Source organism: Delphinus delphis, chromosome 8 (genome assembly GCF_949987515.2).
Source record: "Delphinus delphis chromosome 8, mDelDel1.2, whole genome shotgun sequence".
In the NCBI taxonomy this organism is placed as follows: Eukaryota; Metazoa; Chordata; class Mammalia; order Artiodactyla; family Delphinidae; genus Delphinus; species Delphinus delphis.
Window position 1 is genome coordinate 26,737,877 of NC_082690.1, and position 72,089 is coordinate 26,809,965.

General features: G+C 40.1%; 1 protein-coding gene and 1 pseudogene across 2 annotated transcripts in view; one reads left to right on the forward strand and one right to left on the reverse strand.

The window, feature by feature from the left end:
- ALKBH8 (alkB homolog 8, tRNA methyltransferase) overlaps positions 1–158 on the forward strand; it is a 70,621-nt gene extending 70,463 nt beyond the window's left edge. For both annotated transcript variants that reach the window (XM_060017189.1, XM_060017190.1), the window contains one exon: positions 1–158. This exon is cut by the window's left edge and continues 904 nt beyond it. The gene's annotated coding sequence lies outside the window, so the exon portion shown is untranslated.
- A 19,850-nt stretch (positions 159–20,008) lies between these two features.
- LOC132429387 (regulator of G-protein signaling 7-like) lies at positions 20,009–51,350 on the reverse strand (annotated as a pseudogene).
- Between the last annotated feature and the right edge of the window lie 20,739 nt (positions 51,351–72,089).

The window sequence follows — 72,089 nt, forward strand, 5'->3', positions numbered from 1 at the left end:
AGAATCTTAGTGAAGTAATCACATAACATTTTATCAATAATAAAGAAAATATTCCTGTTCGGTAGAAAATTGTCTGAAGTTTTATCTGTGATTGTTAGCTCTGTAAAATCATAGATGATAACCACTCTGTCACTACACCTTACTAGCACAGGGCTTGACACATAGTAGGTACTCAGTAAAATTTTAGTCAATTGGATAGTACCCATATATTAATATAGGAACTTTCATCCAGTAAATACTTATTGAACCTCTACTCTGTACCAGTTACTATTTTAAGTTCTGGAAGGGGAACAGTGAACAAGAAAAAAACAAAGTCCATGCCCTCATGGAGCTTACATTCTAGAAGGAAAGACAGACAATAAGCAAACAGATACAGGTGATAAATGCTATGGAAAAAAATTAAAACAGAGGGTTTCACGTGAGAACAAAAGGTTATTTTTAAAGGGCTGAAATAACTACTAATCCTGACTATAGTTATTACCAAGAGTTAATTGGTATTCCTAATGCATTGGTCTGGATGCTAAAGGCAACCCAAATATGCTCTTTTTTTTTTTTTTTTTGGCTGAGTGGCATGTAGGATCTTAGTTCCCCGACCAGGGATCAAATCCTCGCCCCCTTAACCACTGGACTGCCAAGGAAGTCCCAGCAAATATGCTCTTTTTTCTTTAAATTGTTTTTTATAAATTTATTTATTCATTTATTTAATTTTTGGCTGCATTGGGTCTTCGCTGCTGCATGCCGGTTTTCTCTAGTTGCTGAGAGCAGGGGCTACTCTATTGCAGTACACGGGTTTCTCATTGCGGTGGCTTCTCTTGTTGTGGAGCACGGGCTCTAGGTGCACAGGCTTCAGTAGTTGTGGCTTGCGGGCTCTAGAGCGCAGGCTCAGTAGTTGTGGTGAAAGGGCTTAGTTGCTCTGCAGCATGTGGGATCTTCCCGGACCAGGTCTCGAACCCATGTCCCCTGCATTGGCAGGTGGATTCTTAACCACTGCACCACAAGGGAAGCCCCACAAATATGATCTTTTAACTCCTTTATTTAAATAGCAAAACTTAAGAATTGTCAGTTAGACCTAATTATTCTCTGTTAGCCAAAGCTATGGTGTCATTATTGGGTATTTCTAGTTCTTTCATAGTTTGTTCCAGTCCAGTGCAATCAGGGATTATGTTTTACCTACATATATGCCATAGTTACCCAGTTAACATACCTTATGTCAAGCTTCCAGGAGGCACAGAGGTCAAATTATCATGCAGAAGGGAAAACATTTTGGTTTATTCTTTTTTTTTTAACATCTTTATTGGGGTATAATTGCTTTACAATGGTGTGTTAGTTTCTGCTTTATAACAAAGTGAATCAGTTATACATATACGTATGTTCCCATATCTCCTGCGTCTCCCTCCCTATCCCACCCCTCTAGGTGGTCACAAAGCACCGAGCTGATCTCCCTGTGCTATGCAGCTGCTTCCCACTAGCTATCTATTTTACATTTGGTAGCATATATATGTCCATGCCACTCTCTCGCTTTGTCCCAGCTTACCCTTCCCCCTCCCCATATCCTCAAGTCCATTCTCTAGTAGGTCTGTGTCTTTATTCCCGTCTTACCCCTAGGTTCTTCATGACCTTTTTTTTTTTTTTCTTAGATTCCATGTATATGTGTTAGCATACAGTATTTTTCTCTCTCTCTTTTTTTTTTTTTTTTTTTTGTGGTACGCGGGCCTCTCATTGTTGTGGCCTCTCCCGTTGCGGAGCACAGGCTCCGGACACGCAGGCTCAGCAGCCATGGCTCACGGGCCTAGCCGCTCCACGGCATGTGGGATCTTCCCGGACCAGGGCACAAACCCGTGTCCCCTGCATCAGCAGGCGGACTCATCCACTGCGCCACCAGGGAAGCCCTCTTTCTGACTTACTTCACTCTGTATGACAGACTCTAGGTCCATCCACCTCACTACAAATAACTCAATTTCGTTTCTTTTTATGGCTGAGAAATATTCCATTGTATATATGTGCCACATCTTCTTTATCCATTCATCTGTTGATGGACACTTAGGTTGCTTCCATGTCCTGGCTATTGTAAATAGAGCTGCAATGAACATTTTGGTACATGACTCTTTTTGAATTATGGTTTATTCTTAATACTGTACTCTCAGCATGCATTGCTTTGTAGTAGTAATGCTTTAGACTACCTAAAGAAAAAACTCTTTCTGTGAACGATGGCTGTGCAGGCAATTATATATCTTGTTACTATATGTTAGTGATGCTAATCTTCAGCATTAAGCTTTCAAAACAGTAGTCATCAAAAATCAGTCTTAGATGAGACACTGATTATTTTGTTGTGGAATTTCTGAATAAGATTATAATTGTTCACTATAGATGAATTTGTAAGGTTCATGATATGGGAAGAAAGAATTGCAGGGTGAAAAATAGTTTTATTTCTGATATACATTCTAGGACTTTACATCACAATTTGAAGTTTAACACATACTAATAAATTTTAACATCTAGATGGAATAGATGATTTTCTTATTTTATGTTTAAAGAGTAAGGTAATTTATTTTCAACATTTGTATTTATATAAGAAAACTCTTTAAAATTAAGGTGAAAATTTAGATATAGCTTTTTAAATGATGGAGAGTATAGATAGTTTTTCAAAATTCTATTAGAAAAAAATTAAGACCCCTGCTGGGGACCGCAGACAGTCACAGAAGCCATGGTCAGATTTCCACCAGCCTGGCCAGTGATTGACATTTATACATCTCCACACTAGAAAGGGTAGGTTGGCAGGTATCTCAAACATTTCACTAGCTACTCCAAATCCTGTGTACAAGTTCCATACACTGAAAGAACAATCCGTATAAAACTTTGTTCATCTAGATTATAAGAAACCAATATATTTTCTATCTGGGAAGCTAGCATTTTCTTACAGTATTAAAAGCCTTCACTCTTACCTTTAGAACTCGAACCTTGACACAGCTTTAAAGTACCTTGAGAAAGAGCAGTTGTGCGGATCTCTGAAAAACTATATTATTATACATACACCACACTTCAAATATATCTTATACTCAATGAAAGAACAAAGTGCATAGTACTTATTTCTTACGTTAGGAAACAATTGGCTGCATTCTCCTTCTATGAAAATCATGTTTACCTATGCCCAGTGAAAGGATTCTGCTTTCAATTGGAGAGAGCACAGTAAGTGGAGATCAACATCCTTTAAGAATAATAAGTGCTGGATACACATAGGCAAACCACAAGGTATAAAATTGTTAGAAAAACTTTGTGCTTGGTAGCTTGGTAACAAGATCTTCTGGTTACTCTAAGGAACTCTTCATTGTCAGGTGGTTGAAGAAGCCTTGATCCCATTATCTTCACCTTGATCCCATTATCTTCTCCATGAGCTACTGCATATAGGAAGATTCAAGGTAGCCTATACAAACAAAAGAGTTCCTAGTCTAGGAAATCAAACACTGCCTGCTTCAGCCACCTGGGTTGAGTTCCATCCCCTTTGCCTCAAAGTTCTTTCATCTACCTAGTGAGAAACATATACATTTACAGAATGAGAAACAAGACTCTCTGTAGAGTGCAAAAGCCTCCCGCCCTCAGTTTCTTTGGCCATGGAAGAGAGCTCCACCGCAGCTTGCAAGGACAGGTGGGAAAACTAGCTTTGCAGGTCTCCCAAACATTTCAGCAGCTGCTCCAAATCCCGGATACAAGTTCCACACCCTCCATGAACAATCTGTATGAAACCTACTCCTACTAGCGTGTAAGAAAAGCTTCCATTTTCTCTAAGGGAAACGCCTTTCCTGCGGTGTGAAAGGACTTCACTCCCATTGGTTTTTAGAACAATGCATTCTGGGTGGGCTTGATGGTTCCTATAGGAGAAGCAGTAGGACAGATCTCTTCAATAGTTCATTTCCTGCATCCACACGTCAAGTGTATCTTATGCTCCAAGAACGAATATGGTGCAGCACTCCTTTCTTATGGTAAGAAACAACTTTCCGACATTTCTTATAGAAGCCTAGTGCATGATGGCGCTGCCTGAAAGTCTTTTCCTTTCAATCCCATTGACACCATGTACCTTGAAGTGCAACGTGATGTAAGAGACACCAAGACTTGATTTACAAGTTTATGGAACCACGTTAAGTGAGACATGATCTAAGAAACACAAATACTAGATTCACAAGTGTTAGGATGAAATGCACATGTTACCCTAAAAAACAACTTCCCTAGAGAAAGAACACGGTCACACCCACAAAAATATTTCTTCTTTGTGCTTGGTTTAAAAAAAAAATCTTGTGGGACTATGGGAGACTCTGGGTTGTATGAGGGTTGAAGAGGCCTGTGGCCTCTTCAGTGGGTCAGTAAGGCATTTTCAGGAGGTGAGACACCAAGTATCTTAATGGAACACTGAAGTTACACATCTGTGAACTAAGGGACTACATTCCTCAGCTGCTTGGGTTAAGGTCCTTATCCTGAAACAAGTGTGCCCCATGAATTCTTTCCTTGGAACACGTGAGACATACCATACCATGCAATTCCGAACACAAGGAAACCAGCATTTCCTGGTCGTTTAACAGGTTAGCATTTCTACTAGGCCGTTGGACAAGGAGCTCCAGGCAGCTCCCAGTGAAAGTTTAGAAAGGTAGTGTTGCAGGTCTACTGCCGTTAGCCCACTACTCCAGGTTCTGTCTGTAAAGTGCATTCAGTGAGGAGCCATAAACTCTACAACTTCATGCATATTGCTCATAAGGAACACGCACACTTTCTCTGCGGTAAAGAAATCTTTTCCTGCACTCTGAAAGTCTTGGACTCCTATTCCTTATTAGAAAACCGAGTTTGGCACAGCATTCAAAGGACCCCTTCCATAAACACCATACATCTCTCTAAAAGAATATAATCCATGTGTCCCCCTTCATCTACATCTTACCCTTCAAAAAACGCACAAGAGTTCTGGCTTGATAGTAAGAAACAATGGGCTTCCTTCTCCTTCTATAAATATCCCCGTTTCCGTGGGCCTCGTGAAAGGCTCTGGCTTTCAACGGTATAGAGCATACCGACGGGTGTGGAACATCGCTAAACAATGAGAAATGCGAGATACACAACAACTTGCTTCTGAGAAACACATATGTTTGCGGGACGAAAAAGAAGCCTTTTGTAGAGCCTGAAAGCCTCCACTGCTGAACTTCTTTAGCTCTGGAACAGAGAACTTACCGCAGCTTACAAGGACAGGTAGGAAAACTAGGTTTGCAGGTCTCCCAAGCATTTCAGCGCCTGTCCAAATTGCGAGTACAAGTTCCACAGCCTGCATAAACAGCCTGCATAAAACCTAGTTTTACTAGAGTGTACAAAATGCTTCCATTTTCTCTAAGGGAAACAAGGCCTTTCCTGCGGTGTGAAAAGTCTTTACTCCCATTGCTTTGGGGAACAGTGTGCTCTGAGCAGGCTTGACGGTTCCTACAGGAGAAGAAGTAGGACAGATGTCTGCCCTGGTATATTTGCTGCAGCCACACCTCGAGTGTGTATTATGCTCCATGAACCAACACGGTTCGCAATACTCCTTTCTGATGATAAGAAACAACAGCCAACATTTCTTATAGGAGACTCGTGCATGATGAGGCTGCCTGAAAGTCTTTTCCTTTCAATCCTATTGACACCACGTAGCTTTAATGCCACGTGATGTAAGTGACACAATGACTGCATTTACAAGTTTATAAAACCACATTCATTGCGACTTGAGCTAAGAAACACAAATGCTACATTGACAAGTGTTAGGATGAAATGCCTATATTCCCTGCCCCCCCCCCACACACACACACACAAAATAACTTCCCTAGAGAAAGAACCCGGTCACGTTCCCAAAAATATTTCTGCTGTGTGCTTGGTTTAAAAAAAAGAAAATCTCCTGGGGACTATGGGAGACCCTATGCTGTATGCGGATTGAAGAGACTTATAGCCACTTCAGTGGGTCATTGAGGCACTTCTGGGAGGTGAGACGCCAGGTCTCCTAATGAAACCCTAATGAAACTGCATCCACACTTCGAGTGTGTCTTACATTCCATGAACCCTAATGAAACCGTAATGAAACTGCATCCGCACTTCGAGTGTGTCTTACATTCCATGAACCAACATGGTGCGCAGTACTTTCTGATGGTAAGAAACCAAAGCCGACATTTCTTATAGGAGACTCGTGCACGATGAGGCCACATGAAAGTCTTTTCTTTTCAATACCCTGGACACCACGTAGCTTCAAAGTCATGTGATGTAAGCGACACAATGATTGCATTTAAAAGTTTATGGAGGGCTTCCCTGGTGGCGCAGTGGTTGAGAGTCCGCCTGCCGATGCAGGGGACACGGGTTTGTGCCCCAGTCTGGGAAGATCCCACATGCCACAGAGTGGTTGGGCCTGTGAGCCATGGCCACTGAGCCTGCGTATCCAGAGCCTGTGCTCCGCAACGGGAGAGGCCACAACAGTGAGAGACCTGCGTACTGGAAAAAAGAAAAAAAACGTTTATGGAACCACGTTCAGTACAGCATGAGCTCGAAAAACAAATGCTAGATTGACAAGTGTTAGGATGAAACGTCTATGTTCTGCTCCCCTAAAATAACTTCCCTAGAGAAAGAACACACTGACATCCCCACACACATTTCTACTGTGTTCTTGGTTAAAAAAAAAAGGAAATCTCCACGTACAGACTCTACTCTGTACGTGGGTTGAAGAGGCTTACAGCCACTTTGGTGGGTCAGTGAGGAACTTCTGGGAGGTGAGATGCCAATTCACCTAATGGAACCCTAGTGTTACACTTCTGGGACCTAAGGCATGACATTCCTCAGCCACTTGGGTTAAGGTCCTTCTCCAAAAACAACAGTGTGTCCAGCGAGTTCTTTTCCTGGAGCTTGTGAGACATAACATAGCATGCAGTACCAAAGAGAAGGAAATCCGCCTTTCCCCATGGTTTGAGGTTAGCATTGCTACTAGGCCATTGAACACAGAGCTCTAGTCAGCTCCCAGTGAAACTTTAGAAGGATAGTGTTGCAGGTCTCTCTGCCGTTAGCCCGCTTCTCCAGTGTTAAGATCAGGAACAAGAAAATGTTGCCCACTCTTACCACTATTATTCAACAAAGTTTTGGAAGTTTTAGCCACAGCAATCAGAGAAGAAAATGAAATAAAAGGAATCCAAATTGGAAAAGAATACGTAAAACTGTCACTATTTGCAGATGACATGATACTATACATAGAGAATCCTAAAGACTCTACCAAAAAACTACTAGAGCTAATCAGTGAATTTGGTAAAGTAGGAGGATACAAAATGCACAAAAATCTCTTGTGTTCCTATACACTACTGATGAAAAATCTGAAAGAGAAATTAAGGAAACACTCCCATTTATCATTGCAAAAAAAAAAAAAAAAACCTAGGAATAAACCTACCGAAGGGGACAGAAGACCTGTATGCAGAAAACTGTAAGACACAGATGGAAGTAGTTAAAGATGATACAGATAGATATATACCACATTCTTGAATTGGAAGAATAACATTGTGAAAATGACTATACTACCCAAAGCAATCTACAGATAAAATTCAATCCCTATCAAAAAAACAAAGGCATTTTTCACAGCACTAGAACAAAAGATTTCACAATTTGTATGGAAAGAAAAAAGACTCCGAATAGCCAAACAATCCTGAGAAAGACACAGATGGAGGAATCAGGTTGCCAGACCTCAGACTATACTACAAAGCTACAGTACTCAAGACAGTATGGTACTGGCACAAAAACAGAAATATACAACAATGGAACAGGATAGAAAGCCCAGAGATAAACCCATTTACATATGGTCACCTTAACTTTGATAAAGGAGGCAAGAATATACAAGGGAGAAAAGAGAGCCTCTTCAATAAGTGGAGCATGGAAAACTTTACAGCTACATGGAAAAGAATGATACTAGAACACTCCCTAACATTGTACACAAAAATAAACTCAAAATGGATTAAACACCTAAATGTAAGGCAAGACACTATAAAACACTTAGAGGAAAACATAGGCAGAACACTGTGACATAAATCACAGCAAGATCCTTTCTGACCCACCTCCTAGAGAAATGGAAATAAAAACAAAAATAAACAAATGGGACCTAATGAAACATAAAAGCTTTTGTACAGCAAAGGAAACCATAAACAAGACCAAAAGACAACCCTCAGAATGGGAGAAAATATTTGCAAATGAACGAACTGACAAAGATTAATCTCCAAAATATAAAAGGAGCACATGCAGCTCAATATCAAAAAGCAAGCAACCCAATCCAAAAATGGACAGAACACCTAAACAGACATTTCTCCAAAGAAGATATATGGATTGCCCACAAACACATAAAAGAATGCTCAACATCACTAATCATTAGAGAAATGCAAATGAAAACTACAATGAGGGGCTTCCCTGGTGGCGCACTGGTTGAGAGTCTGCCTGCCAATGCAGGGGACACGGGTTCGTGCCCCAGTCCAGGAAGATCCCACATGCCGTGGAGCAGCTAGGCCCGTGAGCCATGGCCACTGAGCCTGTGTGTCTGGAGCCTGTGCTCCGCAACGGGAGAGGCCACAGCAGTGAGAGTAACGCGTACCACACACAAAAAAAAAATTACAATGAGGTATTACCTCACACAAGTCAGAATGGCCATCATGGGAAAATCTACAAACAGTAAATGCTGGAGAGGGTGTGGAGAAAAGGGAACCCTCTTACACTGTTGGTGGGAATGTAAATTGATATGGAGCCACTATGGAGAACAGTATGGAGGTTCCTTAAAAAACAAAAGTAGAACAACCATACCACCCAGCAATCCCACTACTGGGCATATACCCTGAGAAACCATAATATAAAAAGAGTCATGTAGCACAATGTTCATTGCAGCTCTATTTACAATACCCAGGATATGGAAGCAACCTAAGTGTCCATCAACAGATGAATGGATAAAGATGTGGCATATATGTACAATGGAATATTACTCAGCCATACAAAGAAAGAAAATTCAGTTATTTTAGTGAGGTGGATGACCTAGAGTCTATCATTCAGAGTGAAGTAAATCAGAAAGAGAAAAACAAATACCGTATGCTAACACATATACGTGGAATCTAGAAAAAAAGAAGAAAATATGGTTAAGAAGAACCTAGGGGCAGAACAGGAATAAAGACGCAAATGGAGAGAATGGACTTGAGGACAAGGGGAGAGGGAAGGGTAAGGTGGAACGAAGTGAGAGAGTGGAATGGACTTTCATATACTACCAAGGGTAAAATAGGTAGCCTAGTGGGAAGCAATCACATAGTACAGGGACATCAGCTCAGTGTTTTGAGACCACATAGGGGGTGGGATAAGGAGGGTGGGAAGGAGATGCACGAGGGAGGAGATATCGGGATATATGTATATGTATGTGCTTCACTTTGTTATATAGCAGATTTATACTGCAATAATGATGTTAAAAAATAAAAATGGTCAAACAGCTGCTATAATGATGAAAAAAAAAAGATCATGTTGCAGGTCTCCCTGCCATTGGCTCGTGCTCAGCTTCCAACTGTAAGGTGCATTCAGTGAAGAAACATTAACTCTACAATTTCCCGCACCTTGTTATTTCGGAACAGAACCTTCCCTCAGCGACTGAGAAGCCTTTTCTTACAGCCTGCCAGGCTTGGACTCCTACCCCTTTTCAGAACACCGAGTTTGGCATAGCGTTCAAATGACCCCTTCCCTCAATGCCGTACACGTGTTAAAGAATATACTCCGTGTGTCCCCATTCATTCCGTCTTACTTCCTATGAAACACAAAGGAGCTGCAGCTTGATGGGAGGAAACAATGGCCTCCTTCTCCTTCTATGGATATCCCGTTGCCAAAGGCCCCGTGAAAGGCTCTTGCATTCAAGGGTGTAGATCATATCGACAGGCGCCAAACACCGCTAAATGAGGAGAAATAAGACATACAGAACATGCTCCTGAGAAACACGTACATTTAACTGCACGAAAAGCATGCCTCTTCGTGGAGTCCGAAATCCTCCCCAGCTCAGCTTTTTTTGCCATGGGGCAGAGTGGTAACTGCTGCTTCCATGGCCAGCTAGGAAAGGTAGGTTTGCAGGTCTCGCCTGCCTTTCAGCGCCCGTCCAAACTGCGTGGACAATATCCACAGCCTGCCCGAACATCCTGCACAAAACCGAGTTTTACAAGAGTGTAGGAAATGCTTCCAAGTTCTCTCAGGGTAAAGAGGCCATTGCTCTGGCTGGTCGGCCTTCACTCCCACTCTTTTGGAGCACAGTGCCCTCTGGGCAGTGTTGATAGTTATGGTAGGAGAAGCAGTTGAACAGATGTCTGCCCCGGTATACTTAACTGCATCCACACTTCGAGTGTATCTCACACTCCAGGAACCAACACGGTGCACAGAACTCCTCTGTGGTGGTAAGAAACAAGAGGCAACAGTTCTTCTCGAGACTCATGCGTGATGAGGCCTCCTGAAATTTTGTTCCTTCCAATCCCGTTGACACCCCGTAGATTGATTGCCACGTGATGGAGCGACACAATGACTGCTTTTACAAGTGCATGGAACAATGCTCAGTGGGACGTGAGTGTAAGAAACTCTAGTGTTACACTGACAGGGTTAGGATGAAACGCCTCTGACCCCCTCCAAAAAGGAACTTTCCAAGAGACAGCACATGGTCACATCCCCAAGAACATCTCCGCCCGTGTGCTCGGATAAATTAAAGGAAATCTGGCAACTCTGGGAGACTCTGAGGTGTACGTGCCTTGAAAATGCTTATAGCCACCCTGGGGGTCAGTGTGGCACTTCTGGACAGTGAGACACCGGGTCTCCTCATGGAACCCTAGGGTTACGTTGCTGGGACTTAAGGCCCAACATTAATCATCTGCTTGGGTTATGGTGGTCCCTGTCCAGAAGCAACAGTTGCCAAAGATTTCATTTCTTTGAGCTCGTGAGACAGCATAGCATGTAATACCACAGAGGAGACCTGCCTCTCTCCGGGTTTGCAGAGGTTAGCTTTTCTACTAGGGCGGTGAGCACAGAGATCCAGTCAATGCCCAGTGAGAGTTTAGAAGGTTATTGTTGCAGGTCTCTCTGTGTTTAGGCCACTGTTCAGCTGCAGTCTGTAAAGTGCATTCAGGGAACAACCAGAATCTCTAACACGCCCCGCATCTCGTTGGGAAGGCAGGAACAGCACATTCTCTCCTCGGTGAAGACGTCTTTTCTTGCAGACTGCCAGGGAGAACGGAACAGGGAAACAGGGACAGGGAGAGAGAGAGGGAGAGGGAGAGAGGGAGAGAAGGAGGAGAGAGGGAGAAGAAGGGAGGAAGAGACCTCTTTCCCTCTCCCTCTCTCCCTCTCTCTCTCTCCCTCTCCCTCTCTCTCTCCCTCTCTCTCTCCCTCTTCCTCCCTCTCCCTCTCCCTCCCTCTCTCCCTCTCCCTCTCTCCCTCTGCCTTACCTCTGCCTCTCCCTCCTTCTCTCCCTCTCTGGGAGGGAGTGAGGGAGATGGAGAGACGGAGGGAGAAGGAGAGTTGGGGCGAGAGGGAGAGGGAGGAGAGGGAGGGAGGGAGAGGGAGAGAGGGAGGGAGAGAGGAAGGGAGGGAGAGAAGTCTTTCGCTCCCTCCCTCTATCACTCTCTCCCTCTCCACCCTCTCTCTCTCTCTCCCCCCTCCCTCTCCATCTCTCTCTCTCTCTCTCCCTCCACCTCCTTCCCTCTTCAGAGAGGGAAGGAGGTGGAGGGAGAGGGAGAGGGAAAGAGGTAGAGCCAGAGCGTGCGGACAGAGACAGAGGAAGGGAGAGAGGGAGAGGGAGAGAGGGAGAGGGAAAGGGGGAGAGGGAGAGGGGGAGGGAAAGAGGGAGAGAGAGAGAGGGACAGGGAAAGAGCGACAGGGAGAGAGGGAGGGAGAGAGGCAGAGGGAGAGATGGAGGGAGAGGGAGAGTGAGAGGCAGCGAGGTAGAGGGAGAGAGGGAGAAAGGGAGAGAGAGAGAGAGGGAGAGAGGTAGAAATGCTGAGGAAGGGGGCTCCCTCCCCCCCCCACTCCCATCCTCTCCCTACTGCTTTCTCTTTTTTCTGCTTCAACAAACACCAGGTGCCTTTTAGATCAGTCCTGAAGTCAACGTTGATGCTTGGACAGCCTGACCTCCCTGCTGACTTCCAGCCCAGGACCACCGCTGGGAGATGAAGTCTGCGGGGCCCTGGGCGGTGGGCTGCACAGGCACCTCCTCTGATGCCCAATCTCTCCTCGTTTATGAGGCAGCCCACACTCCCCTCCCTGACTCCCCAAGATTTGGGGCCTTTTTAATATGTGTCGATAATGCCATGAGCTACTATTTAACTCTTCCACGAGGACCCATCTCCCAAGATGCAGTGGTTTTCAGCCTTGGCTGCACTAGAGAACCCCCAGGGAAGGGAGAGACGCCTCTCCCTCCCTCTCTCTCCCTCTCCCTCTGTACTTCTGTCTACCTCTCTCTCTCGCCTTCTCCCTCTGGGGTGATGCCCGATGAGCTCAGAGTCGCAGATGGCCCCCCATCCCCTCTCTGTGGCTTGCATGGGGGATGGGCCTTCTCACTGTGGCCCGGGCACGGCCTTGACATTCAGACATCGGGTCCTGCATGGACACTTGTGTTTGTTCCATAGCGCATGTGGCTGCAGTCTGTGCTTCTGTAGATGGGGGCTGTGCATGAGCCCTTCATCTTCGCCACAGACACCACTGGTGCTCGCTCGGCCTCGCGGGTGATGCGGGGGGCACAGGGGACAGTCTTGTGTCCCCACCTTCTTGGGCTACAGACAGGCCATGCTCGTTCTGTGGTGACCGGGGGGTCCCAGGAGAAACCCACCGCAGACCGGAGAGGTGGCCCCAGAGAAGGTGGCGTACGCCTGGGGCCGGGCTGCCTGCAGCACGATGGGAGCTACAGATCGCCATTGTGGCCATGGTGGCCAACTTCAAAAAGCCTACGCCCAACACGCCCTCCCTGCTGCAGCATGATGAGTGGGAGACCTACTTCCATGACTTTGGGCGCGGGATGCACCAGCTCCGCTCCCAGGCGCACGGCTGCAGGCAGGGGGTGGGGAGGTACCAGGAGCACATGGGCCTCAGGCAGGCCCTCGCCATGGGATTCTTTCCCTGATGTCACCCCGCACGTGGCGACGCCCTCGGTGTCAGTTTCCATCATCAAACCCCAGGCACTGGGCGCGAAAACAACGAATATGGATGCCTTCGAGGCTCTAGAGGCTGGAAGACCCAGATCAAGGAGTCAGGGCTGGTTCCCTGCATGTTAAGTACATGTACTCAGGAGTTGCCTTAGAAAATACAAAAGAAAAGAAAAGAACGTGGCCTGCAAGTCTGCTGACAGCTGGTTATGAGAACCAGAGGGAAGGCTCTGGCGCCAGGGGCGCTGTGCTGGGTGAGGCCCTGGGGTGGGTGCCAGACTCCGAGGAGGCTCAGCAAGTCCCACGCACTTACCCAAGTCGGGGGCTGCCAGCTAAGAGTCTGGGCTCAGGATCCAATGCTCGTTCAGTCTTCCTGCGGTCAGCCCTTCGTCCTGAGAGTGATGCTCGCACAGGCTGCAACGCGAAGCATGGGAACAGTTTATTGAGCTGTGCAGCCGTCACTACTACCATGCTTTGGACTATTTCGATCAACCCCAAAATGTCCCTCACGCCCTTAGCTATCACTCCATCCCCTCGCCAGCTCCTGATATCCAGGAACTGACTCTCTGACTATGTGGATCTACCTGTTCTGGACGTTTCTCCTCAGTGGTGTCACACCCTGTGTGTCCTTCTGTGTCTGAATGCTCTTGCTGAGCATCGTGTTCTCAGGATGCATCCATGTGGCAGTGAGTGTCAGGGCTTCACCACTTTGTGTGCTGAGGGACTGAGAAAAGAAAAAAGAAAAGAAAGGAACATTGCATGAAGTCTGGTGACAGCCGGTGATAAGAACCAGAAGGAAGGCTCTGGGGTCAGGGGCACCATACCCTGTGAGGCCCTGGGGCTGCTGCCAGGCTCCATGGAGGCTCAGGAATTCCCAGTTACTTCCCCAAGTGGGGGGCTGCCAACTTACCGTCTGGGCCAAGGACCCACTGCTCGTTCAGTCTTCCTGCGGTCAGCCCTTAGTCCTAAAAGCGATGCTCTCACAGGCTACACCGGGGAGCATGGGGACAGTTTACTGAGCAGTGCAGCCCTCCTTACTGTCATGCTTTGGACCACTTCCATGGTCCCGAAAATGTCCCTCACGCCCTTAGCTATCACTCCATCCCCTCGGCAGCCCCTGACAACCAGGAAACCACTATCTGACTCTGTGGATCTACCTGTTCTGGACGTTTCTCCTCAGTGGGGTCACACCCTGCGTATCCTTCTGTGTCTGACTTCTCTCGCGTAGTGTAGTGGCCTCAGGGTGCATCCACGTGGCAGGGAGTGTCATGGCTTCAACCCTTTGTGGGGCCTAGTGACGTAAAGAAGACAAGAGACAAGAAAGGAACGTTGCATGCAAGTCTGGTGACAGCCGGTGATGAGAAAACGAGGGGAGGCTAGGAGGCTGGGGGCGCCATGCCCTGTGAGGCCCTGGGGGTAATGCCAGTCTCTGTGGAGCTTCAGCAACTCCCAGTCGCTACCCTAAGTGGGGGTCTGCCAACTGCATGTGTGGGCATAGGACCCACTGCTCGTTCAGTTTTCCTGTGGTCAGCCCTTGGTCTTGAGAGAGATGCTCTCACAGGCTGCAGTAGTGAGCATGGGGACAGTTCAGTAAGCTGTGTAGCCGTCCCTACTACCGTGCTTTGGACCACTACCATCACACCAAAAGTGTCCCTCACATCCTAAGCTACCAGTCCGTCCCCTCGCCAGCCATGAAAACCAGGAACCCAAGCTCTGACTATGTGGATATACCTGTTCAGGACGTTTCTCCTCAATGGTGTCACACCTTGTGTGTCCTTCTGTGTATGACTTCCCTCGATGAGCATCGTGTCCTCAGTGTGCATCCATGGGGCAGCGAGTGTCAGGGCTTCACCCCTTTGCGTGCTGAGGGACAGAGAAAAGAAAAAGAAAAGAAAGGAAAATTGCATGCAAGTCTGGTGACAGCCGGTGATTACAACCATAGGGAAGGCTCTGGGGGCAGGGACGACATGCCCTGTGAGGCCCTGGGGCTGCTGCCAGTCTCCGTGAAGGCTCAGAACCTCCCAGTCACTTCCTCGAGTTAGGGGCTACAAACTGTGCGTCTCGGCCCAGGACCCACTGCTCGTTCAGTCTTCCTGCAGACAGCGCTTCTGCCTGAGAGCCATGCTCTCACAGGCTGCACCGGAGCACGGGGGACACTTTACTGAGCTGTGCAGCCGTCCCTACTGCCATGCTTTGGACCACTTTCATCACCCGAAACATGTCCCTATTGCACTTAGCTATCACTCCATCCCCTCGCCAGGCCCTAACAACTAGGAACCCACTCTCTGACTATGAAGATCTACCACTTCTGGACGTTTCTCCTCAGGGCTGTCACACCCTGTGTGTCCTTAGGTGTCTGACTTATCTCACTGAGCATCGTGTGCTCAGGGTGCCTCCAAGTGGCAGCGAGTGTCAGGGCTTCAATCCTTTGCGTGCTGACGGACGTAAAAAAGATAAAAGAAAACAATGGAACATTGCATGAAAGTCTGGTGAGAGCTGGTGATGAGAACCAAACGGAAGGCAGTGGGGCCGGAGGCGCCATGCCCTATGAGGCCCTGGGGCTGCTGCAAGTCTCCGTGGAGGATCAGCAACTCCCAATCATTACGCCAAGTGGGGGGCCACCAACTGAGCGTCTGGGCCCAGGAGCCACTGCTCGTTCAATCTTCCTGCAGTCAGCCCTTCATCCTGAGAGTGATGTTCTCAAGTCTACAAAGGGGAGCATGGGGACAGTTTACTGAGCTGTGCAGCCGTCACTACTGCTGTGCTTTGGACCACTTCCATCACCCCCATATGTCCCTCATGCACATAGCTATCACTCCGTCCCCTCGCCAGCCCCTGACCACCAGGAACCCACTTTCTGACTCTGTGGATCTACCAGTTCTGGACGTTTCTCCGCAGTGAGGCCACATCCTGTGTGTCCTTCTGTGTCTGACTTCTTTCGCTGAGCATCGTGTTGTCAGGGTGCATCCACGAGGCAGCGAGTGTCAGGGCTTCACCCTTTTACGTGGCCTAGTTGGGTAAAGAAGACAAGAGGAAAGAAACGAATGTTGCATGCAAATCTAGCCACAGATGGTGATGAGAAACAGAGGGGAGGCTATGGGGATGAGGGCACCGTACCCTGTTAGGCTCTGGGGCTGCTGCCAGTCTCCGTGGAGGCTCAGCAACTCCCAGTCACTTCCTGAGCGTCTGGGCCCAGGACCCACTGCTCGTTCAGTCTTCCTGCAGTCAGGCCTACCTCCTGAGAGCGATGTTGTCACAGGCTACAATAGGCAACCTGGGGACAGTTTACTGAGCTGTGCAGCCATCCCCACTGCTGTGCTTTGGACCCCTTCCATCACCCCAAAAATGTCCCTCAGACCGTTACCTATCACTCCGTCGCCTCGCTAGCCCCCGACAACCAGGAACCCAATCTCTGACTATGTGGATCTACCTGTTCTGGACGTTTGTCCTCAGTGGTGTCACACCCTGTGAGTCCTTCTGTGTTTGACTTCTCTCCCGTAGGGTAGAGGTCTCAGGGTGAATCCAATATCAGCGAGTTTCAGGGCTTCACTCCTTTGCGTGGCCTAGTGAGGTAAAGAAGACAAGATAAAAGAAAGGAACGTTGCATGCAAGTCTAGTGACAGCCGGTGATGAGGAACAGAGGGGAGGCTCTGGGGCTGGGGGTGCCGTGCCTCGTGAGGCCCTGGGGCTCCTGCCAGTCTCCTTGAAGGCTCAGCAAGTAACAGTGACTTCCCCACGTGGGGTGCACCAGCCGAGCATCTTGGCCGAGAACCCACTGCTCGTTTAGTCTTCCTGCACTCAGTCCTTGGTCCTGAGGGCGATGCTCTCAGAGGCTGCACCGGTGCATGGGGGACAGTTTACTAAGCTCTGCAGCCATCACCACTGCCATGTTTTGCACCATTTCCTTCTCTCGAAAAATGTCCCTCACGTCCTTAGTTATCACTCCTTCCCCTCGCTAGCACCTATCAGGAACCCACTCTCTAACTATGTGGATCTACCTCTTCTGAACGTTTCTGCTCAGTGGGGTCACACCCTGTGTGTCCTTCTGTGTCTGACTTCTCTCGCTGAGCATCGTGCTCTCAGGATGCATCCATGTGGCAGTGCGCGTCAGGGCTTCACCCCTTTGCATGGCCTAGTGACGTAAAGAAAACAAGAGAAAAGAAAGGAACGTTGCATGCAAGTCTGGTGACAGGCGGTGATAAGAAACAGAGGGGAGGCTTTGGGGCCGGGGGCCCCGTGCCCTGTGGCCCTGGGGCTGCAGTGAGTCTCCGTAGAGGCTCAGCAACTCCCAGTCACTACCCCAAGTGGGGACCCGCCAATTGAGAGTCTGGGCACAGGACCCACTGCTCGTTCACTCTTCCTGCAGTCAGCCCTTCGCTCTGACAGCCATGTTCTCACAGGCTACAAAGGGCAGCATGGGGACAGTTTACTGAGCTGTGCAATCGTCCCTACTGCCGTGCTTTGGACCACTTCCATCAGCCCCTAACTGTCCCTCATGCACTTAGCTATCACTCCGTCCCCTCGCTAGCCCCTAACCAACAGGAACCCACTCTCTGACTATGTGGATCTACCTGTTCTGGACGTTTCTCCTCAGTGGGGTCACACACTGTGTGTCCTTCTGTGTCTGACTTCTCCCGCTGAGCATCGTGTTCTCAGGCTGCATCCACCTGACAGCGAGTGTCAGTGCTTCACCCCTTTGCATGGCCTAGTGATGTAAAAAAGAGAAGATAGAAGAAAAGAACGTTGCATGCAAGTCTGCTGATAGCCAGTGTTGAGAAACAGAGGAGAGGCTCTGGGGCCCGGGTCGCCATTCCCTGTGAGGCCCTGCGGCTCCTGCCAGTCTCCTTGGAGGCTCAGCAAGTACCAGTGACTTCCCCATGTGGAGTGCGCCAGCTGAGCGTCTTGGCCGAAAACACACTGCTCATTCAGTCTTCCTGCGGTCAGCCCTTCGTCTTGAGGGCGATGCTCTAAGAGGCTGCACCGGTGCACGGGTGACAGTTTACTAAGCTCTGCAGCCATCACTGCTGCCATGTTTTGCACCATTTCTTTCTCCCCAGAAATGTCCTTCATGCCCTTTCCTATCACTCCTTCTCCTCGGCCAACCCTGACAACGAGGGACTTATTCTCTGACTCTGTGGATCTACCTGTTCTAGACGTTTCTCCTCAGTGGGGTCAGACACTGTGTGTCCTTCTGTGTCTGACTTCGCTCGCTGACCATCGTGTCCTCAGGGTGCATCCACGTGGCAGCGAGTGTCTGGGGTTCACCCCTTTGCATGCTGAGGGACGGAAAAAAGATAAAAGAAAACAATGGAATATTGCATGTAAGTCTGGTGACAGCCGGTGATAAGAAGCAGAGGGAAGTCTCTGAGGCAGGTGTTGCCGTGCCCTGTGAGGCCCTGGGGCTGCTGCCAGTCTCCGTGGAGGCTCAGCAAATCCCAGTCACTTCCGCAAGTGGAGGGCCGCCAACTGAGCGTGTGGCCCCAGGACCCACCGCTCGTTCAGTCTTCCTGCGGTCAGCCCTTCGTCCTAAAAGCGATGCTCTCACAGGCTGCACCGGGGAGCATGGGGACAGTTTACTGAGCTGTGCAGGCATCACTACTGCCATACTTTGGACCACTTCCGTCACCCGCAAAATGTCGCTCATGCACTTAGCTATCACTCCGTCACCTCGCCAGCCCTTGACAACCAGGAACCCACTCTCTGACTCTGTGGATCTACCTGTTGTGGATGTTTCTCCTCAGTGGTGACACACACTGGGTGTCCTTCTGTATCTGACTTCTCTCACTGAGCATCGTGTTCTCAGGATGAATCCACGCGGCCATGAGTGTCAGGGCTTCATCCCTTTGCATGGCCTTGTGACGTAAAGAAGACAAGAGAAAAGAAAGGAACGTTGCATGCAAGTGTGGTGACAGCCGGCGATGAGAAACAGAGGGGAGGTTCTGGGGCCGTGGGCACCATGTCCTGTCAGGCCCTGGAGCTGCTGCCAGTCTCCGAGGAGGCTCAGAAAATACCAGTGACTTCCCCACGTGGGGGGCGTCAGGAGAGCATCTTGGCCGAGAACCCACCGCTCGTTCAGTCTTCCTGCGGTCAACCCTTTGTCCTGAGAGCGATGCTCTCACATTCAGCACCAGTGAGAAGGGACAGTTTACTAAGCTCTGCAGCCATCACTACCACCATGTTTTGGACCCTTTCCGTCATCCAAAATACGTCCCTCATGCCCTTAGCTATCACTCCTCCCCCTCGGCAGCCCCTGACAACGAGGGACTTACTCTCTGACTCTGTGGATCTACCTCTTCTGGACGTTTCTCCTCAGTGGTGACACACACTGGGTGCCTTTCTATCTCTGACTTCTCTCGCTGAGCATCGTGTGCTCAGGGTGCATCCACGTGGCAGCGAGTGTCAGGGCTTCATCCCTTTGCGTGCTGAGGGACTAAGAAAAGAAAAAACAAAAGAAAGAAATATTACACGCAACTCTGCTGACAGCAGGGATTATAGGCAGAGGGAAAGGTCTGGGGTGGGGGCGCCATGCCCTGTGAGGCCCTGGGGCTGCAGTGAGTCTCCGTGGAGGCCCAGCAACTCCCAGTCACTACCCCAAGTGGGGAGCCACCAACTGAGTGTCCGGGCCCAGGACCCACTGCTCGTTCATTCTTCCTGCAGTCACCCTTTGTCCTGAGAGCGATGCTCTCACAGGCTGCAACGGGGAGCATGGGGACACTTTACTGAGCTGTTCAGCCGTCCCTACTGGTGTGCTTTGGACCACTTCCATCACCCCAAAAATGTCCCTCACGCCCTTACCTATCAGTCCGCCCCCTCGGCAGACCCTGACAACCAGGAACCCGCTCTCGGAATCTGTGCATCTACCCGTTCTGGACGTTTCTCCTCAGTGGTGCCACACCCTGTGTGTCCTTCTGTGTCCGACTTCTCTCGCCGAGCATCGTGTGCTCAGGGTGCATCCACATGGCAGCGAGTGTCAGGGCTTCACCCCTTTGCGTGCTGAGGGACTGAGAAAAGAAAAAAGAAAAGAAAGGAACATTGCATGCAACTCTGGTGACAGCCGGTGATGAGAACCAGAGGGAAGGCTCTGGGGTAGGGGGCGCCGTGCCCTGTGAGGCTCTGGGGCTGCTGTCAGTGTTCGTGGAAGCTCAGCAACTCCCAGTCACTGCCCCAAGTGTGGGGCCGCGAACTGAGCGTCTGGCCCAAGGACCCAGTGCTCGTTCAGTCTTCCTGCAGTCAACCCTTCGTCCTCAGAGCGATGCTGTCACAGGCGGCACCGGGGAGCTTGGGCTCAGTTTACTGAGCTGTTCAGCTGTCACTACTGCTGTGCTTTAATATTTTCTAATTCTACTTGGTTCAGTCTTGGAAAGTTATAACTTTCCAAGAATTTGTCCCTTTCTTCCAGGTTGTCCATTTTGTTGGCATATAGTTGCTTGTAGTCGTCACTTATGATCCTATGTATTTCTGTGGAGTCAGTTGTAATTTCTCCATTTTCATTCCTAATTTTAGTGATTTGAGTTCTCTGCCTTTTTTTCTTCATGAGTCTCTCTAAAGGTTTATCAGTTTTATCTGCTCAGAGAACCAGCTTTTAGTTTTATTGATGTTTGCTGTTGATTACATTTCTATTTCATTTATTTTTGCTCTAATCTTTATGATTTCTTTCCTTCTACTAACTTTGGGTTCTGTTTGTTCTTCTCTCTCTAGTTGCTTTACACGTAATGTTAGATTGTTTATTTGAGATTTTTCTTGTTTCTTGAGGTGAGATTGAATTGCTATAAACCTCCCTCATGGAACTGCTGTTGCTGCATCCCATAGGTTTTGTGTCATTGTTTTTTCATTGTCATTTGTTTCTATGTATTTCTTTTTCATCTTTGATATCTTCAGTGATCTCTTGTTTATTTAGTAGCACACTGTTTAGCCTCCATGTATTTGTGTTTTTTACAGTTTTTTTCCTGTAATTGATTTCTAATCTCATAACATTGTGGTGAGAAAAGATGCTTGATATGATTTCAATTTTCTTTAATTTTCTGAGGCTTGATTTGCGACCCAAGATGTGATCTGCCCTGGAGAATGTTCTGTGTGCACTTGAGAAGAAAGTGTATTCTGCCACTTTCAGGTGGAATGTCCTATAAATATCAATTAAATACATCTGGTTTATTGTGTCATTTAAAGATTGTGTTTCTTTATTTATTTTCTGTTTGGATGATCTGTCCATTGGTGTAAGTGTGATGTTAAAGTCCCCCACTATTATTGTGATGCTGTCAATTTCCCCTTTTATGGTTGTTACCATTTGTCTTATGTATTGAGGTGCTCCTATGTTGGATGCATAAATATTTATAATTGTTATATCTTCTTGGATTGATCCCTTGATCATTATGTAGTGTCCTTCTTTGTCTCTTGTAACAGTCTTTATTTTAAAGTCTCTTTTATCTGATACAACTATTGCTACTTCAGCTTTCTTTTGATTTCTGTTCACACAGAATATCTTTTTCCATCCCTTCACTTTCAGTCTATATGTATCCCTAGGTCTGAAGTGGGTCTCTTGTAAGTGGGTCTCTTGTAGACAGCACATACATGGGTCTTGTTCTTGTATCCATTCAGCCAGTCTGTGTCATTTGGTTGGAACATTTAATCCATTTACATTCAAGGTAATTATCAATATGTATGTTCCTATTATCATTTTCTTAATTGTTTTGGATTTGTTTTTGTGGGTCTTTTTCTTCCGTTGTGTTTCCTGCCTAGAGAAGTTCCTTTAGCATTTGTTGTAAAGTTGGTTTGGTGGTCCTGAATTCTGTTAGCTTTTGCCTGTCTATAAAGCTTTTGATTTCTCTGTTGAATATGAATGAGATCCTTGCTGGGTAGAGTAATCTTGGTTGTAGTTTTTTCCCTTTCATCACTTTAAGTATGTCCTGCAAGAAGAATCAGCTTCCTTGTACTTTTTTTTCCCTTGCTGCTTTTATTTTTTTTCTCTGAATTTAATTTTTGTTAGTTTGATTAATATGTGTCTTGGTGTGTTTCTCCTAGGGTTTATCCTGTATGGGACTTTCTGTGCTTCCTGGGCTTGGGTGGCTATTTCCTGTCCCATGTTAGGGAAGTTTTTGACTCTAATCTCTTCGAATATTTTTTCATACCCTTTCTACAGTCAGGTAGTAGTGTTTTCTATAGAAAATCATGCCTTTTCCTTTTATAGAAGACCCAATAAGCAAGAATATTCTTCAATGACAAAGATAACAAAGAAATGTTCTTTTTAATATTAAGATTTGGGGAGAGTAATTTCAAATATTTTACATGCTGTTGGCTCCAGAAAAATGCTTGAAAGTTTATCTTGAACTGCAAGAAAGAAAAACCAGCAGAGAAATAAGCAACAGAGCCAGAATTTTCATCCTGCTCTCTCTCTCATGTGTCTCCATATAACGTAATTATTTCCACATAGCAGATCCAGGGCGAATGAATGGGTTTTTTGTTGGCTGTTTCAACTTGTGTTAGTTTTCTGCACAGTGTTTCATTTCTTTTTAAACCAAAGCAAAGGGTAGATATATTTTCTACTGAGAGTAAAAATAAGAAAGGAAATTTGTGTACCTTATTCTTCAACTTCTATATTTTGTTTTAGTAATGTAGTTATTTAAAAAACAAGATACTTTCTAGAGCTAACATTCTTCTCTAAAAGAGGTTTTACGAAATTTTGAAGCATGCATGTTCTGGTTTAAAAGCCAATTTCAACACTTCTTTAGGAAATAATATCCTCTCATTTCATGTTTATTTTTCCTATTGAGCACAACATTTTTTTAGAAAAAGTAGAAATTCAAATTGCTGCTAAGGAGGCAATTACACCCAGTTTGAGAAAAAAAGAAAAAACATAAAAATTTATCTTAGGATGTTAATATCAATTTCCTTTTCTCTTCTTTTTGCTGACTAAAAAATTAACTTGGAAAAATAACAAATGCCTAAATTTACTATTTCATTTTATCATCAGAGACAAAAGTGGTTTGAGTTTTACTTAACTTCAAGCTAATTTAGTTTAGTTCTGACTATAATAATAAATTATTTAGGAATATCAGAATCTTAGAATCTCCTCATTGGAAGACAAGTTAAAGAGTTCAAATACATGTTACTGAGGTGAAAACATAGAAAATAAAGTAAAAGGTTTTCAAATATTTAACATAATTCCCTTCAAGAAATTTTCATGTAAAAACATTCAAATTTACAAAAATTCCCAGGCTTTAAAAACTTATTTTAAAGCATCTCTGTTCTCTTATATATCAATTAGTTATTTTACATAGTTACCTAAATTGAAAATACTAGATATAGCCCCCAATTACAATGAAAAAAAACAAAAGTATTCCAATTTTCAACTTCTCAGGAGAACACTTGTGACGCAATGTGAGGCCCATCCATGTACCAACCTGAGCATCTTCGAATGTGTATCGCCCAGGCTCCTTAACATTCTGTGTGGTTTTGTCATAGCTCTTAGAATCCAAGTTAATAGCACTGCGGGCTCCTGGAGCCAGAAATTCTTGCCCTATTTCCTGAACTCTAGAGGGGACTTCGCTAATAGGCCTTTTCTTCAAGTCCTCCACTGCTAGCCAGAATCTATGCAAAATGTGACACCAAACATTTACTCATAATCCGAAAATTCTTAAATTATTGACCTATCATTCAATTCACAATGAAGCATAATAATGTATTCATTTTCTCTGAGCGCTTCCAGAAACATGCCTTTACCGATTTTTAAAATTAGTTGCATTCAAAGATATAACATTTGGGGAAAGGAAATCTTGAAAACTATCTCTTTTAGATGTTCTCTGTTAAAAACAGATCTGCCAGGGTCCTGATTCTGTACAACCTTAAGTTTTACTGAAACAAAGGAACACTGCTAAAGAACCATTTATTAGAAAGGAAGAGGAGTTTGAAGAGCATTAAGGTGAGTGACGTGGATCATCTGATTGGGGGGGATAAAGTATGCCACATAGTTATCTTTTGGATCTTTTGTCCATTTGAGCAATGAGGGTTAGTATGGAGAGGATTTTCTGCTTTACCAGGTAAGGGAATTACAGTGAAGCTTTACTGGAATTAAAAGAGGCCTGGACACAGATTAGAAAATGCCCTAAGTGGAGAAATCAGGGCAAGTAACTAATTTTAGGCGATTTAATTCAGAGAGTTATGAAATGACAGAAGCAGCAAGCTTTAATTGTTCAAAAGGCTTAAATTTGCAGAGGCATTATAATAATTCAGAAGGTTTGGAAAAAATAATACTGACTCACTGCTAAATATAAAAATATATTTGATATGCTTCTGTATAGAATATAGTATATTCTGAAAGGAAAGAACACCAGAACATGTTTTGCTTGATAAAAGCAAATAGCAAAGTCTAATAAGAAGTCACATTCTATTAATGGGTTTCATTTTTTAAAATTTTGCTCTATATTATGTCTTTTTGGTTAAACCTAGAAATGATGACAAAATGAATAAGTATATAACACATCATATAGTGTTTTAAAATTTAAAAAGATACTTGAAAAAGGAAGTACTAGGTCTATATTATCCTCAACAGAGGCCAGATGTGATCATGAAATGGAAAAGATGATGACAGAGGTGAAGGTCACTACAGGCTAGAGTCTTAAGGTAGAAGGGGATAAGCAGTACCTTCATAACTATTATGTTTTAACTTGCGGATTAATGAAAGTTCAAAAATAAGTAATAAAGTAGTTGAGCTACAATTAGAATATCCAATATTAGTCAACCTAGTAAGTTTCCAGTTTCTAGATACCATTTTCCTGTAGATAGATGACAGTAGATAATCCAACATGAATGCTTTAAACATAAAACTACCATGGGTTGCTTTCAGAAGGGAAAGGTCAAGACCATTTCCTTTTAAACTACAGATTCTGACACTGTGCAATCTAATAGGAATGCTAGGTGCAAACTGAGGGAACATGTGTTATAATTCAAGCTCATTCAGGTTCATTTCAGCACTCTTTGAACACATAGATAAAAATAATGTCTTTGTCCTTGAACTAGCAAAGATACACAATTCAAATGGCCATAATACAAGGAAGCACATGAGAGATTCTCAAGGAATAGCACAAACCGGATAGTCTGGGAATGCAGAGCAGGAAGGAGCCCCTCTGCTGGGGCAAGTACTGGCTTGGAAAAGGGAGTTCTAGGAAGGCTGTACAGATGCAGTGACATCTTAAATAGACTTGAAATTACGGGTGAAATATCAAAGGGTTGAAGAGGTAATACTAACAGCATCTACACTGACAAGTAAGTGCAGGCACTATTCTAAGTGATTTAGCTATATTAATTCATGCAATCCCTACAACTTCACAGAGTATGTGTTAATATTTCCCCCACTTTAGAGAAAACTGAAGATATGAAGGATAAGTCACTTATTTAAGTTACCCTCTCTGAGTGCCACAGCTATGGTTTGCCCCCAGATCTACAGCAGATGGCATGCTCAAAACCACTCTCTTGAATGCCTCTTTAAAAGTATCACTGCCTTTCTTATCCTCAGCATAGTCATTGTAATAATTTAGTAGAATGTAAAGGGCACTGGCTATTTATTATAGCCCTTTATTATATGGTAGCTGGACTATGAGGAATTATCTTAATGTCTTTGAGCCTTGATTTTGTCATCAGTAAAATGGAATGCTAATGCCTATCTCACTGGGTTTCCATTAGATTAAATGAGATAAATTATGTAAAGGGCACTTTTGAAGTGCTTGACATATTTTTAGGCACTCATATAACATTCATATTATTACATTTACATAGTACTTACTCTGCTTTACCTGAAAAAGGAATGAGCAAAAATACACCAAGGGAGAGCAGAAGTTATATTTGAGGAATAAGTACTTATCAATAAGCAGTTTTTCTTGACTATTGTTTCTGTCTCAATACTAGAAGAAAATGCTCATATAAGTGTCACACTTCCCTAAATAACAGATGCTAAATAAGATGCATTGAGACTTATTTAGGTGTAATTAGCCCTGCTGGCTAACTTGACTGTTTTGTCTCCCTCGGTCTGTGACAACAGATACCTAGGCAGAAGCAGGGGGTTTAGGTTGGGGGAGCAGTGGACAGCAGCTTGGTATTGGATTATAGAAAGCCTAGGATGCCAATTATTAGTAACCTGAATCTGAAAGATGCTTAACTTCTTCCAGTCATATTTTGCTTGCCTGTAAAATGGGGCAAGAATATTTACATTTCATTTCTGAAGTTATGATTAGATGAATGATAATCAGAAATAATAAATACAAAATACAGCATGGCATACTTATAAAAGTAGTAAATATGAAGCATATTATAGCATATAGAAGGTATTCAAGAATTATATCTATATTTATCAATCAGTATGGAAACATAACGCTTATGGTATATACTCAAGAAATATATATGTAACTATATATGAAATATATAATATTTTAATTTTACTTTGTTTTTATTTCAACATAACATGCAGTAAAAAAAATTAACAGGATTTATTAGCATTTACAATGCTTACAAAGAAAAAGGACTCTAAAAGCAATTTAGTTCAGATTTAAGAAATTGCTCTAATTAAACACTTATAATAAGTCTTTCCAAATGATCAGTTTAGCCCAAAATTTACGATAGCATTTGGTAGATATTTATGTCTGCTATGTGCAATATTTTTATATAACCTCTGATTCTTGGGATATCCAGCCCCTGTTTTCCTAACACAGCAGGAAAAGACATATACATGTGGCCATTTAAATTAAAGGAAGAAATGGAGTAAGGGAGATCCTAGACTGCAAAAATATATGCAAGCATTTACCTTTTCCAGAACTAAATGCTTCTTCCATAAAAATATTAAATATCTAAGCCCTGTAGAACTAGGGCCGGGACTACTTCAAATTATTATGTATTTTTTAAATTTAGGACAGAAAGCCTTTTGGACGATATTTATACATTTTTCTCATAATGAAATATGTACTATTTCTTATATGTAATTACTTAATCAGGCAATCTAGTGTGGCATAGAATTACTGAGATAAGAAATAGTTAAGGCACGGATTAAGAAAACAGCAGTGATTCAATTTCATTCATGAAACAAAGTTTGCACATGCTATTCCTTTTGCCCCAAACTTCTTCCCTCTTCCTTTTTAACCTGGTTATCTCCGTGTCATCCAAACCTAGAAGCTGTTTCCCTTAGGATGCCTTTACTGTTTCCCTTAGGATGCCTTTACTGATCTCCACCTCTGGGTTTGCCATTCCTCTGTATTTCTCTGATCTAATACCCATGATTTTGTGTTGTGATGTTTTCTTCTCTGTATTCACCATTAGGCTGTACTTAAGAGCAGGAAGATGTTTATTCGATGAAGTGATACTGGTGGGGCACTGCTTATTTATTTCTTCATCATGAAACCCATGATGTCAGCATTTTTTCAAATACTTAGAGAATTAGAGGAAACTCCACCTCCCCATCCACTAAAAGCCTAAAAATAGACTTTATCTCTGCTTTATTTTTATTCGTTCTTGTACTCAATAATTGATAAGTGACCTCAGGATAGAAAATATTATTTAGTAGGTCCAATAAAAATCCTTAGCAACTGCAGACCTTGTGAAAGTCTTGTCAAACAAGTGTTCTCATAAACTTGAAAGAGAATAGGAAGCTGCATCCCAACAATCCATGACAGGCATGCACATATAATTAAATTCCTCCAGACTCTGTGTGGACAACTTGCTTAATCCATGGGACATCTGTCAAAATTTTATGTATTTCTGAATGGTTTGGTGTTGGTCTGTTAACGCTCCTGAAAAGAATGTGACTTTATGGAGCTGCTTATTTCCAGTGAAAACAAACGAATGCTGATGCCTTTCTGTAAATGAATTTCATAGGACTGCATAAGTAATGGGAAAATAAATTAGGGTGTTAAGTTTCAAAAGAATAATGAATGAAAGAGCTTGTAAAAAAACCATTTTATGTAGTGGAAAGTTATCACTCATTTCAGTGATCTTAGAGACATTCAAATCTATTCCAATGTCTCACATTTAAAAATTCAATTTCCAGGGGCCTCAAGTCAGAAAAGTTTCAAAAATATGTAAGGATGCTGTTTACAACAGATGGGAAGGAAGCGCACCCCTCCAGCAGGGCTCAGTGAGGTGCTGCTCTCAACTGCACTGAGGCTGTATTTAAGTGTACAAAGTAAATGTACTCCATAGTCTTGTTTCAAGTTTTAAGAAGCACTCAATCTCTTTTTCTACATCTTACTTGAGATGCAATATACAAAGAAGACCAATATTGATAAATAGGTGATATTTTAATTAAACTGCATAAATATTATCAATGATTCCACACTTTGCCAAATACTAGTCTGTTACACTTCTTTATGCAGGCCATTTCAAATGCATCAGATTTACATAGTTAAAAGATCAGGAGACAGTGTAAAATAAACCTTTATGAAGGAAGTGATAATGTTGGACAAAGTGCTTTGCTTTCATTACCTTCTCTTCTTCCAACAGGAGGCAGAAATTCAATGGACCCGTATCATCATGATGTTGGTGGGATAGTAACTGGTCTATCAAGTGCGAAAATAACCAGACTCATCACAGGTAGGTCTCTCTTTCATATAGTATAAGATTCAAACAACATGGTTTACCTTAAGTTTTCTGAGCTGAATTCTGACTCTAGAAATTTAAGGAACTGTTCTTTCCCAACTGGATCTTTCAATGCTTCATCCATGCCAAAACCCTCTGCTGGCTTGGTTCTTTGCTATAAAAGATAAAACAAAGCCAAATATATTCCTTTCATTACAAATTCTATCTTCTGCTATTATATTTCCCCTCACAATCATATATGATTTTAATTTCCCATCTTTAGCATATTTTTCAGAAAAAAAATCTGATTGATGGATCTGCATGAAATCATGAGATGAAAGTTAGGCATTAATAATAAAAATTTGTTTAATAAGCATTAGATATATCTTTATATATCTAATTGATTCTCTCTTTTAGATTTTTTCAGCAACTTTATGAGACAGATCCTATTATAATTCTTATTTTAGAAATGAAGAAATCGAGGCAGAAATAGGGTTATAACTTGCCAATGTTGAACAGATAATATTCCAGACATTCCTACCCCAGAGCTCAATTTCTTAACCACTACACAATGAAGTCTCATGGTGGCAGGTTGTATTGGAGGAAAATGCATTGAGACTCAAAAGACTTAAATCCTGGTTTATGACTCTGCTGTTGATTAAATGTGTGACCTAGTCCTGGTTGAGTCACAACATTTTGGAGTTCCAACTTTCCATCTTTATGGAAAGAGTTTTATCTTATAGAAAGAGTTCCATCTTTCTATAAAATCTAGAATTTAACGGATGAAGAGATCTGTACTTGTCAAGCATTTAAGAACCACTGGATGGAAGAGAAGGTCCATAAATGCATTCTAGAGGAGTGCTGCAGAATACTAAATCCTCACTCTGTAAAGGGGTATGCAATGATCGTTTTATGACTCCATCAAGATTGATGATATAATTCTTCCCTTATATAGCTGATGAAAGAAAACAGGGAGTCTTAAACTGTGCTTTGGTTTTCTTAAGAAGTCAGTTTCTCTTAGAGTGTTTATGGTAAATTCATTTTGTTTTAAAATTGAATTTATAAAGGCATACTTGTATTGGGCGTAAGTAACTATGGATGTAGCATTCATTTTACTTGAGTAGATGGGCTTTTGTGGCTATGCAGATTTTCAAGGAAGCTAAAAACAATGAGCTAAATTTTAAGAACCAAAAACCCAATTCTGACTAGTCTTCCTTGAAACGCTTGCACCTCTAATTTTTTGTGCCATTCTTTCTGGAAATGCAAATCTAATATAAATGCAAATATCTAACGTTCAAAAACCATTACTTTGAACAAGATCTTTATATCATGGCTAATGTAGACACAGAGTAAAATTACTTTTACAATTAGCCATAAGATTCTTCCTATTTCAATCAAACTCTGAAATAAATGAAATATTTGGAAGGAAGACAAAATGTCATTTACCTTGCTTCAAGTTCCCAGAAGCAGACAACCATGGTTAGAAGGGTCAGGTGGCACAAGAAAAGGGTCATATTCTACATACTGTTCCGTGTAACTTAGCAGACTCGAGAGAAACATTTTCATTTTCCTTAGTTTTCTGTCTGAGGTTTTATCTGATCTTTGTAAGGGACACTATAAAAACGTCTGGCCGGGCTTCCCTGGTGGCGCAGTGGTTGAGAGTCCGCCTGCCGATGCGGGGGACGCGGGTTCGTGCCCCAGTCCGGGAAGATCCCACATGAGTCATGGCCTCTGAGCCTGCGCGTGTTCGGAGCCCGTGCTCCACAGTGGGGGAGGCCACAACAGTGAGAGGCCCGCATACCACAAACAAACAAACAAACAAAACATCTGGCCAAGGAATCCTTGCTTGCTTATAGAATGAAATCCAATAGCAGTTTTCATGTTTCAATAACTTTAATGCATCAACTTATTGTGCTTCTTGGAAGACAAATATGGCTAAGGATTCTCTCTCTCCCCCATGCCTAAGCAATATGAATTAATATCCCTCCATTAAAATGAGGCAAAATGGAAAAGGTCACTGTGTAAAAGGAAGTGCTAAAGGTCAGTTCCAATCCTTGGTCAACTAGCCCACCCACAGCACAACAGAGAAGTTTAGCTCAACTTGAAGAAGGGGTTAAATGGAAATTTTTTGTCAAAAGTATTTACAGGAATTAGGTAAAGGGGAATCAGTGACAAGTATTTGAAAAAAAAATATCTAAAAAAAACCTAAAGGGAAAAAGGAGAGGAAAAAGTTGGAGAGGTAGGATCTGGCAATGCCCCAAAGTGAAGAACATGAATGCATTAAAAACAGAGTTAAATGAAAAATAGGAAAATATATAAAATCTGAGTTTAATTCAAATTCTGAAGTCATAAAATAACTGAGTAGTGTGAATGTTAAGATGAATTTACAAAGAGCTTCTAAGTTGCCAAAATGTAACTTAATAAATTGAAAGTTTCATTTCTCCTAGCAGGAGTGAAAAGATTCAACTCCTTGGAATTATCTTCTGTATTTGATTCTGGTTGCACAAAGATTGGATAATAATGATTATTCTATCATTCGAAGTACAACAAAAGAGCTCTTTGAAAGTTTTCCATGTTCAAAAAGGAAAAGGAAAATAATATTTCTTACAGGGCTCCAATTATTTATAACAATTTTCCTCCCACTAGTTCTCTTACCATATTGAGCACATTTAATTGTCATATGAAAATTTTTTAATTTATATGGGTGTCTTGCAATACTTACTTATCAGCAACTTTTGACATTTTTAACCGGTGTCTATCTAACTGTATTTGCCAATACTTTAACTGAAAAAAGAGATAAGTAGTTACATTCTCATAATTTTCAACTCTAAATTCTGATAGACTGAGCAATTCTAAACAAGAATATGTTCTCAACCAGTAAAATTTCAAAGTCTGTAGAAAAAAAATCAGACATGGGGGTTTTAAAAGAGTTAACAAAAAATTAAACTGTTTGAATGTAAACATAACCCGTATTGCAGAACTGCAGTGAATTTGAACATTCTGCCTGCTTTAACAAAATGTAACTTTATTTTAAAAGTGTTGTAGAAATTTTAGCATTTATCCAAATCAGAATCAGTTCTCCCTCAAACATTAAATTCGGAAAATAAATGTCCGTTATTCGTTACTATAATTTCAAAATAAACCCTACTTCCTAATACTAACCCAACAAAAGCATCAGTGATATTTGTTTTAAGAATAATTGTATCAACATTTCAGGACAAATTCTTGGACATAATAACACGTGGAAAATTTAAAACTCTCTGAATTACTTTTCCTTCATGGTGGCTATAAATATAGTAGAAAAAGTATGTATTACACAATTGATAAACCATGTTACAATAAAATATTAGGGGAAAATAAGCAAAAGGAGAAAAATCCCATGACTTAACTAACCAAGAGATTTAACTATGATTTGATATAAGACCCTTGGTGTTCGCTTTGAAATATTACTTGAAGCCAACGCTATTGATCAATGTATGAAACAAGAAACAATACATACCATGACTGTTCTTCAGTGTTAATGAGGGAAAACTTCAAGAGGCTTATAGATATCAGTACTGCAGAAACAAGATTAAGCACTCTTTTGTGAAGATCATGCCACATGACTGGAGGTGGAAAACACATGACCTAACGTCACCAACCTCTTGTCTTCTCATTCTTTAAGACAGAGTTCTGGAGTATAAAGTAACCCTTAATAATGGAGGCACCGATAAATCAGTGTGTGTAATTTTTAAAAATTGATTAGAGGAAAAAGGATTTGGGGAATTAAAGAGTGAAGAATTTTGAAAACTATCTCCATATACTGATACATTTTCAAGTGACTACATATCTTAAAATCACCTTTTCACTACAAATCTATATGAAACAGTCAATCCTAAAAATCAGTTTTTAAAATACCTACTATTAACATCAACATCTGGTCTTCATACCTGCTACTCTGTATGTAACCCATGTACCCTGTAAACCGTTATTATAGGTTGACTCACCTGTTGTTGTAACTCATCTTTGGAGGTTTAGTTTCTGGTGTGGGTGTGTGGGTAGGACTGTGACTTCTAATATCATTTTGAAGACCATAGACAGACTATATCAAAATAAAAGCAAAATATGTTAGGACAAAATACCATTTATAGTCACAGACTTTCTAAAAGGTAGTTTCGTGTTATATATCCAGTAAGGTAACTCAAAGCTTTGCTGCATACTGGATCAAAGTTCAAAAGGCACTGCTATCGTAAATGCTATCACAAATATGGATGTAAAATAGAAGCACAGCTTTTTGGAAAAAATACGTGGTTAGATTAACTGACAGAATAATTGATTATATGAAAAAAAAACTAGCTTAGTGTGATAAAGTGTGGGGGTGGGCTGAGAGTACTAAGTTGGGGAATGACAACACAACACAACATCTAATACATATTGATTTCAGAATAAAATAGAGGTGGATATAGAATAGAATAGAAATGTAATAAGCCAGCCTAAAAATAATCTGAGTTGTTTTACATAGGAAAGGAATGGAGTACTAAGGAGAGAAACTAAGTTAAGAATTCCATTGCTGATTTGGTCTCTGATGGTATGATAAAGACACTCCAGGGTGCTCCTACTTTCCCATCTCAAAATTGGGTTATTTACCTTACAATACTGGCCTTGTCATTTGGTTCCATTGGGTGCCACTTGCAAACATCAGTGACCCCTAAGGTTTGCACATCTTTGAAATTCTTAATGTTCCAGTGCTTCTTTACTATTTTGTCAAAAGGTCAAACCCGCTATTTAGGAACGCTCTATTTTGAGAAAGACCCATAGTATATTTAAATAAAGATCTGGGGACTTAAAGGGACAAAAATTCATTCCCAACTGAAGGTGAGATATCTCATATGTCAACTCAAGGAAGCGGCCAAATTAATTTTTGTTTAAATTCAAAGTATTATTACTTTAAAATAAAGAACTTAGTGTAGCTACTGAGCACTTTTTCTTTGGACATGAGAATGAAGGATGAGGACATGATAAAGTTTCATGAGCCCTGCAGAAGAATTAAAGTTACCAAATAGTGGAAAGAAACTATTAAAATCAGCAGAGGATAGATGCTTAACCAAGCCAATTTTCAGGCCCATCACCAAACTTACCAGTAACTCTAAATTCAAATGTGTTGTTAACTGACCTGTTTTCACTTGGACTCCACCTCTTCTTAATGTTAAGCTTTTGGTTCTATACCTGGGCCCTTTTTCCTTATGACTCCCTGTTATTTTGATCTTAGCCCATCTTTAACATATTTGACTTGGTTTTCAGACTATCTTTGGTAGGTCCTTCAATCTTCCCTCCTTTGCCATAGCCCCAGTATCTTAAAACTCAATTCTTGTTACTGGGCATACATTGCAACCCAAGGAGTAGCACATACGCTGTGAATTAATTAGTAACAGGACTGAACTAAATGGATTGGACTGTTTCTTTTTCTTTCCTTTTGGCATTTATTCAACTTTTATTGAACACCTGCTATATGCTGGATATAATGCTAAGCATTAGGGATATAGAAATAAACAAAAATAGGTATGCTTCTTCTTTCATTGGAACTCACAACCTAAAGGTTACACAAGAATCACACAAATAAACATGATTAAAACTGTGATAAGTATCATGAAAGAAAAGAATGACAAAAGCATAGTGCCTAGAACAAAAGGAGACTTAATTTCCACTGAAGAAACAGAAAAGCCCTACATGAACTACTACTACTTGCTTTTGAGGCCGATTAAATACCATAACCATCTGAACTCTGAAATAACAGCTGAGGTGGCTATTTAAAAATTAGGCAAGTGGGGCTTCCCTGGTGGCGCAGTGGTTGAGAGTCTGCCTGTCAAGGCAGGGGACACGGGTTTGTGTCCCGGTCCGGAGGATCCCACATGCCCGTAGAGCGGCTGGGCCTGTGAGCCATGGCCGCTGAGCCTGCGCGTCCAGAGCCTATGCTCCGCGACAGGAAAGGCCACAGCAGTGAGAGGCCCGCGTACCGCAAAAAAAACCAAAAAAATTAGGCAAGTGAAAGATCACTAATAATGAAACAATCGTACTATCCAATGTATTTTTTCAGTTGTCTCACGCTAATTTTTGGTAAAGAAAATAAAAAAGATTCTAAGGTGTGGTTTTTCCATTCTTGCTTACATTGGTTTAATTAAAGTTCTTTAATAAGAATCTCTAGTTCATGTAAAACAATGCTTTTAAGACAAGATAGCTGACAGTCCTAACAGTAAGTTTTTTGGTTAAGATTTAAAATAATTTAAAAGATTTCTAGGGCTTCTCTGGTGGCGCAGTGGTTGAGAGTCCTCCTGCCGATGCAGGCGACATGGGTTCGTGCCCCAGTCCGGGAAGATCCCACATGTCACGGAGCGGCTAGGCCCGTGAGCCATGGCCGCTGAGCCTGCGCGTCCGGAGCCTGCGCTCCGCAACAGGAGAGGTCAAGCTTTATAGAAAAATTCTAGAAAATTTCTAGAAAAAAACACAATTTATGGTGTCATAGAAGTAAAATGGTCCATAACTTATCTTCTAGCTCTACATTTCTATTATTATTTCAATATGCATGCATTTCATATCGTCTTCATGAAGTTCTATATAAGACCCAAGCCGTTGGGCAGTGTTGTTTCAAGTAGTCTTCCAGCAGCCTGGCCACTGGCTCTGAGAAGTTTCCTTTTTAACGTTACATGTAAGTAAACATCATGAATTCTCCATTTCATGATTCAGGGACCAGTGATAGCTGGACCCAGATAGCTTCATTTTCTGGGGACCAATGATAGCTTTTAACTTTGATTCTTGGCTAGAGTGAAAATAGCCACGAATAATGTAATTTTATTTTCAGGGCTTAATTTACGTGTAAAGGAGGTAAGAAAATTGATCCTATTTTAACTGACAAGTTATGAGGATCATTTGCAATGTAAAAAGATTTGCATATTTTAGAAAAATTAAATGTATTAGAAATCTTGGCACAGGGTGGGTAAGGCTAGAGAGAAAGATAAAATTTTCTCAGTGTCTTAATATTTGCAGATAGAGGAAAATCAAATTAACTAATTGGGATCCATTTTGCATTTTAATAGCAAAGATAATTACTAAACCAAGATGCTTTTACTTGATTAACACAGCTTTTATTCCCCAGGGTGCCTGGATGAGCACTTTTCATATGTAGTATCGTCTAAATGAATATTGAATAGGTTATTCATTAAATGAAACAGATTTGACTTTCTACTTAAATCTGTTCATATGTGATTTCACTTTACATTTCAGAAGAGATCTAAGAAAATTCTCTCCTACTTTTTTTTTTTTTTTTTTGCTCAAGGGGAGGGGACTTTAAAATAAGAACTAAAGAGTGCAGGAAGCTTTTATGACTTTCTATGTGGAATGGAATTTCTGGGATTTTTCTAACTGGTGACGAGGGAGGGAATATTTCTCTTTCCTTTGGATTCTCAGCTCAACTGGAGAATGATTGTGACGATATCTGATGCCATGTGGAGGAAGCCAGTGCAGACGGAGGGCAGAGAAAGGAGACTAGAGAAGAATGAGGGAGAGAGCTCTGCCTATGTCTGAGTCCCTGTGTCCAGTAATATCCGGGGCTAACTCTGCCCTGGCCTACTCCCAAGGTTTTAGACTATTCCACTCTTTTATCTATTTTGAGCGAGTTTCTCTTTGCTTGCAAGTTTATTGTACGTCTTATTTAAAACACTTTTGTGCTGCTCTAAGATATGACTAATTTATCCCATTTTATAACACATTAAAATTTAAATTTCCACATTTTGCATATGGAAATAAAGAAATACCAATAGTTTCATGTATAAACAGCGATAAACACTGCAAACTAATTCTTCCCAAATTTTCAAAAAAATGATGCAATATGATGCACTGGTAAGACATCTTCACTAAGTGCTAAAGGGAGAGTGTAAACAATTACTTTATTATTCTTTAAGTTCTATCTCATCAATCCATATACTTTTCCTTATGAATCAGAGCATAGCTCACTTGGTGTCTGTTGGGGGAAACGACACAAAGTAATGTATTCTGAATTCAAAAGTCAGAAAGTGGAGAGAAGTGGCTTAATGTACTTTGGGAGAGCTGATAGATTTTTGAATTTCGTTTCACAAAGCTCGTCCCGGTACACTCAGGCCATGCTGTGAGCAGAGGATGAGAGGAACGGAGTAGGGCTGATCATAAGAGAGAGGGGCCAATAGGCTTGCTTTGGTCTGGCTTTGTCTCTTTTTCTCAGTGATATGCTAGGGGCAAAAGCTTTTGAGCACCTCATCTGAATGGATTTTATGGCACTTTTCCTGTAGCTTCTTTATCCTAACATCAAGATAAACTGTCTTACAAGAAAGAAAAAGTACTTGGACTGTTTTGGGGCCTTTGAACATAATGCTATGTTTCTAGGGATGGAAGAAGAAGACAAGAAATAAGACTACAAAAAAAAATGTTTAGTACTTGCTGGGGCACATATCCTGGAAAATGCTGCATAAGAAAAAAGCTACGGAAGCGAAGGTCTTGAAGTTTGTGGGATGCTTTGATCTAGTGGCACTGACCTTCGGCTGTGTCTTCAGAGTGATTGCTATAGGCCAGACATTCTTACGTGCATCAACCATTTTTTATGGAATAAATAAAAATGTCTTCTACATGTATGTGTTACTTTAGAAAATGTAGATACTTCTGCTATGTGTTTTCAAACAATTATATGTCATTGAATTCAGAAGAGCACTTTGTTTTTGTTACATACTTCCTCACATAAGAGATCTTGAACCTATAACCACTATTCTATAGTTGTGTTACTATAAATTAAATTCTGATGTTAAGACATGGTCCTCATACGATATCTATAATTAAACATCTTTATGATGGTGTCTTTTTTTCCTTCATAGTTTTCTCTAACAAGGCTCTTCTCTCATGAGTACCACTTTTTCTCAGATAATCTCTACCTACTTTTCCTCATTTCCTGGGCACTGAAAGAGATACATTTTTCTGTTAATGGCTCTTCTCTCAGCATCCTTTTCCTTTCACAGCCATCCCCCCCCCACACACACACACACGCTTTGGGACCTTGTCACACTTGAGAATCAGGATGGGGGCTATTTCCTAGGGACAGAGGAACTGACAGAAGTCCAGGGCTTGAACTTCCAGATTTTCTTCCAGCCAAGCAACAAAGAAGAGTAGGGAAGATACTACAAGGTACTCATGAAATGGAATAAAAGGTTTTTTTGTGTGTTTGACATCCTCTAAACAGTCCAACACATTACCAAGATCAGCCTAACAAACGTCAATTTTACCTTTCGTGTTTTGTGTGGATTTCTCATTCTGGATGACTTCTTAATGTCCACTTCAGTGGTATTTACGCATCCAGGCTAGAAATGGAAAACAGAAAGACAAAGGAACCTTTGGGTGTAAAGTTTTTGATCAGTGCACTCACTCTCCAGAACCTGAGCAAATGCTTTGATGACACAAGTCCCTGGCCGCCCTTTTCAAATGGCCACAGACACTTCTCTCAGCAGTAGCCAGTGATGAAATGCTTTGCACTCTTTTACTCCTCAACTTTAAAAGCCTTCAGATACCATTCTAGAATAACTCCCAGAGAAACAGGAAAAAGAAATACAAGAGATTTGCATGTGAAAGTGGGTGTTAGTATTATTAGTAGCTGCTAACCCAACAGATTTAGAGCAAGGGTGTCCAGAGACTAAATGGGGTGATACCCCCAGCTGATACCTGCATTCCACTTCACTCAGAGTGTACCCTCTCTGATGACAAAGACACTGATAGTTGCTTGCTTCTCCTAAGTTAGAAATCCAATGGCATTCAGTTGAACCATCTCATATCCCAGAGTAATTTTTCTACAATGATTCATGAAATCCAGTGACTTGGAATATTTGTTTTCTATAGACAGAATGTGCAATGGAGTAATGGTTAAAATGAGGAAGATGAAGAAAGCAACTGGGAATGAATATACCATGCTTCTTCTCAGGAATTCCTGACTTTCTTTTTTGTTTCCCACAGGCAGGTGAACCCCTTTAAAACAGGGTGGATTGGAGGAAAAGGGTGGACAGCCTGCTCCTTGTTTTTTGACAACAACAGAAGTGTCATTTTGCCAGATTTATCATTCTGTTGCAAAGAAACAAAGAGCTGTAAAGCTTCTTTTTTATTTGGAGAAGAAGAGAGGAAGAGGGAGAAAGGAAGAAAAGAGAAAGAGAGAGAAAAAGGAAGAGGGAGGAGAAGAAAGGGAAGAGAAATATAAAGAGAGAGGAGGTAGGGGAGAGAAAATATGAATCAGGAAACAGAAGAAAGGAGACTTAAAAATACTTGGGATCTTAAATCTAGAAAGGTCCTCAGACATCACTTATCCTTTAGAAGTGATTGAAAGTTGTCAGTTACATGGTTGTGTTTCCTTTACTTTCAAGTTTTGATACAGGATATAGGGATCTCCGTTACTAGTAAAACATTACATTGCACGTCTCTGCTCAATTGCTCTATTTCCCCCCCACAGATTGAAAGATCATTAAAACATCAGTTATCCTTGAAAGTGACTCCAGAGAAAATATGAACGTGGAAACAATCCTTTTGAGGAGTTGGGATGGGGTGGCGGGAAAGGCAAAAGGCAGCACTGATGTGATTAGGGAAAGAAGTTCTCCACAAGCGCTGGTAAGCCATAGGTATTAGCTCTTTGTATAATGAGGACATAGGACATTTTCCTTAAAGAACCCTCCCCAGATAGTACAACTATTGTGACAAAACTCCACCATAATGTTGTAAGTGATAAAGAAGTAAATCATTTTTTTCTTTGTAGGTTTTATGTGAAATATACATATACTGTAATACACTGTCCTATAAACATTAAGTAAACTATAAATTTGGTTTGCATATCTAAGAATAGAAATACCTGGTTTAGCACCGTGGTCTGCTTGGAAGTGTAGGAGGAAGGAAGAGCATCCTCCTGGGTGAGACTTATTACTGACACTGAGCAATTCACTTAAACTTTATCAGCATGAGGCTGATCAATATATGATATTCTGATTTAATTTTCTGTGGCTGGTCTAAGCATAAGTATGTTTTAGCCTCCCCACCAACTGCTCCCCACCTGGTGATTTCACCAGGAGTCACAACCATTGATCTAGAAGTAACAATGATAATGTTTTAAAACATGAACAATGTGTGCTCATTTCCTATTCAATTTCCATTTCCTTGCAGCCTTCCACCCCTAAGCTCATTAGGGAAGTGTAGGCAGTGAAATTCTTTAAGCTCTCATCGATATATCAAGAGCCAAGCATGGCAAGATAGATCATAGGAGATTTTCTTCTATACGTTAAGGAGTGGGATAAATGAGGATCTGCTATACAGGAAAAGGAAGGCATGTCCCTCTGTGACCAGGGGAAAAGTAAAATAAAGGTAAGAGGCAGCATTCAACAGATGTCCTCGTTTTCCTCCTCTAAAGAAGAAACCCAGGGGGAAAGAAAAGAGTGATAGAAATGGTCAGACAATTATGAGGGAGTCTGAAATGTATGGGTGGTAGAGCTAGTCCCATTTATATACCTAGAAGAATCACTACATGCCATCACAGCCAACATGAATCTTTACAATTGGAGTTGGCAAGAGAGATGAACCTGAAATAGTGTTTCCCGAGGCTTGTATACAGCAAGCAAGAGACCCAGAGTTTGTTGCATGCCTCAGTAGTAAAGGAGGCAGAAGTTCTGACAAGATTAACAGATGGCTGGGAGCCTAAGGTTGAGACCAAGGCCGAGGTGTGCAGGGATTTTACACTGGGAGCAAATGTCTGGAACACAAACTCCAACAGTGAGTGCCCAGACATGAGATGGTACCCTCATGATAGCAGTCCTAGGAATAGACTCCACTGGCCTAGCTAAAGCAGAAATCAGAAAGAAGCCAGAAGATCATATAAAAATAAAACATTTGTACCCCAAACTGCTATCAAAAACAACCTTGCATAGCAGCAGGGAGAGGTGGAAAATAAATTGAAAGTGTGATCACTTATCCAAAAGATTTCTAGCAGATGATTTAAATGATTGTATCATGCAGCGCATGACGTTGAAAACTATCTTTCAAATGGGTTTCTGAGAAGAATTGGGCAATTATAAAAAAAAAAGAAAATATATTTTCTTTATGCACATGAGAAGTCTGAACTAATAGAACTTGAAAACTTCTGTTATAAGCTAGAATTCTAAATCAATCATACTTCATACCAAGTCATACCACGTGGGTATTGACAAATGGCCCCAGAAATTGTGTCAACCACTGAAGGCATGAAGAGGAAAGATTTTTTCCCCTGCATAAGAGTGTATCTGACTGCAGTCTCAAAAAGAATTAGAATTTTCATTTTCAGAGTTAAAAGAGTATGGCTTTTCAAATTTAGTTAATGAGCCATTAGAAGACATCTAAAATTCTATTTGAACCAATTCTTAACACCATTAATCAGCAAATTAATAAGAAGGCATTGATCCTAGAAGTAAACAGTATTAGAAGACTGAACCCTGAGGTAATGTCCCATAACTCTGCTCCCATTCCAAGCTAATGAAATATGCCAGTTCAAAATTTTTTGCTAATGGCAAAATGGTTAAAATAATTAACTGGACCTGGGGTGCATGTCTCAGTGACCTTCCAGCTTCCTTTCATTTCTAAAGAGCCTCTTAGGACAGCTAATGCTTAGATCTCTGGTACCTAAGTTAAATAGGGGATTCTTGAATATTAAAAAAGCTTAGATGCCCAAAGTCATCTGGTATATTTCTGAATAATTAAGGTCATGACCTAGTGTTGATACTTGCAAAATAACTGGTTTCAGACATCAGGCACTGTGGCGAATGAAATACAACAATATATTTTGAGGGGGAATTTTAAAATAATTTTAAGAAAATTTATTTCTGTATCTAATTGTCAGATCTAGTGATAAATGGTAAGATATAAAAATGAAGGTATGAGGCTTCCCTGGTGGTGCAGTGGTTGGGAGTCCGCCTGCCGATGCAGGGGACACGGGTTCGTGCCCCAGTCCGGGAAGATCCCACATGCCATGGAGCGGCTGGGCCCGTGAGCCATGGCCACTGAGCCTGCGCGTACGGAACCTGTGCTCCACAATGCGAGAGGCCACAACAGTAAGAGGCCCGCGTACAGCAAAAAAAAAATTAAAAAAAAAAAGGAAGGTATGACCATACCTCAATATTCTGTTAATATAATAAGGATACCAGACAGATGAATCATTGCAATGTAGGAGCATAAGGACTGGACAGAAGTTGTCAGAGGGCATTACACAACAACAGAACATTTCAGACATCCATTCTTTTGTACATTCTGTTTGACCTCACCAATATGGCAGATAAATATTTTTTAAAATTTTGCTTATAAGCAATTTTAATCCCAGTAAGACCTTGTTGGCCTTGGTATTTTAAAAAGGCAGTTATCTTTTTGAAGCATATATAATATATACCACTAGCTGCCAGCAGATCTGCTTGAAATGTAATGCATAAATTGTTTTTCTGAACTACAAAACATATCTTCCCAATAAGATATAAATAACGTTACCATTATCAAGTAGGCACTCAGTAAAAATGTTCAAATAGGTACTATTTTACATATATAATATTAAGTACACAGTATTATTGGATTTAAGGAATAATAAAGTTGTATTTACGTTGGCCTAGAAAAGAAGCATACATTATTTCTAATAATTCAAGGATGAATTTATTTTAAACAGACATAAGCTGTGCTGTAACATTACTATAATACTATTTATTAAAAGTAGAGTTTAATGTCTTGGAATCCATTCCTGAAGGGGCAAAATGATCATAATATTGAGAAATATTACTGCCATAACATTCATTTAAGTGTCTTAATGAGTTGCAAAACAGAAGCTGGGATTCTTACTTTCATTATTTATTATTTATTTTTTACATCTTTATTAGAGTATAATTGCTTTACAATGGTGTGTTAGTTTCTGCTTCATAACAAAGTGAATCAGTTATACATATACTTATGTCCCCATATCTCTTCCCTCTTGCGTCTCCCTCCCTCCCACCCTCCCTTGCTTTCATTATTGATATTTTATTTAAAAGCATCTAAAAATCATTTATTTCCTCTCATGACATAATGCATTTTTATTAGTTGTAGTGGAAAGCACACTTGTTTTCAGGATAACTTAGGATATCTTAAAGATCCTTGGTGAGGAGCAGCACTATTAATAGTAATGGAAAACAACTCTTTAAATTCAATCAACTGTAGCTGATGTGTAACTCGGCAAAACAATGTCTTAAATGACAAATAAGTGGAGATTTAAGAATGAGGTGGCATATAGAGCTTACAGTAAGGAATACACATATTCCTGGAAATTTAAAAATCAGACATGACTCTGGGAAAATTAAAATTTTGAATATATTTATTGGTTCAAACACATTTAAATTATTGAAAATGATTTGTCCTTCTGTAACACTGTACCAGTTTTAAAAACTCAATTTGCAGTATATTGTACCTCAATTAAAATGATCCCTTACTCTTATACAAACTAATTCTAGATTTTTGAAGTGTTCAACCTCAGGATATTTTTTTTAAAGAGCCAATTCAAGCTTTTCTTTCTGTTTTGGGCACTTGCCAATTGATTTAGCTTCTGATTCTTTCAGCCTTGCTGACCCACCCATTTATTAAACGCTAAACACAGACTGAAAGAAGTTGTTTGTGGCAATTACCCTGGAATTCCTTCCATTCACATTCCTCTATAATACTCATTTGACTGCTGCTCAATCTTATTTGTTGGCTATAGATTCTTAATTAAGTAATCCTACTTCAATGTATTTTATGAATGAATTCCACATGTCAAGAGGCACGAGGAAGTCTGCTGTAGCAGAGGGGAGGAAAATGTACCATGACACTTTGGAGTCGTGGAAAGTGGTTAAGTTAGGTAGAAATTATAGACCATGGTAAAATCTTTGGTTCAGTTCTAAACACAAGTGGAAGTCATTGGAGGGTTTTAAACATGAAAGTGACTTGGTATGCTTTAAATTTTTGAAAGCTCACTCAAGCTTTTTTTCTTTCACAAAAATGGATCTAAATGTAAAATGCTAAACTATAAAACTCCTAGAAGATAACATAGAAGAAAATGTAGGTGACGTTGGATTTGGTGATGACTTTATAAATACAACAGCAAAGGCACAATCCATGAAAGAAATAATTGATCAATTGAACTTCAATAAAACTAAAATTTTCTGGGGGTGCAGTTAAGATGGCAGAGTAGGAGTATGAGGAGTTTGCATCTCCTCACCACTAGGGCACATACCAGGCACTGGTTGGGGACCTCAGACACCTAAGAGAACACGAGGAACCCCCAAGTGACCAGGTAGGACATGGGGGAGAGCAAGGGGGAAGGAGAAGTGGAGGAGGAATGGGACCACTACACTGAGGGGTGGCTCGGGAAGGGGAGGGGTTTCTACACTCGGAGGGGTCCACTCACCATGAGGGAATCAACAAGGATGGGGAGAAAACCTTGGGGGGGGTCAGAGGATTGGAAGGGAATGTGGCCACTGTTTCCCCTGCCCAATTGGGCCCTATGGAGCCTGCTTGGGTACTGGTCCTGATCCTCGCACTCTGAGGCCCCTCTGGCAAGCAGAGCCTAAAATCTACCACTCAACACCCCCAGGGCATTTTTGGGGTCCTGAGCCTAGGCCTGCCGCCCCCCCAGACTAAGCCCCTCCCTGCCCCAGTGCCACCCCCAGGGCATTTTCCAACTGTGAGTGTCCTGAGTCTAGGCCCCTCCCCTGCCTAAGCCCCACCCCCACAGCCAAGACGTTTTCTGGCTTTTTTTTTTCTATTGTGGTTCTGTTTTACCTTGCTGTTGTTTCATTTATATATATTTTTCTAATATATTTTTTACTTATTATTTTTTATTCTTTGTTATGTTATGCTTCTTTTTTTTTTTTGCCTGTGCCATGTGGCTTGTGAGCTCGTGGTTCAGAAGCTGGGGGTCAAGCCTGAGATCCTGTGGTGGGAGCACCAAGTCCAAACCACTGGACTAACAAAGAACCTCAGACCCCAGGGAATATTAATCAAGTGAGGTCTCTTGGAAGTCACCATCTCAGCACCAAGACCTGGTTCTACCCAACTGCCGGTAAACTCCAGTGCTGGAAGCCTCAGGCCAAAAAACCAGTAAGACAGGAACACAGCCCCACCCATCAAAGAAAATGAGATGACAAAAACATATGTAACATATGTTACAGATGAAGGAGCAAGGTAAAAACCCAAAAGACCAAATAAATGAAGAGGAAATAGACAAGCTACCTGAAAAAGAATTCAGAGTAATGATAGTAAAGATGATCCAAAATCTTGGAAATAGAATGCAGTCACGGATTGACAAAATATAAGAAATGTTGACAAAGTTCTAGAAGAACTAAATAACAAAAAAACAGAGATGAACAACACAATAACTGAAATGAAAAGTACACTAGAAGGAATCAATAGTAGAAAAACAGAGGCAGAACGAATAAGTGAGCCAGAAGATACATTGGTGAAATAACTGCTGAAGAACAGAATAAAGAGAAAAGAATGAAAAGAATTGAGGACAGCCTCAGAGACATGTGGGACAACATAAAACATCAACATTCAAATTATAGGGATCCCAGAAGAAGAGAAAGAGAAAGGGCATGAAAAAATATTTGAAGAAGTCATAGTTGAAAAATTCCCTAACCTGGGAAAGGAAATAGCCACCCAAGTCCAAGAAGAGCAGAGAGTCCCATACAGGATAAACCCAAGGAGAACCACACCAAGACATATAGTAATCAAACTAACAAAAATTAAATTCAAAGAAAAAATATTAAAAGCAGCAAGGGAAAAGCAAAAAAATAACAAATAAGGGATATCCCCATAAGGTTATCAGCCAATCTTTCAGCAGAAACTCTGCAAGCCAGAAGGAGTGGCAGGGTATATTTAAAGTGTTGAAAGGGAAAAACCTACAACAAAGATTACCCAGCAAGGGTCTCATTCATATACAACAGAAAGATCAAAAGCTTCACAGAGAAGCAAAAGCTAAGAGAACTCAGCACCAACAAACCAGCTTTACAAAAAATGCTAAAGGAACTTCTCTAAGTGGGAAACAGCAGAAGGAAAAGACCTACAAAAACAAACCCAAAACAATTAAGAAAATGGTAATAGGAACATACATATTGATAATTACCCTGAATGTAAATAGATTAAATGCTCCAACCAAAAGACACAGACTAGCTGAATGGATACAAGAACAAGGCCCATATATATGCTGTCTACAAGAGACCCACTTCAGACCTAGGGAGACATAAGACTGAAAGTAAAGGGATGTAAAAAGATATTTCATGAAAATGGAAATCAAAAGAAAGCTGGAGTAACAATACTCATATCAGATAAAGTACACTTTAAAATAAAATCTGTTACAAGAGATAAGGAAGGACACTATGTAATGATCAAGGCATCAATCTCAGAAGAAGATATAACAGTTATAAATGTATATGCACCGAAAATAGGAACACCTCAATACATAAGGCAAATGCTAACAACCATAAAAGGGGAAATCAACACTAACGCAATAATAGTGGGGGACTTTAACACCCCAGTTACACCAATGGACAGATCATCTAGATGGTAAATAAATAAGGAAACACAAGCTTTAAATGACACAGTAGAGACTTCCCTCGTGGCACAGTGGTTAAGAATCCACAGGTTTGAGCCCTGGTCTGGGAAGATCCCACATGCCACGGAGCAACTAAGCTTGTGCGCCACAACTACTGAGCCTCCACTCTAGAGCCCACGAAACACAACTACTGAGACTATGTGCCACAGCTACTGAAGTATGTGTGCCTAGAACCTGTGCTCTGCAACAAGAGAAGCCACCTAGAGCCTGTGTACCACAATGAAGAGTAGCTCCAACTTGCCACAACTAGGGAAAGCCCACACGCAGCAATGCAGCCAAAAAATAAATAAATAAATAAATTTATTAAAACAAATAAATGATGAAATAAACCAGACAGATTTAATTGATAGTCATAGGACATAGCACCGGAAAGCGGAAGAATACACTTTCCTCTCAAATGCATACAGAACATTCTCCAGGACAGATCACATCTTGGGTCACAAATCAAGCCTCAGAAAATATAAGAAATTTGAAATCATATCAAGCATCTTTGCGGACCACATGCTATGGAATTAAAAATCAATTACAGGAAAAAAAAACTATAAAAAACACAAACAAATGGAGGTTAAACAGTGCACTGCTAAATAACCAAGAGATCACTGAAGAAATCAAAGAGGAAATTTAAAATACATAGAAACAAATAATAATAAAAATATTGTGACCCAAAACCTATGGGATGCAGCAAGAGCCGTTCTAAGAGGGAAGCAATACAGCAATACAATAGCACCTCAAGAAAAATCTCAAAAACCATACACCATGTCTAACAATACACGTAAAGCAACTAGAGAAAGAAGAAAGAAAACACAAATTTAGTAAAGGGAAAGAAACAATAAAGATCAGAGCAGAAATAAATGAGATAGAAGCGAAGAAAACAATAGCAAAGATCAATGAAACTGAAAGTTGGTTCTTTGAGAAGAAAAACAAAATTGATAAACCTTTAGCCAGACTCATCAAGAAAGAAAACGGAGAGGACTCAAATCGATAAAATTAGAAATGAAAAAGGAGAAATTACAACTGACTTCACAGAAACACAAAGGATCAAAAGAAACTACTACAAGCAACTATATGCCAATAAAATGCACAACCTGGTAGAAATGGACAAATTCTTGGAAAGGTACAACATTCCAAGACTGAACAAAGAAGATTTAGAAATATAAACAGACCAATCATAAGTAATGAAATTGAAACTGTAATTAAAAATCTTCCAACAAACAAAAGTCCAGGACCAGAAGGTTTCACAGGTGAATTCTAGCAAATATTTAGAGAAGAGCTAATACCTATCCTTCTCAAATTCTTCCAAAAACTTGCAGATGGAGGAATACTCCCAAACTCGTTCTCTACAAGGCCACCATCACCCTGTTACGAAAAGCAAATATATCACACAAAAAAATTACAGACCAATATCCCTGATGAACATAGAAGCAAATATCCTCAACAAAATACTAGCAAACTGAATCCAACAACACATTAAAAGGATTATACAACATCATCAAGTGAGATTTGTCCCAGGAATGCAAGGATTCTTCAACATATGCAAATCAATCAGTGTGATACACCATATTAACAAATTAAAGAATAAGAACCATATGATCATCTAAATAGATGCAGAAAAAGCTATTGACAAAATTCAACACCCATTTATGATAATAACTCTCCAGAAAGTGGGCATAGAGGGAACCTACATCTACATAATAAAGTCTGTAAATGACAAACCCACAGCAAACATCATTCTCAATGGTGAAAAACTGAAAGCATTTCCTCTAAGATCAGGAACAAGACAAGGATGTCCACTCTCACCACTGTTATGCAACACAGTTTTGGAAGTCCTAGTCATGGCAATCAGAGAAGAAACAGAAATAAAAGGAATCCAAATTGGAAAAGAAGTAAAACTGTCACTATTTGCAAATGACATGATGCTATACATAGAAAATCCTAAAGATGCCACCAGAAAAATACTAGAGCTAATCAATGAATTTGGAAAGTTGCAGGATACAAAATTAATGCAGCGAAATCTCTTGCATTCCCATTCACTAACAACAAAAGATCAGAAAAAGAAATTAAGGAAACAGTCCCATTTCCTATTGCAACAGTAATAACAAAAAGACGTAGGAATAAACCTACCTAATGGAGAAAAGACAGCTTCTTCAATAAGTGGTGCTGGAAGATCTTGACAGCTACATGTAAAAGAATGAAATTAGAACACTTCCTAACACCATACACAAGAATAAACTCAAAATGGATTAAAGACCTAAATGTAAGACCAGACTTTATAAAAATCTTAGGGGAAAACAGGCAGAATGATCTTTGCCGTAAACTACAGCATAAGATCTTTCTTGACCCACTTCATAGAGTAATGAGAATAAAACCAAAAATATACAAATGGGACCTAATTAAACTTAAAAGCTTTTGCACAGCAAAGGAAACCATAAACAAGATGAAAAGACAGCCTTCCGAATGGGAGAAAATATATGCAAATGAATCAACGAAGAAAGGATTAATCTCCAAAATATACAAACAGCTCATGCAGCTCATATCAAAAAAAAAAAAAACCAACCCAATCAAAAAAGTGGACAGAAGACTTAAATGGACATTTCTCCAAAGAAGACATACAGATGGCCCAAAAGCACATGCAAAGCTGCTCAACATCACTAATTATTAGAGAAATACAAATCAAAACTACAGTGAGGTATCACCTTAGGTCAGAATGGCCATCATCACAAAATCTACAAATAATAAATGCTGGAGGGGCTGTGGAGAAAAGGGAACCCTCTTGCACTGTTGGTGGGAATTTAGATTGATACAGCCACTATGGAGAACAGTATGGAGGTTCCTTAAAAAACTAAAAGTAGAACTACCATATGACCCAACAATCCCACTACCTAGAGAAAACCATAATTCAAAAATACGCATCCACCCCAGTGTTCATTGCAGCAATATTTATAATAGCCAGGACACGGAAACAACCTAAATGTCCATCAACAGAGGAATGGATAAAGAAGATGTGACCCATATATACAATGGAATATTAGTCAGCCCTAAAAGAGAATGAAATTGGGTAATTTATAGAGACGTGGATGGACCTAGAGACTGTCATACAGAATGAAGTAAGTCAGAAAGAGAAAAACAGTATCGTATATTAATGTATATATGTGGAATCTGAAAAAAATTGGTATAGACGATCTTAGTTACAAAGCACAAATAGAGACAGACGTAGAGAACAAATATTTAGATACCAAGGAGGGGGGGTGGCATGAATTTGGAGATTGGGAGTGATATATATACACTATTGATACTATGTATAAACTAGATAACTAATGAGAACCTACTCTATAGCACAGGGAACTCTACTCAGTACTCTGTGGTGACCTAAGTGGGAAGGAAATCCAAAAAAAGAGGGGATATATGTATATGTATATCTGATTCACTTTGCTGTACAGTAGAAACTAACACAATATTCTAAAGCAACTATATTCCAATAAAAATTTTAAAAGCAGGATGTTCTTCAGTAGCTGAATGTGGTACAGGTACGCAATGGAATATTTTTTAGCACTTAAAAGAAATGAGCTGTTGAACATAAAAAGCCATGAAGAAACTGATATGCATCTTAGTGAATGAAGCCAATCTGAAAAGTCTACATATTGTACGATTTCAACTATTATGACATTCTGGAAAAAGCATAACTAAGGAGAGAGTAAAAAATCAGTGGTTGCCAGGGGTTGGGGAGAGGGAGTAAAGAATTGGTGGAGCACAGAGGATTTGGGAGAGCAGTGAAACTACTCTGTATCATACTATAATGGTGGATACATGTCATTATACATTTATTCAAACACATAAAATGTACAATACCAAGAGTGAACCCTAGTGTGATCTATGGATTCTGGGTGACAATGATGTTTCAATGTAGGTTCATCAATTATAACAAATGTACCACTCTGGTGATGTTGATAATGGGGGTGGTTGTGTGTGGGGGGAGCAGGGGGGATATGGGAACTATCTATACTTTCTGCTCAGTTTTGTTGTGGACCTAGAACTGCTCTAAGAAATAAAGCTTATTTTAAAAAAAAAACTCAGGAGTTGTGATTACTTTGGGGACGGTTTATTGGGATGAGGTCAGGGCAAAAGTGGAAGCAAGGACAACAGTAACAGGGTTATTGCAATAATTTAGGCAAGAGCTCATGGTGATGGCATCTGCACATCTGTGTTAAAACTTGCTGATGGGTTGGGTCAGGAATCTAAGGGGAAGAGAATAGTCAGTGATGACTCCTAGGTTTTGGCAACTGGGAAGAGAAAGCCTGGGAGAGGTGAAGAATCCTGGGAGAGAAATAAATGTAAGTGAAAACAGGAATCAAGGATGACTCCGGGATTGTATTTACAGACAATTTTAATATTTACTGAATTCTCCAGTTGGAATGCAGCTCTTTGTGCAGTCCCAATCAAGATTCATGACTTAGATCATTTCCAGCATAAATGTACAAAAATCTGTCTTTGGCCCACCCTTTTGGGTCTTTGCCTTTCTGCATCATCATTGGCAATATGAGCACATCATTGTGCAAGATTATTATCTACTGGTCAATTACCAAGAGGGTGGTAGAGCAGCCTCCTATTACTCAGAGCCTCTGCTGTACTTCCCTAAATTATTCTTCACATTCTCCTAATCTGCTTTGGTTGAAATCAGACCACTTCCATTTAACATCTGTGACCTTTCTGTTCATCCTTCAGTGATATTCCTTTTTTTATAAACTACTTGTTGTGGTGTAGGCACAGACGACTGTCACAGTTCTCAGTAAGTTACCAATAGGAGTCTAACAAGTAAGTTTGCTTTTGTGATCACTGGCATGACTCATGTTTCAGGTTCAGCTTTAAAATACTGAAAATATTCCCAGCAAGAATCATTTAGGAATAAAAAAAATATTACTGAGTAGAGGCTGATTTGTTTTACTTACCTTGAATAAAATATGAGCTCCTTGAAGAGACAAAGGCCTGAGGCAGACGTGCATGGATCCTTCTGTTCTGTTGCACTTAGCCTGCCATGTACACAAGTGACAGATACCCAGCACTTTCTATGATTTTTTTCCTTACAAAACTCTACTTGCAATTTGGGGATATGCAAAGATTTTCAAATGGGAGACGAAAAAGCCCCTCTTGGATTTAACACACAAGCTCCAACTTGCCATAAACTGAGGAGTTCTGGATTGACTTCAAGGGCACTTCTGTAACCATTAGTGAAGTGGCATTTTGTTTCACATTGTGTTGTTTCTCTGAGATCTCATTCAAGGAGCAACACAAAATTTTGGAATCCCTGGTCCTCAGGCCATATCATCATATCATTAAATGAGTTAAAAAGTTTGACTTTAATTCTTAAGGTGCTTATTGAATGTAAGAATGAAGGAATGAAACCTAAGCCAGCTTTCTGATGACAACAACAAATTTCTACACCATAAAAATGAAGAGCCCAAAAGGAGGGATATGAATCAGTTACTGAATTGGTGAAAACAATTTTTAATTTTGTAAATATTACTATTGCTAGTACTGGTGATTTAATGGTGTAATGTAAGTGGTGAAGAAGAACCAAATAAAATTTTGCCAGTATAAATAACACACAGTAAGTTCAAAGACTTACAATAATTGTTACAATAGATAACAATGAGACAACTAGAAAATGACAAGCTCATAGAAATCATCATATACTGGAATATATGATGAATTACATATATTGAATGTAATAGTGCCTTGAATTACAAAAGCGACCTTGAATTCAATAGCCTTGAATTCCAACGGATATGAGAGACTCCTAAGTCATATGTTCCACATGGAGAGGTGTACCTCCCTTTACAGGCCAGGCACACAGAGAAAGGCTGCATGTAACAGAAATCTCAGTTAGCAAGACCTCTGTAGAAAGGAAGATTTCAGAAACACACTATATTGCATTAATCTTGATTTCCAAAAGTAGAAAAAGATAAGTACTTTATTCGGTTTTGTCAGAAAAGATGGTGTCAAATAAAGTTATTTTCCAGATTACATACTTATCACTAAATACCAAAACTTTATTTTATTTTCACCTTTAGGAAAAAGTGTTTTTTGTTTTTTTGCAGTATGCGGGCCTTTCACTGTTGTGGCCTCTCCAGTTGCAGAGTTTCAGTAATATGAAATAAAAACTAGTTAATGTGCACAAAGCTGACCCTCATGCAATGAAATATCCTGATATACACTATGAATTGACAAAGAAAGATTACATACTATTTAATAGCGATTACATTGAGTTTTGGAGCAAATGCCCATCTTTTAGTCATAAGTAAAGATTGAGACTTAGCAGTATGATCGTCAACAAAACGCCTCAGAGTTTTGCTTCTCTTGTTTGTAAATTAAAGACAATAGTTACCCACCCTACAAGGTCCCTGTAAAGTATGAGTGACATAATGAATGCAAAAAGCTTTTGTAATCAGATACTTCCATAAAGGTACTAATCAATATTCTTATCATCAACAGAAATCCACGTGTATTATTATACTCATGTCCATGTTGTACACATTAAACATGCGTTTCAGTTGAAAAACGTACATCTGAACAGAGGCACAGCTTGAACAGCTAAGTACCTTTAGTGTATGGCCAATGCCAGAAATCATTGAGGTTTGTGATAGCTGACAAAGTTCTATTGATTTGAACCTGACCATCGATCCCTTGATTGGCTCAAATAGAGCCCAGTGACAGAAAAAACCTGTGTGCCTTTTAAACTACGCCAATGAGTGTCATTCAAAAGGTGTGTGCAAGGGAGAGCAGGTACTATTAATTCACTGGTGAATCCAAAATACATCTATGATACAACATTAGGTTGCTATATGCCTGGCACTGGCTGAATATAGTTAGGGGCAAGCAGACTATATGTGTTAGGACTCTACCTTCTTATAAGGGGACGATTACCACCTCATGCCTGTCACTCGACTTTCAATGCTTGCTTTGCTCAATATTGTGAGAGAGATTATAGCTCTGCTTAGAGAATGTGGAAATTAAAGTTGAGAACATATACATAATTTGCCTAAAGGTTAATATGGGTAGCAAGAGGCATTCTTTAGGAATTATTCTTTCATGTTATTCCTCTGGTGGTTTGGCAAGGAAATTATCTTGTTCAACTGGGAGAAGTGTGTAGCGTTAGCCCTTCTCCATTGATCCAGGGCTCTTTTTTCTCCACCTCTTGCTTAGAGGTTACCGTAAGATAGCTCCATCAGTATCTGCATGGGTCACCCATGTCAAGGACAGGGATGTTCATGCTAGGGTCTGACCTAGTTTTTTTTCCTCCCAGTTTTGTTTTTTCCATTGCCCAAATTCTTCTGTGATACTCACCCTCCAAAATGGTTCCTAATGACCTCCTCCTCATCGTATCTACACCCTGTATAGTCCCCATGTTGTACAAGAGTTAGTCTGTGTGAACAAATAGACCATTGTGCAAGTGATGGTATGATACTTCTGAGATTAGTTCAGATGAAGTTTCTGACTTTGGGCTCTTTCTATCTTGGGTTGTCAAGGGGAAGCCATGTCTTGAGTATCCTTATGTAGAGATCTATGTTGTAAGGAACTGAAGCACCTCCTCCCACCCAGCATTTGAGTGAAGCAGATTCTCCAGTCCCTTCAGATGACTGCAGCCCAGGCCAACAACTTGACTGCAATCTCATGAGAGACCTTAAGCCAGAACTACCCAGGAAAACAACTCCCAGATTCCTGACCCTCAGAACAAACAAACAAAAATTTGTTATTTTATCCTGTGAAGTTTGGGGGCAATTTGTTATGCGACAATAGATACTAATACATTTACTCAAGCTTCAAACCTTAATTCAAGTTTTCTGATCCCCAAAAGTCTTCCCTGATTAAACCAGGTCAAAGGTATAATGCCAACTATTCTACACTCATTTACTCCTGCATTTTTTGTCTCCCTTTAAAAGCATGGTTACTAAAAAAACTTCAACCACCAATCATTAAGCAATGACTATGTGCCGGGTACATAAAAGCAATTTACACATATTATTTCAAAGTGTTCTGACTGGACCGATGAGGTAGGTATTATTATCCACATTTAACAAATGAGGACCCTGAGACTTGAAGACATTTAGTAAAATCACACACTTAGGCAGTAAGCTGGTATTTGAGCTACGTATTTTTTAGCTGCTGTTACTCTTTTGATGCACAACATCGAACTTTGTGGCTGCATTAGCTTTTCCCTAGTCCTTAGCATTTGAGAGGGGGAAAATATAAATGAAGAGAAACCACAGTGTGTAAAGCTTATGCATGGTTGGAGGATTGGGAATAGAAGTAAGCAAAATGTTTCTCTCTGTCAAGCTTTGTGTAATCCATCATTTGGGCTCATGATAAAATGTTGCTTTATTCTACCTCGCATCATAGATATCTACATTAGAGAAATTACATAATTATGTATTAGGCTTTTCTGAAACATGGAAATATTAATGCCAAAATTAATACCATTGTGATACTTTACAGTAAATATTTCATTACAGAAATAAAAGTCCTAAATAGATAAAAACAAAGAAATTCAATATCACATTAAGAAAACAACACATTAAGAAAATTCACATATTATTAATAGATATAAGGAGAAAAAAGAATCCGCCTGCCAATGCAGGGGACACAGGTTTGAGCCCTGGCCCGGGAAGATCCCACATGCTGCAGAGCACCTAAGCCCATGCGCCACAATTACTGAGCCGGCACCCTAGAGCCCACCAGCCACAGCTACTGAGCCAATGTGCCACAACTGCTGAAGCCCACATGCCTAGAGCCTGTGCTCTGCAGCAGAAGCCACTGAAATGAGAAGCCCGTGCACCGCAATGAAGAGTAGACCCCATTCACCACAAATAGAGAAAAGCTGACGCTCAGCAATGAAGACCCAACACAGCCAAAAATTTTTTAAAAATAAATAAATTTGTAAGAAAACAAAAACAACACTCTACACCAGCAGTCTTCTTTCAAGGGTGTTGCAAGGTCAAAATTATCATAAAAATACTATGACATTATGTGCTTTTCTCACTGTCATTCTCTCAATAGTGTACAGTAGAGTGTCCCAGAGATTATATGATATGTGACATAGCAATGGATTGACTGAAGAAGCAGACATGAGAATACAGCTGTCTTCTATTTAGCTAAAGATGAAAATGATTTGCAAAAGTTTAAGTGCCACTCCTCACTAATTTTCTCTTTGGTATTTAAAATATGCCAATTTTTTCATTAAAATTGTGCTAATAGATTATTATGAAATTGGCTTCTTGTTTTTTAAATAAGTCAACAAATACATATTTTAAAAATTCCTCAGTTTTAATTTTTAATGTAGTAAATACAAATAGATAAAAATCATATAAACAAAAACTCTTTGGGATACACAATAGTTTTTAGGAGTGAAAAGGAGTAATACGACAAAAATATTTGAAAATCTCACCTATATAAGGTACCAGTTAATGCACAATTTCTTAATTATATACATAGTTTTTTTAAAAAAAAAAACAGTAGAAAAGAAAACCCCATTTGTAACAACAAAAAAATTAAAAAAAATAAAAAGCACATTTTGGTGATATCAGCATCATGGTGGCATGAAATGTTCCCTTTGTCGCTCCCCTTCAATCTACAACCAGCAAAACATGCATAACACAACAAATGTTCCTCTGCCCAACATATCAAGACACCAGAGAATTCATACATCTGTACATCAAAAGGTGGGTAGACTGGAACACATGGAGGCAGAACGTGAGGAACATCAGAAGAGGTGCTAATCCAGGCCCCCTGACCACAGAGGCTGATCTGCAACTCCAGAGAACCTAATAGTAGCAGGGGAGATGGTGCACAGCTTCCTGCACAACCTAGCCACAGCTACACAGGTAATCAAGAAGCAGCAGCAGGAGGGCCTGAGACCCCATCCCTCTAGCAATGGAAATGCCTGTGACTCTGACCACCACACTCCCAGCAGCAGCAGAGCTAACAACCCAGGCGACACTGGACATGGTGGAGGTGCCTGCCATTCAAGAGCCCCAGGCAGCAACGCCAGTGACAGTAGCAACAACAGCAGCAGCAAGGTGCCAGTGACCCTGGAGGCACAAGCAGTGACAACAAGGCCACCAGAGAACACTTCTGGCAGAGACTGTACAGGGTGGAAAGTGCCTACTCCATAACCAGAGGCAGTTCAGGCAACAGAAACTTAAACCTTGTTCTATAGTGCCACCTACTGAAAAACCAAAGAAAGGCCTCCAATTACTGACCTGTTAAGTTAAAATCAAGTTTAAAAAAAAAAAGCTTTACCTAAAGAAAGGTTTCACTAGTTCAAATATGCTAACAGAGGAACAACTCATTGAGCACCATGAAGAACCAATGTAACACAATATCGTAAAAAGAAAATGACAATTCTCCAGAAACCAAACTTAAAGTAACTGATAGAGAATTCAACTAGCTGTCATGCTCCATGCTCTCACTGCCGTGAGCCCAGGTTCAGTCCCTGATCGAGAATTAAGATCCTACAAGCTGCACAGTGTGGCCAAAAAAAAAAAAAATAGTTCTCATGAAGAAACTCAGTGAGCTACAAGAATACTCAGAAAGGCAGGGCAATGGGCTCATGAATAAAATTAATGAACTGAAGCAACACTGTACCAAAGAGATTGAAACTCTAAAAAAGAACCAAACAGAAATTCTGTAGCTGAAAAACTCAATAAATGAGATAAAAATGCATTAGAAAGCATTGGAAACAGAACAAAACATATGTAAGAGAGAATTAGTAAGCTCTAAGAAAGAAATCTACAAAAGATACAGGTAGAAGAGAGAACTACGATCTAAAAAAAAATGAAGAAATTCTACGAGAGCTATCCGATTCCATTTAGAAGGGCAACATAAGGATAATGGAGAAGGAGAAGGGAGGAGTAGGGAATGGGGAGTTTATTTAAAGAAATAATAGCTGAGAACTTCCCAAATGTGGGAAAGGAACTGGATATACAAGTCCATAAAGCTAAGAGAATACCTAAGAGAATACCTAACTACCTCACAACAAAAAGAATTTCTCCAATACTAAATTGCCAAGTCAATGACAAAAAAGAATTTTAAAGGCAACCAGGGAAAAAGGACAGTAACCTACAAAGGAACCCTGAATAGGTTATTAGCAGATTTCTCAGCAGAAACTCTACTGGTCGGGAGACGGTGAAATAACATACTCAAAATATTGAAAGATTAGGGCTTCTCTGGTGGCGCAGTGGTTGAGAGTCTGCCGATGCAGGGGACACGGGTTCATGTCCCGGTCCGGGAAGATCCCACATGCCACGGAGCGGCTGGTCCTGTGAGCCACGGCCACTGAGCCTGTGCGTCCAGAGCCTGTGCTCTGCAACGGGAGAGGCCACAACAGTGAGAGGCCCATGTACCACAAAAAAATATATGTATATATATATATATATGTATATATATATATATATATATATATATATATATATATATATATATATATATAAAGATTAAAGGCTGTCAGCCAAAAATCTGGCAAATTTACCCTTCAGGTGTGAAGCAAAACTAAGAGCTTTCCCAGATAAACAAAAGCTGAGGGAGTTAACTACCACTAGACCTGGCTTACAAGAAATGCTGAAAACAGCTGCAGTCTACCTGAAATGAAAGGTAAAAGTACACAAAACATTGAGTAAGGTGAAAAATAAAATCAGAAAATTGCAACTCTATACAGGAATAGAGTTTATGCTTAATTAAGCATAACATTTATGCTTAATTAAATCATAAATGTTAAAGGGGGAAAAAAGCAGTAAAAACTATAGCTACTTCAATTTGGTAATGAACTTACAACATAAAAAGGGATAATTTGAGACAAAAAAACATAAAAGAGGAAGATGAAAAGAATGGAATCCATATAGGCAAATGAAGATAAGATGTTATCAGCAGAGAAAGGGTTATTTTGTTTATGAGATGTTTTATACAAACATCATGACAATCACAAAATATAAATCCGGAGCAGAAACATGACATTAAAAAACAGAGGAAACAGAAAAATATCATAGAAAACTACCAAACCAAAATGACAGATAGAAATACAAGGAAAAAGAAATAATAGCGATATAGAGCAACCAGAAAACAAAAGCTAAAATAGCAGTACTAACTCCTCATATATCAATAATCACACAAAATGTAAACAGATTGAATTCACCAATCAAAAAATAGAGTGGCTGGATGGATTAAAAAATAAGACTCAACTATATGCTGCCTCCAGGAGACTCAGCTCTAAAGGCAAATATAGGCTGAAAGTGAAGGATGGATAATAAGACAAGCAAATGGCAGCCAAAAGAAACTGGGTGTAGCCATACTCATATCAGACAAAATAGGTTTCAAGTCAGAAAAGGTAACAAGAGACAAAACTGAACGGTATCTAATAATAGAGACAGTTCATCAAGAAGACATAATAGTTATTAATATATATGAACCTATCAAAAGAGCACCAAACTATATAAAGCAATTATTAACAGACCTCAGGGAGAAACTGACAGCAACACAGTAATATTAGGGGACTTTAAAACCTCACTTATACCAGTGGATATGTCATCCAGACAGAAAATAAACAAAGAAACAGCAGCTTTAGGGGCTTCCCTGGTGGCGCAGTGGTTGAGGGCCTGCCTGCCGATGCAGGGGATATGGGTTCGTGCCCCAGTCCGGGAGTATCCCACATGCCGCGGAGCGGCTGGGCCCGTGAGCCATGGCCTGCGTGTCCGGAGCCTGTGCGCCACAACGGGAGAGGCCACAACAGTGAGAGGCCTGCGTACAGCAAAAAAAAAAAAAAGAAATAGCTTTAAATGGAACATTAAATCAAAAGAACTTTTATAGATTTATACGGAGGATTCCATCCAAGTGCAGCAGAATACACATTCTTCTCAAGTGCACATGGATATTCTCAAGGATAGACCATATGTTGGGACATAAAACAAATCTCAATAAATTTAAGAAGACTGAAATCCTATCAAGCCTCTTTTCTGACCACAATGGTATGAAACTAGAAATCAACCAAAAGATGAAAGTTGGGAAAGTCACAAATATGTGGAGACAAAACAACATACTACTGAATAACTGTTGGGTCAATGAAGAAATCAAAAAAATTTAAAAAATATGTGAAGACAAATGTAAATACAACATACCAATATGTATGTGATGCAGCAAAAGCAATACTAAGAGGGACGTGTATAGCAATACATGCCAACCTCAAGAAAAAACTCAAATAAAATCTAATTTTATATCTAAAGAAGCTATTAAAAAGAAGAATAAATGAAGCCCAAATGAAGCCTCAGTAGGATGAAGGAAATAAAAAAAGAATCGGAGTGGAAATAAAAAGAGACTAAAAAGACAACAGAAAAAGATCAGTGAAGCTAAGCTGGTTCTTTAAAAAGATAAACTGACCAACTTTTAGTTAGACTCAATAAAAAAAAAGAGAGAGAAAGTTCAGATGAATAAAATCAGAAATGAAAGAGGTGGGACTTCCCTGGTGCACAGTGGTTAAGAATCCACCTGCCAATACAGGGGACATGGGTTTGATCCCTGGTCCAGGAAGATACCATGGATCTACTAATAAGCCTGCATGCCACAGCTGCTGAGCCTGCATTCTAGAGCCATGCACCATAACTACTGAGCCTACATGCCACAACTACTGAAGACCACGTACCTGGAGCCTGTGCTCTGCAACAAGAAGCCCACGTATTGCAATGAAGAGTAGCTCCCACTTGCCACAACTAGAGAAAGCCCACACACAGCACTGAAGACCCAACACAGCCAAAAAAAAAAAAAAGAAAAAAGAAATGAAAGAGGAGAATTAACAGATACCAAAGAAACACACAGGATTATAGAAAATATTAGATTGGCCAAAAAGTTCGTTCACGTAAGATGTTACGGAAAATCCCAAATGAACTTTTTGGCCAACACAATACTATGGACAGCTATATGCCAAGAAATTAGACAACCTAGAAGAAATTTTAGCCTCATACAAACTTCCAAGACTGAATCATGAGGAAAACGAAAATCTGAGTAAACGATCACTAGTAAGGAGATTGAATCAGTGAAGATCTACCAAAAAAACAAAAGCCCAGGACCAGGTGACTTCACAGGGGAATTCTAGCAAATATTCAAAGATTATCCTTCTAAAATTCTTCCAAAAAAACTGAAAAGGATGGAATACTTCTAAAATTTTACAAGGCCAACATTACCCTGATACCAAACCCAGGCAAAGGACAACACAAAGAAAGAAAATTACAGGCCAGGATGTCTGATGAACACAGATGCAAAAGTCCTCAATATATTAACAAAGAAATACAACAGTTAAATTAAAAGGATCACATAACATGATCAAGTGGGATTTATCCCAGCAATGAAAGAATGAATCAATATCTGCAAATCAATCAATGTTAAACACCACATTAACAAAATGAAAGATAAAAATAATTTGATCATCTCAATAGATGTAGAAAAATCATTTGACAACCATTTATGATAAAAACTCTCAAAAAAATGGGGATAGAAGGAACTTTCCTAAACATAATAAAGACTATATATGAGGAACCCACAGCTAACTTTATACTCAGTGGTGAAAAACTGAAAACTATCCCTCTAAGATCAGGAACAAGACAAGGATGCCCACTCTTACCACTCTTATTCAACACAGTAATATAAGTCCTAGCCAGAGCACTTAGGCACAAAAATAAATAAATCAATAGATGATAGATAGATAGATAGCATACAAATTGGAAAGGAAGAAGTAAACTGTCACTATTTGTGGATGACGTGATTTTAGATACAGAAGACCCTAGAGACTCTACCACAAGCCTATTAGAAACAATAAACAAGTATTTCTGGGTACAAATTCAATATACAAAGTCTGCTGCACTTCTATACACTAACAACTAACAAGCAGAAAAAGAAATTAAGAAAACAATCTTATTCACAATAGCAGCAAAAAGAACAAAATACCTAGGAATACATTTAATCAAGGAGATCTCTACACTGAAAACTATAAAACCATTGATGAAAGAGATTTAAGACACAAAGAAATGGAAAAATATTCCATGCTTATGGGTTAGAAGAATTAGCATTGTTAAAATGTCCATAATACCTAAAGCAATCTACAGATTCAAAGTAAATGCTATCAAAATCCCAATGACAAATTTTCACAGAAAAAGGACCAAAAAATTATTTAAATTTTAATGGAATTACAAAAGCTTCCCAATAGCCAGAGCAATCCTGAGTAAACCTACAAGTATCACACACCTTGATTTCAAATTATACTACAAAGCCATAGTAATCAAAAGAGCATGGTATTGGCAGAAAAATAGACACACAAATCAATGAGACAGAATCAAGAACCCAGAAATAAACCCACACATATATGAACAGTTAATTCATATGTGAAGGAGCAAAGAACATACAATGGAGAAAGGCCAGTCTCTTTAATAATGGTGCTGGGAAAACTGGACAGCTACAGGCAAGAGAATGAAAGTAGACTATTTTCTTACACTATACACAAAAATCAACTGAAAATTGATGAAATACTTGAAAGTAAGACATTAAAGTATAAAACTCCTGGAAGAAAACATTTGACTTAGAAATTTTCTACATATGTCCCCTCAGGCAAGGTAAACAGTAGCAAAAATAAAAAATGAAACTACGTCAAATTAAAAAGTTTCTGTACAGCAAAGTAAACCATCAACCAAACAAGAAGACAACCTACCAAATGGGAGATATTTGCAAATTATATGTCCAATAAGAAGTTAATATTCAAAATATACAAAGAGCTCATACAATTCAACATCAACAAAAAAACACAAAAAACCTAACAACTTGATTAAAAAATGGACAGAGGATTTGAATAGACATTTTTTCCAAAGAAGACATACAGATGGCCAACAGGTTCATGAAAGGATATTCAACATCACTCATTATTAGGGAAATGAAATCAAAACCACAATAGTATATCACCTCACACCCATTAGAATATTTATTATACAGAAGGCAAAAAATAAGTGTTGAAGAGCATGTGGAGAAAATAGAACCCTCATACATTATTGGTGGGAATATAAATTGGTGCAGCCACTATGGAAACCATCATGGAGATTCCTCAAAAAAATTCAGAATAGAACTGCCATATGGTCTAGTTATTCTACCTCTGTGTATTTATCCAAAGAATATGAAAACAGTAATTCGAAAAGAAATTTGCCCCCCAGTGCTTATTGCAGCATTATTTAAAATAGCTAAGATATGGAAATAAGCCAAGTACCCATGAATATGTACTTACCAAAAACACAAATCAGAATTTTTAAAGGAGTAAGTGTACTTGGAATGATAAGTCATGCTCACTGAATGCAGCTAATACTCATATTAACAGTCATAGAGGACACAGGAAAACCTATTATGAATATTAATATTGGAGAATATAATTAAAAATCAAAAATACTAAACTTACCTTATATAAAAAAAGTGTTCAAGACTAATTCATTGGATTTTCCTGTGCTCATTTTACTGAGGAACAGGAAAGCAATATCTCTACTACTGATTCAGTCTATCCAGTTCCTGAGAAAAATGTAAACCCTCAGCCCCCTTCTACCCACTTGTAGACAGTGCTTCAAGTTTAGTAAATCAGAACATAGCAACCATTTGAACAAACTACGTGAGATTGATTTAATCTGCTGATGGTGACCAACATAAAGGTTTTGCAAAAACCATTTTCCCAGTGTAAATGCTCTATAATTCTCTAAGTTTGGATATCTTCATTATATATAGTATATATATATATATATATATATATATATATATATATAAGTTTTTACATTTAAGTCAATTTTAGCAAATAAGATATGCTTCCTCCTTCTTCTCTGAGTTTGTGTATTTAGAATTTCACCCTCTTCAGTGTGAATGATGAGAGGATGTAAGCAAGTAACAGATACGTTAAATCATTATGCTGCCCTTCCCTGGAAATCTGATCCCTAAGATCCATGAATGTAGAAAGTTAAGAGTGCCCTGAAATGACTGTAGGCCTTATTCTTGCTCCTTTTATACATTTCTTTTTCAGGCAGTCCTTGGTACTTACAGCTTCTTAGTCAGCTAGCTCCAGCCTTGCTTTGTTTTGCATTGTTCTTTTGCAGAGGTAAACCGCTGTAAAGGAAAAAAATCCTCTCTCACCCTGCTTATTTACATTGAGACACTAAAAATAAAAATAGAGTTTTATAAACCAAGACACGTTGGTCTTTGTCATTTTTTTTCCCCAAGTTGTAATTTTCTCTTTTTATCTCTTTTTGGACAAAATATGTAATCTGTAACATCATTACTGAAATTCAAACATAGCGGTAATATTAAAAGGTGTTATAAGAAAATAGATATGGTTAGAAACTTGGTAACCATTTCCTTTATTTCATTAAATATTTGTCATAATTTTAGTTTCCTCAAAATATAAGGGGAAAAAATAAAGCCTTTTCAATAAAAGATCAAATGAATGTTAAAATCTGGATATACAAATAAAACGATTTTTAAAAAAAGAATTGCATAAAGAGGGAATCACTATTTGCACATTCAATTATTTCCGTATTCTACTGTCAAATGAAATAATTTATTAATGTAAACTGAAGGCTTCTTAGCATCTTGTTTGCTGCATTCCACAAGGATCAATCATCAATCATTTTGTCACTAGGAGAGAGGAGGGTATAACATCTGACCTAACTATAATCCAATAACATTTTAATTCCATTTTCCTTGAGGACTCTGTCTTCTCCATTACCAGGCAAAGTCCATCTGGGCAGAAGATTTACAGGATAAATGGCAGCTATAAAGAGGACGTTGTCAGCAGCATTGCCATTGAATAGTCAAATTTCTTCAGTGATTTCAGGAATATTAATGACTCTCATGTTACTATCAAGACATTCAGAAGGGAGGAGACAGGATGTTGAAGTAGAAGGACTGGAGCTCTCTCACAAAATACTAAAATCAAAACTATCTGCAGAACAACCACTGACAAAAAAAACTGTAATCTACGAAAGAAGATATTCTACATCCAAAGACAAACAGGAAGCCACAATGAGAAGGGGCGTTTTCACAATATAATCAATCTCATACCCACCAGGTGGGCAACCCACAAACTGGAAAACAATTATATGTCAGAAGTTCTCCCACAGTAGCGAAACTTCTGAGCCAGACATCAAGCTACCCAATCTGAGGGTCTGGCATCGGGAGGAGGAACCACCAGAGAATTGGACTTTGAAGGCCAGGGGACTTGAGTCCAGGAGCTCCACAGGACTGGTGGAAACAGACACTCCACTCTTGAAGGCTGCACACAAACAAGGTTTTATATGCCCTGGCATCCAGGACAAAGCAGTGACTACACAGGAGCCTGGGCCAGATCTACCTGTGAGTCTTAGAGGGTCTCCTGGGGAGGCACGGGTGGGCTGTGGCACATGGTGAGGGCAAAGACACTGGTAGTGGAGGGCCAGGGAATATCCATCAGTGTGAGCTCTGCAGGAGGCTGCCATTTTGGCACTGAGACCCAACCCTACCCAACAGCCTGCAGACTCCAGTACTGGGATGCCTCAGACCAAACAACCAACAAGGTGAGAACACAGCCCCACCCATCAGCAGACAGGCTGCCAAAAGTCATCCTGAGCTCACAGCCTCCTCTGAACACACCTGTTGACATGGCCCTGCCCACCAGAGGGACAACACCTAGCTCCCCCCACCAGTGGGCAGGCATGAGTCTCTCCTACCAGGAAGCCTGCACAAGTCCCTGGAAGAACCTAACCACCAGGGGGCAAACACCAGGAGCAAGAGGAAGTACGATCCTGCAGCCTGCAGAACAGAGACCACAAACAGAAAGTTAGACAAAATGAGATGGCAGAGAAATATGTTCCAGATGATGGAACAAGACAAAACCCCAGAAGAACAACTAGGTGAAGTGTAGATAGGCAATCTACTTGAAAAAGAATTTGGAGTAATGATCATAAAGACGATCCAAGATCTCAGAAAAAGAATGAAGGCACAGACCAAGAAGATAAAAAAAATGTTTAACAAAGAGGTAGCTAATTCAAAGAACAAAAAACAGAGATGAATAATAAAATAACCGAAATGAAAAATATACTAGAAGGAATAATTAGCAGAATAAATGAGGCATAAGAACAGACAAATGAGCTGGAAGACAGATTGGTGGAAATCACTGCCGTGGAACAGAATAAAGAAAAAAGAATGAAAATGAATGAAGTTACAGAGAGCTCTGGGACATTAAATGTACCAATATTTTCATTATAGGGGTCTCAGCAGGAGAAGAGAGAGAGGAAAGGACCTGGGAAAATATTTGAACAGATAATGGGAGAAAACTTCCTTAACATGGAAAAGGAAACACTCAAGTCCAGGAAGCACAGGAGAGTCCAGGATAAAACCGAGGAAGAATATGCAGAGACACATATTAACCAAACCAACAAAAATTAAAGACAAAGAGAAAATACTAAAAGCAACAAGGGAAAAGCAACAAATAACATGCAATGGAATCCCAATACGGCTATCAGCTGATTTTTCAGCAGAAACTCTGCAGGCCAGAAGGGAATGACATGATATATTTAAATTATGAAAGGAAAAAAACTGTAACTAAGAATACTCTACTTAGCAAGGTTCTCGTTCAGACTTGAGGAGAAATGAAAACTTTACCGACAAGTAAAAGCTAAGAGAATTCAGCACCACCAAACCAGCTTTACAACAAATGCTAAAGGAATTTCTCTAGGCAGAAAAGAAGAGGCAACAACTAGAAAGAAAGAAACAAACAAAATTATGAATGGGAAAGTTCACCGGTAAAGGCAAATATACAGTAAAAGTTGGAAGTCATCCACATGCAAATATGATATTGAAACCAGCAATCATGAGGAGAGCACAAATCCAGGATGTTGGAAATGCATTTGAAGAGACGACCAACTTGAAAAAATCATGTATATATATATATATATACACATATATACATATATATGTATATGTGTAAATATATATATGAATATACATATATATATATATATATAGCTAAATAAAAACCACATGGGGGCTTCCCTGGTGATGCAGTGGTTGAGAGTCCGCCTGCCAATGCAGGGGACATGGGTTTGTGCTCCAGTCCGGGAAGATCTCACATGCCGCAGAGTGGCTAGGCCCGTGAGCCATGGCCGTTGAGCCTGCACGTCCAGAGTCTGTGCTCTGCAGCGGGAGAGGCCACAGTAGTGAGAGGCCCGCGTAAAGCAAAAAAAAAAAAAAACCCACATGGGAAACTCACACAAAATCTACAATAGATACACAAAAGAAAAAAACATAATAACACAACACTAAGGATACTTATGAAATCACAAGAGAGCAAAATAAGAAGGGAAGAAAAAAGAAATCAAAAGCAATTAACAAAATGCCAATGAGAACATACATATCGATAATTACCTTAAATGTAAATGGATTAAATACTACAAAGAAAGGCATATACTGGCTGAATGGATACAAAAACAAGACCTGTATATATGCTGTGTCAAAGAGACCCACTTCAGATCTAGGGACACATACAGACTGAAAGTGAGGGGATGGAAAAAGGTATTCCATGCAAATGGAATTAAAAAAAAAAAGCTGGAGTAGCAATACTCATATCAGACAAAATAGCCTTAAAAATAAAGACTGTTACAAGAGGCAAAGAAAGACACTACATAATGATCAAGGGATGAATCCAAGAAGGTGACAAAACAATTGCAATATTATGTTCACCCAACATAGGAGGATCTCAGTATATAAGGCAAATGCTAACAGTATTAAAGGAAAAATCCAGAGTAACAGAATAACAGTGGGGGACTTTAACACCTCACTTACATCAATGGAGAGAACACCCAGACAGAAAATCAATAAGGAAACACAATAAGGCCTTAAATGACACATTAGACTAGATGGCCTTAATTGATAGTTATAAAACATTCCATCCAAAAGCAGCATACACATTCTTCTCAAGTACACATGGAACATTCTCTAAGATAGAACACATGCTGGACCACAAAGCAAGCCTCTATAAATTTAAGAAAGTTGAAATCATATCAAATATCTTTTCTGACCACATTGCTATGACATTAGAAATCAACCACAAGGTAAAAAACACAAACACGTGGGGGTGAAATATTATGTCACTAAACAATCAATGGATCACTGAAGAAATCAAAGAGAAAAATTAAAAAATACCTAGAGACAAATGACAAGGAAAACATGACGATCCAAAACCTATGGGTTGCAGCAAAAGCAGTTCTAAAAGGGAAGTTTATAGCAATACAATCTTACCTCAGGAAACAAGGGAAATCTTAAATAAACAACCTACACCTAAATCAACTAGAGAAAGAAGAACTAAAAAAACCAGTTAGTAGAAGAAAGAAAACATAAAGATGAGAGCAGTAACAAATTAAATACAGACTAAGAAAACAATAGAAAACATCTATGAAACTAAAACATGGTTCTTTGAAAACATAACACTTTGTTCTTTTCAAAATGAGACCCCTTTTGGGAAACATATTTCTAACCTCATTAGGTAAACTAATAAAGCAGGAGCAGAGTGATATTTTTAAGATGAATGTTCACTAAGAATTTATGCATCCTTTATTATAGGTAAATGCAATTTTCTTTAATTGTCTAGGAAACCAAATGAAGGTATGGACAGGCAGTGCCAGTTATAGAGTAGATGTTTCATATGTATTTGTTGAATGAGTGAATGAATTAATAAATGAATGTACAGGATATTTTCAGAAGAAGCTATTGAGAAGTTGAATTAATTCAAGTAATTTCTACTAGACTCTTTGGTAAAGGGAAAGAAGAGAAAAGATGAAGGTTGTATTAGCAGAGTAGGGAACACTCTGAAATTCTGTTGAAAATACCCCAAATATGGTCATGACTGGAATGGTCCAAACCTCACCAATCTAGTCTAGACACAGTACAGCATGTTGACAGGAACAGATGATATTTTATTCTTTATCAGCAGAGAGTATCAGCATTGGGCTGATATGGATGAGGAAGGAGGATCAAGCAGATGAAAAAGAGTTTCAAATTAATTCAATTTATCAAAGATTGAAAAAATGGGAGTACTTGGGCATAGTCAAATCTATGGCTCAGTTCAATTCTTTTTGTACTGATCTCTAATTATTTAGGCACTAAAACTGCCCTATGTATGGACCTAGGCCCTGGTACAAAGTATGAATAGTTTTTAGTATAATGCTTGTATTTTTTTCTGTACTTCCAAATTATTGAAAATACAATGAAAAAACCCATTTTGGCAGTTCTATTTAAGATGTTTCCCATTATCAAGTGTTTAACTTCAATTTAAAATGTAAATATAGCTCTTTGCAGTAGTTTTCTGGGCGACTATAATGAGATAATTTTGAGGACTTAAAGGGTCAACAAACAAGTAGTTTAATAGGAAGCTCTGCCACTAAGTGGAAGAAAGTTTGAGAAACCTTGAAGTGTTACTCTGGCTAAAATAGTTGTGTAGTAAAGGCATAGAATTTGGCTTAAATACAACTCAGAATTTAGATGGAAAAGTCACAATTTTTGGATCACATGTCTAATTGAATAGAAAGTAAAATCTGGCATTGGTCTTTCCATTTAATTTCATAAAGCTCTAAATGTAGAGTAGCCTGTTGAGCAAACACTGATACTCATGACAAAAGGGTACAGAATTGTATCATAGAGGACAGTGAGAAAATCACTGAGATCCTAATATCTAAATATGGACAGGACATAAATATAATTCATAAAGACTAGAAATATAATTGCCAAGTAAATATTGGAAAAATATCCAACTTTCAACCAAAGTAATACAAATGTAACACATAGTGTCATAATTCAACTCTTTTTTATCTTTTAAAGTTTACTTTGTGGTATAATAATAAAAATTCAGGCAAGTTTCACAGTCTTGTTTGTCACACTTGGGTAATTCAAGAAGTCCCAGTTTATTAATAAGAATGTGCATCCAAGTAACAGTCGAAACTCCAAGCTTGGTTTAAGGTCTTGAAGGCTTCCCCTTTCCCCCAGCTTCTGTGAAATAAGTGTGAGTGCCTTCTTTCTCCACCTTGTTTTTCTGTGTCCGCCTCAAAGTATTGTAACCAAGGCTTCTCGTCTTCTGGGATTGGAGTACAGCAAGGAAAGAGTGGAAAGGTGAGTGCTGACATTCTTACCCTACTGGTACCACCGTGATGATCTAGTGTTGCCATTCTCTGGACTTGGCAGAGGTTTAAAGTTTACTGTATTTCTCAGGTACTTTTGTGGATGCTTTGGAGAATCTCTCCTCTGCGAGATCTCCTTTGGGGATCTCTCACCTGCAGCACCCTTTTGCTGGGGCTGGCAAATGCCATAGCCCTTGATTTGTACCTTTAGCTTCTCTTTGCAATGCTGTTTGTCCCTCCAGGCTGCCTTCTAAGACAGGACTACATCTCACACATGGCTTAGAAACATTCATGCACTCTTTGCCCTGAAAGTAGGCCATAGAACATAGCCACCTCCCTTTCAATGCCCCATTCATAGCTAGATGGTCTGTCTCTTGCCCTTTGTAATTCTGAGGCCTGGAAGTTCATGGTCCAGTGTATCCCCCGGGGTAAGTGACTGCTGTCAAGTACTCTCAGAAGCCCATTGAACTCTCTGTCTCTGGGCCTGAAGTGGAGGCACTCCTCACCCACTCCTCCCACTTGGGCTGGTGGGGGCAATGACTCCCAGCACCTAAAGCCACGAAGTGAGCCTCAAGTCAATGTCTTAGCCTTAAATAACCTCAGTGTGAGTTGATGGCAACTACTATGGTACTCTGTGTGTCAGTGTTCCATGGTGCGTTCATGTCTACTCTTTTTTCTTTCTTTTTTTTTTTTGTGGTACGCGGGCCTCTCACTGTTGTGGCCTCTCCCGTTGAGGAGCACAGGCTCCAGACGCGCAGGCTCAGCGGTCCTGCCCAGCCGCTCCGCGGCATGTGGGATCCTCCCGGACCGGGGCACGAACCCGTGTCCTCTGCATCGGCAGGCGGACTCTCAACCACTGCGCCACCAGGGAAGCCCTTGGAAAGGGTTTTGACAATGAGTTATAAAGCCTTAAAACATTCATGGCCATTGTTCTAGGACTTGCTCTTCTGAGACTATAACCCAAGAAAATAACACAAGAGGCACAGAGACTTAAGCATCCACGATGTGGATACAGGAATGACAATGGTGAATAGGCAAAGAAAGCATGCATATTTGTTCAATGAGATATTATATTGCCATTCAAAGTGTGTGAAAATTGTTTTATCTCAAAGTTGAAGTAGTTTAAAATTTAAAATCCATAATCCCTCATTGTAAAAGTTCAGACAACGTAGAAAAAATATAAAAAAGTAAAAAATCATTGTCAAGTATAATCTCACTTCCACTATTTTGGTATATAGTCTGGGTTTTCTCCTTCTATATACATCCACTAATATACACATGAATATGTATATTTATATAAAAATCTATCTGCATATATTTATTTACAATGTACTCAAACTGTACTACAAATGCTCTCTTAGAAACTTTTTTCTTTAATATATTGTGGCTAAATTTTCATAAGTATTGCTCTTTATATTTAAAAAATTATTTCATGACAGTCCTGTGTTGAGACGTACTATAATTTTTTTAAAGATTGTTTTGATGTGGACCATTTTTAAAGTCTTTATTGAATTTGTTACAATAATGCTTCTGTTTTATATTTTGGTTTGTTGGCCTTGAGGCATGTGGGATCTTAGCTCCCCAAACAGGGATCGAACCCACACTCTCTGCACTGAAAGGCGAAGTCTTAACCACTGCACCACCAGGGAAGTCCCAAGATGTACTATAATTTATTTAAATGATCCCTTATTGCTGGGCACTTCGGTTATATCCATACTTTTGCTATTATATACTAATATTTCTGCATGTATGTATACATGCATGTGTTTTACTTTTTAGAAATCATTTATTTCTGAAAATGTTATTGCTGGTTAGGAACTAAGCACCTTTCAAGCATTTTGATCCTTAAAAACAAATTCTGTAAAGTTTAGACATGAGTGTGACTCACACCCTCTCCAACTCTGGATAGTCTATTTTCAGCAAAGCAATCAGAATTATTCTGTTAAAATTAATCAGATTGCCACTGTGTTGAAACTCTCCATTTTTCCAACTGCTTCTCATCTTATCTCACTCTAAAAGCCAAAGTCCTTTCTTCTCCATTAAGTTGTCCTCTGCTGCTCTCCAGCTGTGCTTGAGCTGCATAACAGACGTTCTGCTTCTGGCCTTTGCTCCTTTACCTATTTCTGGAAAGCTTGGTCTCTGCCCTCAGGGCTGAACTGGTATTCTCTCAGCAACATCTCCCCTCCCCACCCCTTACTAGCCCCTTTCCAATTGCCTTCCTCCGCTCAACATTTTACCTCCTAATATACAATTTATGTATTCATTTATGTAGTTTGCTTATTAGCTTAATTTTACCTCCTACTACCCTCACTAGAATGTCAGCTCCAAGAGGACAGAGATTTTTGCTTTTTGTTTTCCCAAGTATCCCCCTGCCTACAATAGTACTTGGCACATAGTAGATGTTCAAAACAGATTGGTTGAGTGAAAACATCAATGAATGTTTACTGACTATTTGAGTACTTTTTCTTTTTGTGAGTTAGCTATTCATGACTTTGCTAGTTTTTCTATTGGGGGATTTGAATTTTTATTTATTAGACCTATGAC